We start from the raw sequence: 71890 nt of genomic DNA, 5'->3' as shown, positions 1-71890 counted from the left end.
AATTTTAAAAAAATAAGTAATATTGCGCTTATAGACATTAACATTTGTTTTCAAATACTCCAGCTCCTTCAAAAAGAACATTTTTAGACTTTGAGTGTTTTATGGAAATGACTACTTTCAATTTCCAAGGATATTTTTTCAGCGTAAGAAGAAATAATAAAGCTAGCTGCTCGATGGTTATTTGAGGAACAACATTCAGATTTCAAAACTGGCTCCCTGTGTGATAGAAGACTGCAATATATGCAATCAAGACAGAGATTCAAACAATAATAACTAGCAGAGGCTCCAGGGCATTGCAGAACGTGTCATTTACTTCAGCCCCGTTCCTTTAAACATCAGTCCTACCAGTAGTTCAGTGGAAAATAGATGGGCTGCTCTTGTAAGTATAGACTATTCATACAGGGAAGTTTTCAAAGGCTCTGCATTTTCCAAAGTGCTGAAAAATGCATATCAAGTTTAGTAAAACTAAAGAAGGGAAAAAAAAGAGAGGGGGAAAAAAGGATCTCTTGTAATACGCCAAATTGTTGGAGAGATGTCAGGGTTAATTTTTAAAGGCACATTTCCCTCCAGCAACAATTCTCTTTAATTATTTCAATGTGAAACACATTATCAGACATGTTCCTTGCCTGTTCTCAGCTTGCTGACACAAGATAGGTACAAGATGTTCCCTCTCCTCCGCTGATGCTCACACACGGTGCTGGGCACTCTGGTGCTGCTTGGAGGGAGGGTGGGCAGCTCCTGCTGCACCTCCAGCCTCCAGCCCCTTCTACCAAACCCCTGGGACCACCTCCCCACAGCCACAGCACCAAAGGAGGGAAGGAGAAGGTTGAGGAGAAGCCACAGGATTTCAGACAACGGTCCTGGACATGTGCACCGGCACCAAGAGCAGCACAAAGCTGCAGCTACGGCAGTTTTAGAGTTATCAGGTAACTAAAACACACAGGCCAGACTTCCAGTAGGTTTGCATGGGGATTTAGCCAGATTTTGGGGTTTTTTTCCTTTACTTTGGTGTTTAGTAGTCATGTAGAATAGACAACAGGTCAGGCAAATCACAGTGAGGGAGTTACTGGCCAGATGCAGCACAACGAGATTCTGCAGGACATGGTCCTGTTGGATTCTTCTTCAGGAATTCATGAGAAGCACTTTATGTTCCTCCCAAGTGGGAAAGGACACTGCTCAGGGACCCAAAATAAAACATCAGCTCAAAATCACGAGGGACAGTGGTTTCAAATTTAGACATGAAGAAGCAACCTTGATCTAACGCATCGGCTCGGTGCCGCACGGCAGCGTGGTTGGCCAAGTATTCCAGCTGGGAAAGGGGACTTCTGTTTTCCCACATCATTTCAGACTTGAGAGATATGTATTTAAGGTTCTTAAATATGCCAGAATCACATCAATCTATTCAACCCTTGTTCTGGTGCAAGGGAAGTCTAATCCTTTTCTTGGGAGGGAAGAGGCTTCAGACCAACTCTACCAGATCAGCTGCAATCTAACGGCCTTTTTTATCCCAGCTCCAGTAAAACTCACTATAGAGCCAGTCGTGAGATTAAAAGCTTTTTTAAGTTGCTATCTTGGGAAATTTCTTTCAAGGAAATTACTACAAAGCCTTGTTTTAGTGTGTTCCCCTACTGTGAGTCCTACTGTGTTTTTTTAATAAGGAAAGCCATCCATCCATAGAGGTGTATCCTGTTCTCCATGCTTGAGTGTCTAACAGCAGGCACATACAGTAGACACTCTGATGTTTTGCCTCTTTAATTTTCACTCCATAATGTTGGTGCCTGGTTCTCCTGACTGCACCTTTCAGAGCAGTTTAATTACAGGCATGCACAGAATTTCGAGAGGGGATCTTCAGCGATAATATTCAGATGTTAGGGACAAGTTTATTACAGAGAGATATCCAGATGATTTTTTTTTTTTAACCATAAAATAAAATCCTTCTATGCAGTTATCACGGGATGGAAAGTGAGATAATATTGCCAAGGGAAAAAAATAAAAATACTTCAAGGCTAAACCAGAAAAGAGTATGGAGATGCTTCATTTAGTCTTTAAAAGATGCTTCATATGGAGATGCTTCATACAGATATAGAGATGCTTCATATAGATATAGAGATGCTTCATTTTAGTCTTTAAGAAGACAACCTTATGCTAAATATGAAAGTATGGCAGATCCATCACTGAGCTTTCAAGCAAATAGGACACAGCCATAGGTTTCCACACTTAAATTCCCAACCAAATGGAAATAGCTCACACCACTGAATTTATTAGCCCAAGGATTTTACCCCTGATTTTGATGAATTTTTTTAAATTGAGCCAAGCAGCTCCCTGATAAAAGGTTACTGTACCACTCAGATATCAGGCTTGGAATGTTTTTTTTATAATAACAGGCCAGGTACAGGGTTATAAATGAGCCCTGCTCCATTGACTCCAGACAGGGTATGAAAATTGATTCAATGGAGCACCATCAGTCCTCACCAGCTGAGTATCTGTCCCTCTAATCACAACTAAAAAGATTTCCCGAGTCAATTAAAGGCTCGAAGCCTCTACTCGCTCACACCAAATCCCTGCTAACAATGCCTTCATTTAAACCCTGATAAACTTCATTTAAACCCTGACAAACGGAGCACACGCTCTGCCTGGTGCCATGGGTGCTGCTGGAGATTGAAATCCCCGCTCATCCCAAGGCTCCAGGCTCTCCCCTCGTGCCTCACGTGGGTTGGGATCACACCTGGCTGCCCCCAGCCCTGACACCTTCCTCGGGTGTCTGACACAAAAATTAGCACATTCATTATCTTTGCCAAGGGGAGGGAGCACCAGCCACGCCAGGCAAACATGTACCTTTGCTGCCAGAGTGGGAGTACTTTAATTTCCAAATTACACCCATAAATAAATCAAGGAGCAGAAGCTGATAAATGAAAGATTATGAAAATAGTAATATCCCGCAAAATCTTGAAAGGCATCATAATTCCTCAAACAATTATCTTCTGTCATATTTGCGAGTAGCCCATGTAGTTCAAGAACAGAAAATACAAATGTGCTCCTTTAAAATTCATGAAACCACTCATTCTGTCATAAAAGCAGGCATCTTTCATGGCTACTTATTTCACACAGTCTCATAACTAATACTGACAGATACTTGGAATGCAAAAAAAAAAAAAAAAAAGAGCGCTGGACAAAGAGCTCGAGCTGCTCAATTCTTACATTTTTATGCTTGAAATGGAAAATAAAATCATATATTATAGAAGGCTGCAGAATTTCTGGTATAATTAAATCAAAATTTGTAGATAAAAATGAGATTGTACAAAGACTGGTGGTGTAGTGCTCCCAGGATTGGGCTGTGCTGCATCCATGACAACAGGATGGAAGGTTGCTTTTAATACTATTATCTTACATACCCACAGCTGAATGCTAATGCAGCTATACTGAGGAAATCAAGTTTCAGATCTGTATCCACTGAACTTACATCCACCAGGCAGGGACTTTAAAAGCCAGGCGAGCACACAAAGACCAATATTATAGCTCTGTCAACTCCCCAAAGGTCACAGATTTCAAAAGGTATACACAAATATTAATTGTCAGGTAGTTCTGTGCCGAGGAGCAGAACTGAGGCAGAAATCAGGTTTTGTGGCCATAATTCCCTGCCAATTTCAGTTTATAAAATGGAGGTGCAGAAGGAAGCAGGGAAGATTAACTGGGATCAGTTCATGTTCCCTGCGCTGACACTCGGTGACGTGTCCCCTGTGAACATTGTGTCAGGAAGGCTTTTCCCTCTTTCCCTCACTGAGGGAGATAGAAAATGTGGGAGAGCAGCTGGGCAGCCTTGTTCCCCAACACTTCCATTGACTCAGTCCTTGGGTTGTGGGCTCCCCATCCCTGGCAGTGTCCAAGGCCAGGCTGGACAGGGCTTGGAGCAACCTGGGACAGTGGAAGGTGTCTCTCCATGGCAGGGATGGAACTGGGTGAATTTTAAGGTCCTTCAAACCCAAACCATTCCATGATTCCACCCTGGCTGGGGACACACAGAGCTCCTGGTCCCTGCCTGCCCTGTGCCTGCACAAGGAGCCTTCTGCTCTCCCATGGCAATCTCCATATCTGCCCAAGCTCCTTCTACAATCACCTCCAGCTTCTCAATTCATCCTGTCTTGATTTAGTAATATTTTGCTGTAAAATCATGTATCTACATTAAGGATATCTAATTTTGGTTATAAAATCATAAAACATAAAAAATACTGATTTACCTGGGGGCAACTGGGGTAGTATTCCTAAAATTGCAGAGTTCTGAGCTGTCCTGTGAAATCAGGGCATTCTTTCTCCTTAGTGCCAACAAAATCAAAAGGGTTCTGTGAGTTCCCAGGTGAAGAAGTCCTCTCAAGCCTTGTTCTACCAGAAGCAGCCCCACAGCACGGATCCATCAGTGTTCCAAAGGGAAACACAGCCCCACCAACGCTGGAGCCTCCCCTTAGCACTCAGCTCATTTTCAGACACCTCACACTATTTTTCCTTCTCCAACTCCTTACACTTCCAGGCGGAGAGCTCCAAACTAAATGAGCCACTGACCACTCTCCTAAAATAGTTTGTAACCTGTAGTTATCCAAATCCTTCTTCTTGGTAAGCCATTGGCTCATACCCTGAGCAATTCATTTTTAGATGCACTATGGAATTCTGATGCACTGCAGGGAATTCTGGATCTCTGGAGCTCTGGCTTTGTCTCACACAGTCAACAATGTGGACAAGTAAAAATACCCTTTTTTTGTCTGAAATCACTCTTAGAGTTACTGTACAGGAAATAGAGATGGTAAAATAAAGAACATATAAAGAAATCTAAAAAAATAAAGATAATAAAGTAAACTGAGGCAACTGAACTAAAATATTGAGAAGAGGCCAGTGGGAAGGATTTGTAAGTCCATCAGGACTTGTGGATCAAGCTCATGGAGTGCAAACCCCTGCAGAAGTTCAGTTCCCAAAGGGTTTTTTCCCAGTTTTTTTTTCTTTTTTCTCCACAAAACCATGGCTTCAGTGGGGCAGCATAAAGATGCTTCATTTAAGAAAAGCAAAAGGTGGTAGCAACAGTCACAGTGGTGAAAGCTTTGGCCTCCAAGTGGTAGAATGTCAAAAAAAGTTGTAGCATTTTATGATACTGTAATTGAAAAAAGTATGAAGTTGTTAGTGGAAGTGTATTTAAGGGAAGCCCCACACGTGGATATAATAGAAAATTAATCCTCAGAGCTTAGATAGTCCCTGAGGATGTAGAATCCATCATGAAGTTACCTCCTGTCCCAGATTTTCTTGTTGCTTGCCTCTGCTGACAACAGTTGTCTTTTCATTAGAGAATTTGATATCAATTTACTCAGACACCAGGGGCAAGAAAGGATTTCACTGTCTTCATCTGAAAGACACTGATGCACAGAATTAGGACTTTGAACAGATGCCAGAGTGAAATAGTGACACATCCTCTAAAGCCACAACCACAGGTGGCCTCAGCAAACGGTCCAGAGCCTCTCAGGGCGCCCAGGCAGCCACAACCCTCCCAAATTTCTGATGATGAGAAGGGAGAACCCCCCTGATTGCAAAGATCTCCTTCCAGGCAGCTCCTGTTTCCAGGCCAACCCACAGAGAAATGTCCTGGCTGTTAATGCCCTCCTCCAGACCATCCCAGAGTAGTGGGTGAGGTTGGAAGCACCACTGGTGCCAAATCCCTGCTCAGGGAGGTCCTCCTGGAGCACCTGGCACAGAGTGGGTCCAGGTGGGCCTGGAATTCCATCCAGAGTGCAGGGAGTGGCTGCTCCCAGGGCATTTTCAGGGTAAAATCCCTCAGAACTGGCTTGTCTATTTTAAGCATTAAATTAACTTCAGATGATACAACAACAAATAACTTCAGCAAATTTCTTACCTCCCCTAATCTGAGCACAGAGCTGGCTGCCTTCTGCTGCTCACTGATGCAGAGCTGCAAGAGCCAGTGGGACAGAGCAGCAGAAGTGAGGACCCTGCAGGCAATCATGGAGATCATTCCCACCCTTCTGGGCATTTGGTGAAAACTCAGCCTTACCCCAAGCTCATTGTGAATCTTTCCCGCTTAAAAGTGCTTTGACTCCTTTCTTTTTCAAGCCTTGCTTACACTGAGGATTTATCACAGAAACCTCCACAATAAAATGAGCTGCCTCAACAACAAAATTGCCATGCAATGGCTGGTCCTGCCCCTACAGGGGATCTGATTTGGGTGCTCAGTGAGAGCCCAGTGGCCTGGTGACAGCTCTGGAGAGGAACAGCCCTGTCTGGGATGTGGAGCTGCTCCCACCGTGCTTTCTGCTCAAATGGAAAACTGACTGCAGCTGAAGGGACTTGCAGCAAGCAGAGCTTGTGCTTTGTTACAGCCAGGAGCAACCTAAATTGGACATCTAAAATTAGACAGCGTGAATTTTCTCCTGAACATCCCTGCATCTTGATGGTGGAAGGGTGGAAAATGAAGGTGGAAAGCTGAGAGCAGCAGAGGCAAACCCTCTGCTTGCCAGCAGCCTCCAGAGCCTCTGTACTCAGCACATCCTTGACCTTCCCTGATCCCTCACACCCAGCACAGCCCTGCCAGGGTTTGGGCTCAACCATGCTTCTAATAAGGCACAAAACCACATTATTTTTATCAAAAGGCTCAGGGATCAAACTGAGACAAGCAATTTATTCCAACAGAAACCAAGGCATCACCTGAGAATACTCGCATGGAAGGTTTCTCTCCAGAAACAGGGAGTGAAAGGAAATGCAAAGCCATCAGTTGTTGCTGTCCTCCATCATATTTTATCATATTCCTTTGATGCTCCAGTGAGGTTCCTCACCCTGAGCCCCCCTCTCAGGCTGGTAATTCAGTACAAGATGTAAAAATCAGCCTGAAAAACTGTGAGACACCAGGCAGAGCTTCCCCTCAGCTGCTTCGCTGCCCTCACCTCAGCTTCAGCAGAGACTGAACACCAGACCCCCCTTTCTGCCCACAAACCCCACTTTCCACCCATGGGGAAACTCTAAATACTCCTATTTTATCCCACAACATGGCAAACACCCAAACCCATTAATGCAGCTACAATCAGATCATAACTTCTTGTCCTCACAAGCAGCCGCGATCCAGGATGGGCTCCATGGGCAGGAGAGGGAGTGATGATCCCAGCAGTTGCAAAAAAAATGCTCAAACCAACTTGATCTTTGCCATACTTGAATAATCTGGGCGTGCAGGGGTGTAATACACTGAATATTTTTATTGGATGTTTTTAAAATAGAGTTATGATCTGGCCATGATTCTTTAGTATTGATTTCAGCAAAATTCTGAGGTCATGTTGTTTGTTTAAAAAAATAAATCATAGAATGGTTTGGTTTGGAAGGGACATTCAAGCTCATCCAATTTCAAATCCCCTGCCATGGGCAGGGGCATCTTCCACTAGACCAGGTGGAAAAATCACATTTCCTCAGCCCATGAGGGTTCCAGCTGTCAGCAGTCAATGCTGCCTTCAACTCAGGTACCCAGCTCTCATTTTAAAAGCTCTCTCTCACATTTTGTTCTTTTTCCTAAACCAACATTCCTGTTTTGCCAAAAACACACCAAAAACCATTTGGGTTTCTGTGAGCGGGCCAGAGGTTTTGCCCAACAGGGAGCTCCAGGGGCAGCACCGGCTGCTCGGGCTGAGGCTGTGTTAAACTGCCCTCCATAAACCTGGCTCTGGTGCTGTTACAGCAGCAGAAGCCCCCAGTCCGACCCTGGGAGCACAGAAATCCCCGGGTTCCTCATCTCTCTGTGCCTGCAAAACCGAGCACTTGTTGCTGGGAGCTCTGCACACCCAGCACCAGAGCCCGGCCTTGCTCCTCTCCCCTTCCCTGGGAGCGAACCCAACTGTGCTCAGCCACTCCTGATACACATTTCCCATTTTCCCCCAATTTTTACACCAATTCCCTGACAGGCTTTTCCTCAGCAGCGTTTGCAGTGTGGGCAGGGCTTTCCCTCCCCCTCCTCCTCCTCGTCCTCCCTGGCAAAGGGCCCATCTGGCATCCATGTGGCAGCCCCTGCTAAGTGGGATCTGGAGGAAAAGTGCCACATTCCCAGTGGCAATCCCGGCCACACCAGCACAGGGACACACAGGGAAATCACTTCCAGACTATTTCATTTTTTCCCCCCAAAGTGTGGAGCATCTCACATGCATAAAATCTCATTTTCCTGCAACTCTTTGCACGGGGCTGCAGGGATATGGTTTTAAACCTCTCCAAAAGCTTAAGGTCTTGCCTAAACCTGGCTCAAGGTCCTGCCTAAGCTCAGTTCCAGCTGCATCATTCAAGGGGCTCAGTGCACAACCCTGATGAAAAGAGCAGGGAGAACACATTTGCTACACCAAGTTACCTCAGTTAAAAGCTGTTTGGGTTTAATCCATCCCTTTTAGGACCCTTTGTGTTACAGGGGGAAGGGAGTCTATACAAACAGGGTTGAAAAAAGAAAAATGCATTGCTCACATTTTTTAAAAGTCGCCTTGGGCAGTTATAAGTTACATAAAGTTGCTCCTGTTCCTGTTGTAGTTATGCCAAAGTTATCTGAGGTGACAGGCATAAAGTGACAGCTCCAAACTTGGGAAAGAAAAGTTCCCAAACTGGGCCTTTTCACTTACACAAAATCAGAATAAAACCAACATACTGCAAATTCAGACAGGACTTCACAATTTCATAGCAATGGTGAAGATTATTCTAATAATTTTTACAAAAAATATAAAAAATACTTTGATTTAAAGCCAGAAAAATAGCTTGTAGATAGCAGAGTACGAAACTATTCTTGTTTCCAGTAGTTGCAATCATGAACTTCACTTAGCTTGACACTTGTGTAATAATGTGAATATTTAGCTTTCCTGAGTATTTATTCCCTAAACTCATGACTTCTAGAAATCCTTCAAAATCTATCACTTGAGAAAGAGAAGTTAAAATGAGAGATATTCTGGGGAAAATTACTCCCTTTTCTTAACATTCTTCTTCCCCCCACACACACATTCCCAATTTCCCACACACATCTTGAAGGCACTGCAATGCAAGTTCTCAGGAGCTAAATCTATGAGAGAAATCAAAAAGAAAGGCTATTTTAAAACAATCAAGAGACAAAAATAGAAGCCATCCTTAACTAAACACAATGGCAAAAAGTTGGACATCTTTTGTGTCTTTTATGAGCGACAGGGAGAGGAATGATTAAAAATGTACCAAGAGCCCCGAATGCCATTTTACCGTCATTTCCTTTGATTAACCTTCACCTGACCTCAATCCCTAAGGCAATTTCAGTTTCTTTTTGTTCTTCCATTTAAATTCTCCACTCCAGCAGGTGAGTACAGCCCCGTCACTGCAGATTGCTTTGGGGGAGGACTGCACAGAAAATATCGGGTTTTTTTCTGGAGAATCATTGGGAAAAACCTTAACATGGACAATAACGTGAAACATTTACTCCAAAAGTGTGACTTTTTTAATAATCCTGTAGAATTACAGAATGATTTACTTTTTAGGTATTAATTAAAGCAGAGTTGGACCAGTCACACCAGTTCCCACCAGTGCAGGAGCTTGGTGTAACTGGTCCACCAACCATGCCATGCTGGAAATTCTCACCAACATCCCCACTGTACATCAGCAATATCTGCTTCCACCTGATTTTTGAATGTAACATATAAATGTAACATTCCCATTGGAATGGGGGGAAAAACAAAGGACAGCATGAAAAAAAATACTTTAAAAATAGATTATAAACTCTTGGCAGAAGGAACGGATCCAGAGTTTGCACAGGAATCTTACATTGCAATTTTTTCTTGCTTTAAAACTGTTTTCCAACAGGTTTCATGATCTCAGGGGTGGAGTAGAAATCATGGAATGCTGCATACTTAGACTCTGTTCTTTTAGTGTTAATGGGATAATAAAAAAAAAGATAAAGTTGTATTCAGCATTGAGGTATTGATGGTCCTAAAGGTCTTTTCCAACTAAACATTTCCAGGGTTCTCTATCTACAAAAATCCTGTAAGATCTGTAAATTATGCCTGGTTATGAAATGGTGAGGAATTTTCTGACCTATTTGCTACATCACAGGCTGATTTAAGGGATAAACCATCCTCATCCGTAGGAACTGATGTGATGCTGAGGCTTCTGATGGCACATTTTTAATCTCTCAGCAAAAAATATGAGATTTAACAGTCAAATTAAGCCTAGAACCAAAGTGCTTAGTTTCAGCTTGTGCCACTGTACCAGCTTACCCTGGGATGAAGAGATTCTTCACCACACATGGCCTTTTTTATCATCCCAAAATATATTTTATTCCATAAGCAGAACTTATGGGTTCAATGTAGGCTTTGCTTTCTCTGCTGTCAGCCCAAAGCATGATCTGACTGGATTCATATTATCTCAGTTCCATATAGTTCTCTCTAGAGGAATTTCAGGACAAAAAAAATAAAATAAAATTGTCCCAAGCTGACACAAACATCAGCATTTCTTGCAAACCACCAGGTAAAATAGCTCAGTTTGGAATAACTGAAATTTTTGTAGGGATGAATAATTTTGAAATATTTAATTTCTTCTGGGCTCCCTAATTTTCATTTTCTTGCTACCTGTAGATAAAAATTGAGATGAAACACAGACCTGTTGGGTATCAAAATGATGAAATAGATTATCCTGGCAATTTCCAAACTCTGTTGTTGTAGGGAGGTGACTCATTAGCTCTGCTCCTCTCCTGGTCCTGATTTTATTCTCAAAAACTGGCAAACTGGCCACAAACTGGCTCTTCCTGAGAACATGAAGGAGTTACAACAGAAAAGTCTTGTAGATCTCACTCATGAGCCTTTTATGATCTTAAATATTTCACAAAATTCATAAAACGCTTTATAGACACTCTTAAAATTCAAGTTTCTTCACCTGCTCTTCTCCGAGCTGCGCTTCCTTTGCGCATCCGGACACACCCAGCTCTGGGCTGTGCAACTTGGGGCAAATTCTGCCCAGTTTTCCATGCCAGCATCTCCCTGGGCTCTGCAGGAGCGTGTCCAGCTCCCGAGTGACAGAGGCGCTCACCTGAGAGAGCACCGGGCTCCAGTGGAGGAGGAAGGGGCTGGGAAAGCGCCCGGGGGAGGGAGGTCAGGCGGAGGTTAATCGAAGGAAATGACAGTTTGATGGTATGCACGGCCCTGGAGATCACATGTGGGCATTTGCCTGGGAAATATTTAACTGTTTTATCTCTATTTAGGAAGAGAGCAAAGTGAAGTGCACGAAAATGCAGGAGAAGACATGGGTGGGATGCGAAGATTGCGGCTGGGAGGCAGAGAGAGCCCAAAGGTGCCAATTCTTCACGGGGTTTCGCCCACATCAAACACTTCACTGCCATAAAACACAGCACAGGGGCTGGGGAGGCAGGGAAATTCAATAAACCTCTCATTTACCTTGCTCCCATAGTTATCCCAATATTTATTGCTCTTCTCCCAAAACAGGTGCTGGAGCTAAGAAGGGAAACTTTGTGGAAGTCTCAAAGTTATTTGTGTCTCATAATAAACTTGGCTTGGTCACATTCCTGCCTTATTTATGTTTCCTTTCCAACAATTTTTGTGTACTCAGATTTTTACTTTCAGGAGTTCTTTCCAAACCTGATTCTAAGCATGTGTGAAGGTGGAAAAGGATTTTTAAAAACTGTCTCCTCAAATATTTAATCATGAAATTTATTGTAGTATTTGTCCTCAATTAATTGGAGAATTAAACCAATACCACCTGACTGATCAATCACAAATACATAACACAGCCTGAATTCTGATTTCTACTTTTGATTAATAAAAAAACCCAATGAGTCACTAGAAAAATTTTGACAACTATTTTTTCTTCATTCTTCCTACAGAATAAGAGGCAAAATTCACTGAGTGAATTATTAATTCTGAGTTATCCATCCAGCCCTACTAAAAAGTAATCTGTTTCTTTTTTTTAAGCATCAAAAAGGTCTTTCAAATGGAGGTTGCAATAATGAAATATGGCAGCAGATCTTGAAACGTGCCCTTAGCCAGGCTGCAGATATGGAAAAGGTTACAGAACCAGAGTTATTAATCCCCATCACTCTGACAATTGATTTTGAACACAGTCTGTTGGAGTCTTTATAATGCAAGATCATAAATGTTCAGAACTAATTTATTGCTCTTTGTTCCACCTGGCAAAAACACACTGTCAGCTTGAGTTGTGTTGACACAAGGACGCAGATGAGAATTTAAGTTGTGTTTTTATCCACATTTGTAAATTTGTTTGCCATGCCTGTGTGTGGATAGAAGAAAAGGATTTAGAAACATTCATGAAGGAGTTAAAAATGTCTGCAAAGGAGCAAAAACACAGGTTATGCTCTCTTTCCTAAATAGGAAATGTTTGCACAAATAGTGGTATATTTGAAATTTAATAGTGAAAAGTCCTTATTTGAATTTACCAGTATTGATATTTTTGGTTTGCACCCTGTTCCCTGGTATCTCTCATATTTCCACGGGTAAACACATAAAAACATTTGCTTTATTCACATATTGACTTCCACACCAGGTAAAGTTTCCCCACACACCAACGAGGGAGACACAAAACCTTCCCTCCCACCTGGCTTTTTCCATTTTTTAATCAGTAATTTCAAAGCCTGAACCTATTCCATTTCTCCCAAAAATTCCTCAATTTGTCCTTGCTGCTTGCAGAGGTTGCCACCACTCCTGCCCTGCCAGGGAAGCGCCAATCCCAAAGAGGGACAAGTCAGGGAAGGAAGGGAGAAGGATCCCCTTTACAGGGACACAAAACTCTCATTTGTAAAGATTAGGGGTTTTTTAAGGATCAAAAAGAATGCATTACAAGAAAGCTCATTTTGATAATAAAATCCTGCACCATAGACCAAGAATTCCAGAAAGGATGAATTACAAGGCTTCCAAAGGCCTACAGAAGCAGGGAACTGAAATACAAAAAATAGAGAAAGGGAAGAAAAACGGAGGAATGTTTCCATACCAAAAATGCTCCTATCCCAACGTCTCCAAAGTATTTTTCCTCAGCAGAAAGACAAACTTGTAAAATTACCATTCTTTTCAAAATAAGCACACAATACTTCTTGAATAACACTTTTCCCTCTTACAGATTTTACAGTCCAAGAATATAACTTTGTCCTTCCATTATCTGGGGGTAGAATCATTTAATTGTCCTGGCAACTTTGTTCCTTTTGAATTCTTATTTTTACCACAATTATGAACTAGGAGAGCTGTGGCTGCATGCTAAAACTGCTGCATTCAAGACTTGTAGGCATCTGTGTGATATTGAAATTAATTTCCAGTATAAAACAGTTAACAGAATAACCCTAGATAAAGGCAAATATAATATTAATTCCATTCTTTTTGTTGGCAATGTTGTAAAGTCCATTGCTGAAGTAAAGAGCACTTTGCTGAGCCAGATACAAATTAATTTTAACATTCTTCTTCAAATAGGAATTTTAAAAGTCAAGTAAAGGCTGCAGTAGCTTTGAAACATTTCAGTGATTATTTTAATTACCTATCATAGAGCTGTGAGACTGCAGAGGGAGGGGAGAACAACACCTGGCGTATTCACAATGTTTTTTCTGACATAAAGAAGAAAAAATACTTTCCAAGCCCTCAGACCAACAAAAAGCTCAACAAAGTCAACACAGATTGGGGTTTTGTCAGTGTATTAATGTTGTGATTTTAGCCTGGACTACGCGTTCTTATTCTGTCAATAACAACTTTCACTTTTAAATAAACCCACCAAATCTCCAAACATTAAATCTATGAATTCTGACAGCTTTAAAGCTTGTTTTTCCACCCAAAGCTGATGCACACGTGGGGTTTCTTTCCAGGCTCTGGCTCTATAGCAAATAAAAGGTCGCTCCACTTTTACCACAGCTACACAAGGAAAACTCCATTTTTTGTCATTCCGACCCTAAATAGAATTGGGAACTGGAGGTTATTGGGACTCCTGCTGGCCTTTGACACCCAGCAGCTCGGGAATCAGCAGTGCTGGGGGGGAAAAGCCCCCTCAGAGGCAGAGTTGTCATCCCCACCCTCCATCTGCGGCCGTGCTGGGAGGAAGGGCTGACCCCATCACCGCACCGCAAACACCGCCGGAATCAACAACAACAAATCCAGAAATGAAAAAGGAAACGGCCTGTCAGGAGTCAGGTCAGCCCATTTTATTTGCACATGTGTCAGGAAAGATAGAAGGAATCGCTGAATTAAATTAAATCAAAGCAAACCTGCTAATTAAAACAGCTAAAATTATGTTTGTGAAGATGTGTGACTGGTTTCCTGCTTATCTGCAAATAAGCCTCCCCATAATATAAACATGTTTCCATCTCCACTTCATTTATAATAAGTCTTTAGGCAGATTGTAATTAGTATTTTGAGTTTCTAATAGAAGATCTATTGTGCTGCTGGAGCAATATTTTTCCTGACCATCAAAATAGTGATTATTTCTGCATCAGTCTCAAGGGTTCTCACCTGTTCTTCTCATGCTGGTCAAAGTCTTGCATCCAATTTATCAGAATCAAATTGGGTATTTGTCTGAACACCATCATCTTCAGAACATATTGCTTGTAGTTAACCACTGTATTCAACTCCACCTACAAGCCAAACCAGAAATTATTATCAGTTCTGCTTGAATTTATCCTGTAGCTGGATCCTCATTCAAGATTTAAAGAATTATCATGATAGGAAATAGAAAAATGGAGTCAAACAGAAGTTTTGAATGTAAAAAAATGGTACTATTTACAAAAATCAACTTTTTGTTTCTATTTTACTTATTCCCAAGTTTGCAGTGCATAATTTTATACAAACCCAATTACATAGCTCAGTGATTTACTGGCAAAGCTGGCCAGGAGAAAATTATCTGGCTTTAGCTAATGTGTGTGCCTATTTACAATCAAAACAAACCCAGAGAAAATTGCAAAATGGCCACAGAGAAAAAAAAAATAGTCACGTCAGAAATGCACCAGAGGTGACACAGTTTGCAGGATGAAAAAAGTTCACCTTGTATTTATTATTTCACTGGATGAGCAACAAAGTGTGGGCATGGGTACAGATTCAGCCTCCCAGATCATGCACTATTTATTTATTTCACTATTTATCTTGAAGTCTGGCTGAGGTCTCAGTGGTTTGGAAATTCTGGTGTTTTCTTTTTGCCCTTTCCATCATTTTTTTGGGGATTACTTTGCACAGTTGTGTGGGCTCTGTTCACCGGGATTGCTCAGCTGTTTACAGCTCCCCTGGCTCTGAAAAGGTTTTGAGATGCAGGTTTGGGAATGCAGGGTTTGGGATGAAGGTTTGGGATGCAGATTTTGGGATGCACTGCTTGGGATGAAGGTTTGGGAATGCAGGGTTTGGGATGCAGGGTTTGGGATGCAGGTTTGGGATGCACTGTTTGGGATGAAGGTTTGGGAATGCAGGGTTTGGGATGCAGGTTTGGGATGCAGATTTTGCGATGCAGGTTTTGGGATGAAGGGCCCCAAGGCCCCAGAGCTGTGTGCACATCCCAGTAATAGGGGCTGAGTGGATTTTGGGATCTTGGAGATGAAAATCATAACCAGCAACACTGCAATAACATCTGGGTGTTATTTCTGCTGACAAATCGTATGGGTTTTGTTGTTGAAACATTTCTGACCCAACACAGAATGCCTGAAGGGAAGCACAGGATCTTTTCTCATTCATAGCAAGTGACATTTCTAAGACAAAAATACAAACCAAACCTTTACAGTTTTTTTTAATCACGCCACAAATTATTTCAGATTATTGTATGATTTTCCCTGGCACTTGGTACAACTCTTCAGTCTGAGATTTTGCGGGATGTGGCCCAGAGTTCATTTACTCACCTCCAAACAAGAGCTGCCTAAAAATACAGTAAATTGCAAATATGCTAAACCCCAAATTTTGCTGTAATTGCATGTGCCAGCACTAAGTCCTGCATCAATGAGAAACCCCACTGATGTCAGCAGGACTTGTGACAACACAAGATTTTCCTCCCTTCAGCACAGCTCTGAAACTGGATCTTGAGTGAGCACATTTGAGTTATGTGGATTATTTGTGATTAAAGAGATTTGGATTAAATCACAGCACTGGTTGTCTCCTCAAGAACACCCTGTTGGGACCTCGCTGATGTGCAGCAATCCAGGTGACCTTACAGAATTTTACAACCCAGAGCAAGTTCTGAACAACTTCAGGGAACAGGGATTCTTTTAGCTCTGCAAAGATCAGGTTGTAAAACGTAAGGAGTTAAAATGCTGCTGTTCTGATTAAGGTTTTTCATGCTTTAAAATTATAATTCGGGTGACAGGGAGAAATTTTTCTTGCAGGGGAAGCCAATCTCAGCTCAACTCCTTGAGCTCTGTTCCATTCATCAGGATGGAAAACACGGCTCCCTGTGCCTTGTCCTAACACACAAGAAAATTCAAATAAAGGAGAACAATGTCTGAATACAGAAATCCACCAAAATGCCACCAAATCCTAGCTCACCCTCCACTGCATCCTTGCACTATCTCACCTGGTTTTTAAAAAATATCTCTGTGAAACCTTACTTTTCATTACTACAGTCAGTCTTCATTTAACCCAAAAATAAAATCTATAATTGCTTATATAAATGAGCAATAGGATTAATCATAAACAATAGAAAGTGATTTCTTCCTCTCTGGAGGACACAGCTGAGAACAGAACTTGGTGAAGTGACTCTCTACAGTAACTTCCAGCTCACCAGAGCTCAAGTTGAACTCCAAATGCTTCACACAATTCCATTTTTCTGGAATTCTTTAATACTTCAGCAGCTTGGGAGCATCTGCCCTGTGGATGCTGATACACAGCCTCATATCTAACACAGGGAACTTTTGGCAAATGCAGCCACAGAGGTCATGAGGGAGGGAGGGAGGAAAAAAGGCCTAACGGATATAAAGAGACCCAGGTTGCCAAATTCTGAGGGTTTGGCAGAGCAACAGAGATAAAGGAATCAGCAGCCCAGCTTTGCTGCACCGAGCTCCATGCAGAACCCCGTGCCTGCCTCCTCTGGATTAGGCAGCCTGGGAGTTCCTGGGCCCACAGATAACATTGACGAGAGAAAAAGGAGAACAAGGGAAAAGTAATGGGAATACTTTTCTGAAGTTTGCTTCAAGTTATCCAGCAGCTCAAAAAGGTTTTCAGCCTAAGATACTTCATAAAATTTTCCAAAGGCTTGGAAAGGCTTGGGGGTGGGAAGCTGTTATATAATCCCTTAACACCTCCAAGAGTTTGTGCTGCTTTCTCTCCCACATGGACACTGTAGTAAACACTGTGCTCTGAACCTCTGCATTCACATTTGAGCTGAAGGACTTGGCTGAAGCAGCCAAGCTGTGGTGAAGCCACAGGTCTGGAAACTTCCTCCCCTTTAACATCCATCCTCTCCCACCCCGTCCTCTCCTCCACCAAGGACATTTTTAGTAAGATTGCTCTGCAGCTAATTACATTGCCATGGCATCCAAGTACCACACAGTCACGAGACCTTCTTCTTTTAACAGCCCTTGGCTTTGCAGAGAGGAGTTCATGGGGAAACATCCCTATATTTGGAGAGCTGAGGCCCCAGGTCAGAGCCTTTGCCCAACTCTGCAGGGGAGAGAGTGGCCAGGGAGCCAAAGCAGCTGCATGGCCACCAACCCACCCGGCCCTGTGCCCTCTGAGCCGCTCCAGGAGGCAGCTCAGGCATTCCAAGAGGAAACCTTGAGTAAATAGAGCTAAGCACCAGCTCACCTTGTGCACTCTGCGGCCTCCAGCAGCCCTCAGAGCCGTGCCAGGCTCAGGGGTGGCCCCAGAGTCCTTCTGCAGGAGCCCTGGTGCCCCTGGTGCCCTGCCTGGCCCCAGCAGAGCCCACCCTGCACATGGACAGGGGATTCCCACCCTGAGCACCCCAGCCTGTGCCTCTCTTTGCTCTGCATCAAACACATTCCTGTGGCAAACCTCAGGGAACCTGGGCTTTTGACAGGGCCATCCTCACCAGTGCCCTTGTCTGGGGCTGGGGTTGTACTCTGTGTTATCCACGTGGTGCTCCCTGACTCTGAGTTTCCTACAGGCAATGGCCTGAACTGAGACACCTTGCCAGGATTTCCCTGGAGCCCTCACTGCTGTGACCTTGCTGGGAACCTGACTTGCCCCAGACAGCTCCTCTGATCCCTTTCAGCTCTTCAAGAGCAGAGCACTGACTTGAAAATCTATTTTCCCCGTGCTATTCCTCCACACAGAACCCAATTACTCTTTATTTCTAATTTCTCTCAGCAGTTTCTCTCATCTGTTTCCATTTCCTTCCTCTAACAGATTCTTTAGTCACATCTGTGCTACTGCAAGAGTTTGGTCATGACTTACTGCAGCCTGGTGTTTATTTGCCTGTTCCTGCTATTAGATCAGGTGAAACCTGTGTGTTATCTTTGGTGTCACCACCTCTCACCACTCTGATGTTCAAATATTTCTTGCGCAGCATTTTCACCAATAATTACTTGGGAAAAAAAAATATAAATATATAAATTAATATATTAAAGAACCACAACAAAACCTGGAGCAAGGGGATTAAGCCCCACTCATGGAAAGCACAGTCCCACCTCCAGGCACTCCACCAGCACAAGTTGTATGAGGGAAACAGGCTCAACCACAGCAGTTTGACAGGCTCCTAATTTATTCAATTAACAATAAACTCACAGTACTGCGTCCTGAACCTGTCAGCCAACTGAACTGAGACAACCAGCTGAATACTAAAATCTGCTCTGCCACTCAACTACCTTGGAGCTGAGGGCTGCTAAAATGGAGAGTGGACCCAAAGTAGCCACGAGAGAGGGACTTTGGCCAAAGGTTTAACTTGCTAGAGGTGACAAAACTTGTTCCAACCTGTGCCAAAAAACTGTGGACGTCACATTGTCAGTCTGCTCTACATCACTCAACATGCAATACTTGCTGTGGCAGACAGATTAATTAATAGAGATAACAGAAACAGTAGTATATAATCATAAAAGAGAGAGCAGAAACCACAAAGGACTACAGCTTCCCTATGGCACAGCAGTGATTTTTTTTTAAGTGTCCAGTCCCTTTTCAACAGCATTTTTAGAGGAATAGCAGTCAGCCAGATACAGCCACGGATAATCAGTGGTGGATAAAGAAAACCCTTCTCCTGACAATCAGCATCTGCACTTTAAGCTGCAGAAGAAACAGCTGCCTGGCTGTTCATTAGAGAAGGGATTTGCCAAACACCCTCCCTGGTGCTCTGTTATGCAAGGTAGCACGATGTGTGTTCTCTCCTTCCTCAGAGATGGAGCCTAAAAGCAGCCATCGTATTTAGTCCTCCCATCCCCCTAAATCTTCTCCACAAAGGACACTGTCACCACCAAAGCTCTGCAACAAGGATCGTTTATATATCTGACAACCTTTAAACCCCCAAAGAAAGGCAGAGGGAAGCGGTAAAGCTCTCTGAAGAGCTCTTTGGTGGAACAAGCAGAATTATGAGCAGCAGGAGAAATATGAGTAATTAAGACAACAGTATATCTATATCTTACAGCTGACAGAGTGAAGCTGCAAGTTAGCTCTGGGCAAGATGTTAGCAGAGGAAAGAACTGAGCAGCCTGTTTCTAATGTTAGTGTTGAAAAGCCAGCCCAGGAAAAAGGCTAAAGGGACAATTTCATTAAAAAGAAGGAAGTAGGTTGGATTAAGAGAGCAGTTAGATGCAGACTTGTAACATTAAAGGAGCAGGTCAACAGCTCTCTGTCACAAGACAAGCAATCATTTGGGGAATCAGCCGATGTGCCACTCTCGCTGTGCTCAAAAGAAAACGCTCTCAAATTATCTATGGGTGGCTTATAGAGAAAATTAATGCTGGGGAATTGCACCACGGCACAAAACAAAGCCCTGGGGTGCACGGAGGCTGCAGGAGAGCAGAGCACAGCCAGCCAGGATGTTTGCCACCAAACAGCCCACACCAGGGGCTGGCTTTAGGCAGCGGGCACCGAGCAGAGCCAGCGTGGTGGCCAGGACACAGCTCCACTCCTGCCTGTCCTGCACTACCCGGGCTGAGCCAGGGCTGGAACCACCCCAGGAAGGGCTGGGGCTGCTCCCACCCCACGGCCCCTCTGACAAGGGCATCCCCTGGGTTTGGGTCCTGCCCCGGCTCCTCATGCTCCAGCGACTCCCAGCTGGCAGGACAGCCCTTTGTGGCTCCAGCAGCATGGTTTATAGCAGCCCTGGGGCCGTGTTTTCCATCCAGGATATATAAGTGAATTAGTGGAAAATTCGAGCTTACACAAATCACAGAGCCAATGCTCAGTTTGTCATGGCCAGGCAGAATTTTCTCCAGGCTCAATCCACGAGGTGTGGGAAGAAACTGGGGGCTGCAGCCACAGCTGGGTTTGGAGCTGGGAAGTGCTGCAGATGAGAGGGGCACAAAGGACCAAGGGCAGCTCCCCCATCCTCACAGATGGATTGTGTGGCTCAGTCACCTGGGGCTGGCAGAGCAGGATGTGGGGATGTTGGGAAGGAGCCTCCCTTGCCCCCCAGGCTCCATCTGCACAGAGCAGGAGTGGGAATCACCCCGAGTGCAACATTTGTGCTGGAGAAATGGCAGAGGGGCTGCTCCAGATTCCCATTATTGTAAACAAGAGCAGCATTTACCCAAATGATAAGAGCTGGAGCCAAAGGGCACCAAACGAGGGTCACCAGCTGCAAGCGCTGCTGCCACCCAAGGAGAGGAGCTCCAGCTGCAGCAGGATGGGGACAGGGCAGCCTGGCAGGTGCCAAAACCTCTCTCTGTGGGTATCAAGGGATTGTCCTGATGTGTCTCTCCCAACATTTAGGATGTTCCTGCTGTGCCTTTCTTTATTTGCACCTACAAGCCCCAACACTTCTCAAGCATTTCCCTATCACCACCACCAAAACTGATTTAGATAAAAATACACCTGGAATAGGGGTTTCACAATGAAGCACAGCACAGGTATTCCCTATTTTCCTTCCCTGCTTTCTCATGGATCATGCCATTCCTGACCATCCCATCACTTATTTGGTGTAAAGAGCCTGAGGTGGAGGGTTTTCTTCCTTCACACAATGCTCTGCCATTTTTTCTCCTATAAAGAAGTGAGTGGGGCTGTGCAAGGAGCCCGAGCACCCTTTCCTACACAAACCTGCATATTTCAAACCACAAACTCTAATGACTCCTTAAAATACACATTTATATTCAGCCCATAAATCAAAACAGAAAGTCAAATCCTGCCTGGAGATCGAAATCCTCCCGTGAGGCTCTGTTCCATACCCAGGGAGTCACAGTGCCTGTGGATTCCTGCTTCAGCCACATCCTCACGCTCATTGAGAGCGCCACAGGATGGAGCCCTTAAAAAACCCCACAAATTTCTCACTTTCCCAAGCACTACAAGGCAGCTAAAATGAGGGAAAATGGCCTCCTGACATTTTATTGACTTGCCAATGAGTTTATTTACCCACTCAGCCCACAGAGCAATTGGAAAGGCAGAAATGGTTAATATCCCACCACAAGGCCAGGAACAGGTACCAAACTTTCTCCCTGTGCCAGGAAAAGACAATTGTGAGGCTGAAACTGCTCATCAGCTGCTCTTCCCATAAAGGTGAGCATCCTGACAATTCTTTGGGGTATATTCTTAGAAAGAGAGCTCAGAATTTCATGTTATTATCATATTATAGACGACATTCCTTTGATAAAGGGTCAGAGATCAGGAAGACAAGAAAAATAAGGAAATAAAGCCCAGTAACAGACAGATCTTTAACTGGCATAATTGGACACCCAAGTCCAAGGGAACTGTGTCCATTAGCAGGAATGGGTGATCTGACCCATATGCTTTGCCACTTTTAAGTGTAAAGATTAAAACAAGGCACCTAGCAGCAGAAATGGGTTGCATTCCATTTCAGAGAGGCTCAGGTTGCCTAAAATTCCGGAGAAATTTCCAGCCTGCCATCATAAAGACTTCAAGGCTGTTTACCCAAACTTCTCAATAGCTCCTTCTAAAAAAGGATGATGAGCAACCATGTTGGGTAAGACAGATTTTTAATGTAATCTGTTTATAGTTTTAGAACAATTTCCAGAATAGAACATTTTTTAAATGTCCTGAGCCTTTTGCATTCTCACTTTGATCATCTCCCATCACGTTATCGTTCAGAGCAGAACGTGATGGAGCCAGGCTAACGAAGCTGCCAGAAATGACATCAGAAAGCCAAGTGACCTGAAAAAAAAGTGCTCCATTTGAGCACCATGCTCTTCTCAAACATTTTCTTTTTTTATTTTTTTAATACATTTTAATTAATGTTTTACTTTCACTGGATTTATCTTACTTGCATGCAAACTCAGAGCTTGGTCTCAGAAAAAAAGTCCTATTGAAAACAAAAAAAGCTTTATTTGACCAAGGGAAGACTGTAGGAGGTCCTCAGATAACAATAACTAACAATTCTTTTTGGGGTTGAACAGTTTCAGCAAGGACCACTTTCTGAGGAGGTTAACTCTAAATAATAATTGTGGATTTTGCAGCCTGCGGAAGGCAGAGATTGCTCTCTGACAGAGTTTATATTGCTAACCTGATGCCAGCAGACAGCTGCAAAAATGAAGTGATATCAGTGATAAAAATATTCTTTCTCCATGCAGGCAGGAGGAATTGCATGGAAGCAAAGGGCAAATCCCAGTGGCCTCCGTGCACACCAGATCCAGCACATGAAGACAGGGCCTGGCTGATGTGGCACGGCTGATCCCTGCACCTCCTGACTCACTGAGTGCTCACTTTAAAGATTTTTTAACTCCTCACATCAAATTTCACAGAGATATCTTGCATTCCTTAGAAAAACTTTACCTGCACGAGATCATTTTCTGCCCCCTAATTCAAGCTGTGTCAGAACTGGCAAATAACTTGGTTAAAAAATAAAATATCATAACGATGCCCCCACCCCCCCCCCCCCGCCACCTTCTATCTGACGTAGAAACAGATAATTTCTAGTACTAAAAGTGATTAAATTTGGTGCATTTCCAACTTGTATTTTAACAATGCATTACCTCCTGAATTGCTGCATAAATATTAATAGACAGCCTGCTATGGAACTTTTGCCCGTGGTGCCCTTGGAGAGCCACAATCACAGCGAGGGGAGCAAAGGAGATGAGAGGGAGCCCTGGAGATGGAGGCTCCATCCCCAGCTTCACAAAGCCACCCCGGGTCAGGCACTTTCTGTGCAGTCTCACAGATCAGCACCATCTCAAAGCCTCGACTTTGTCTGGTAGGAGATGAAAATCTTGCAGCCATTGATCTGCCCCGTGCTCGTCTGAAATGCAACCACAAAAACCCCGCCGGTGCCAAGAAGAGCCGCGCCGATTTCCCCCCAAATTAGCCAGATTTTATTTTTGACATAGTGAGTGCTTTTAAATTTCATCTGCAGATGTTTGCTCCTCTAATCACCTCCAAAACGGGTGCATGGCATTTATCTACCTGCATTTCCTGCCTCTGATATAATCTCATTAAAAGTCACGGTGGCTCCAGCTGCCATTTGAAAGAGGCCAAGTGCCCACAGATCCCCTGAAGTCATGCTCAGCCTTCATGAAAATTGGCCAATTATTTAGTTCCCTAAATATGGACTTTGGGGGCTGAAATTCAGCATATCCTTTTGGAAAACCTTTCTGGTCTGCCATAAACCAGCTCTCTGAGAAGACAACACTATTGATTTTTGTCACCCTAATACGAGAACACCACTCAAAACCTTAAAATACTGGCAGTAAAAGGCACGAGGAGAAAATATTTCTGCCTGCAAACATCTACTGCCCAGCTGTGTTTTGGACACAGGTGGACTGTGCTAAGGGTTAAGTTAATTTAACTTTCACCAAGTTAGAAAGCTCTGAAAGTTTAATCACAAATGAACTCCAGTGGGCAGTTTGGTAGCTCCCAGACAAATATTCTCATTTTCATTCTTTATAGGCACTGCTCAAATCCTCGTAAACCATATTTAAGGAGGGAGAAATTTCATGAGGGGAGGGAGCTGTTTTATATGACAGAATAAGAGAAAAAGGCAACTTACTGTTTTAAAATTTAAATCCGGCCAAATTACCAGAAATGCTGCTGGAAACAGAACGCTGAGAATTCATTATTTTGTTTCAAAGTTAGTTTATCATAAATCTGCCCTCTGACACGTAATAACTAGTAACATTTCGAAGGTTATTTGATAGTAAGTTCAACAGTGTAGGTGACTGAACATGTGAGCTGCATGATAATGAGTCCCAGGGGAAATCAGGCTTTAGGATGCAGGGTGAAGCATCCCTAGGCTTGTATTCAAATGGAAAAAACATATTCAAAAGTTTATTGTTTATCTCCTAAGAACATCAAATAATACACAGGTCTTTGAATCAAATGCATAAAGCACACTGGAGGACTATTTGCTGGGGGAAAAATGCCTGATTTGATCCAAATTCAAAAAAACTAATAGCTCGTACACTGGAATGCACAGGGTGGTTTTGATATAAAAAGTGGAGGGGAGTTTTTGGGTTTGTTCTTTTGCAGAACTGAGAGGCACAGCCAGTCAATTTGCTGCTGCAGCAGGCTCTAGGAAGAGGAGCTCGACAGCTTTAAACCCAGTTGTTCTCAAATCCTCTGCCTTTGGGTACAATAGAGTCCCTTAAGTGTGACAAATACAAATTGCCCTGCTCGGCCTGAATTTCATCTCCAAAACACGGTGGCAGTAATTGATTAATTTGTAGTGTACAAACTAATTTGCAGCCAATACTGAAAGTGAAAGGGTTTGTTTCTCAGCAGGGAGGTGGGGTGCAAACACCCCGCTCTGCCAGGATGACGCAGTCCCACCCCTCAGCTCGTTAGGCTCTTACCTAACGAATCCTGGGCTGCCTTTATCCAAGTCAGGGGTAGTTTGGGCACTGGCTGTGCTGGAAAAGCACGTGAGGCAGGACTTTTTTATTTATAAACCCTCTGCGTGGCAAATGGCGAGGGCTGGGACATTCCAAGCCCGTAACCACGCAGCCACTGGCACCCTGCCACCCCTCTGGAGCTGGGATGGAGATGCCATCCCCTGCCACCCCTCTGGAGCTGGGATGGAGCTGCCATCCCCTGCCACCCCTCTGGAGCTGGGATGGAGCTGCCATCCCCTGCCACCCCTCTGGAGCTGGGATGGAGATGCCATCCCCTGCCACCCCTCTGGAGCTGGGATGGAGATGCCATCCCCTGCCACCCCTCCAGGAGCTGTGTTTTGGACAGAGATGCCATCCCCTGCCACCCCTCTGGAGCTGGGATGGAGATGCCATCCCCTGCCACCCCTCTGGAGCTGGGATGGAGCTGCCATCCCCTGCCACCCCTCTGGAGCTGGGATGGAGGGATGGGCACGGAGCACCCACCTGCTCCTGCCCTCTGGGCACGACCCAACCACAGCACCTCATCACTGCTCACCTCCAGCAGTGCTTCCATAGGTGTCAAAGCCTGTGGAGGAGGCATGGTGTTTGAGGATCACTGAGTGTGGATATCTCAAGTGCTGGGTTTTCATCTCCAGAGGAACATCTGCCCCATTAAAAGTGATCAAACAGGACTCCTGCTGTTCAGGTGCACAGCCATACCTCTCTGCCTTGGGGAATCACAGGGGGCTGAGGCTGGGAAAGACCTTTAGGATCATCCTTTTGTAGTTACACAGCCCCCTCTGCCTCATAGGCCGCTATTTCATAGTTTGGACATCGAGAACAAAATTAGCCTTTAATTTCAAGATACCTTTCAATAATAAAATCTATTTTTCCACACATCTTTTTAGATTGTCCTCCTTTTTTAAACTCATTGCTTAAATCGTTATATACCATGTGCTTGAACAGTGAAAAGTTACACAACATCTCTCTTACTCAACATCACCCTATCAGTCCTAACTCTTAATATTATGATTACTTTTTTCAGAGATGCAACTGGCAGAGCTTTCCTGACATGCCACAAATCCTAATTATCATCAAAACTCTAAACTCTATGTTAATGAATATCAGGGGTTGAAATGCTCTTATCTTGACAAGTTCTAAAATATCCACTGAATGTTTGTTTATTCACTTCCTATATCAGTATATATTTCCAGACCTTAACTTTGGGAAAACAACAGCATTTAAATAAGCAATGGCAAAGATAAATAAAACCAAGCAAACAGGCAATAACTCTGTCTAAAATGCTTTTTACTATATTTAAGAAGGAATTACCACAGAGGAGATGATTGAACGCTAAGCTATCTGAAAGAAAATAGATTTAGATGGAGAACTTTTTTGGTTCATTCCTTGAAACATAATCTTACCCACTGTCCAACTTTTGCTAATGCTTACACGTGGAAGATGCACTGAGGAAATTGGGGCTGTATTAAAATAAGACACAAAAAACCAACCGCGGAGCTGCTAAAATGAAAATTAAATATGAACGAGCAGAACCGGATCAACCTCAAACTTTGCCTTTGATTCCAGAAAAGAGTTAAAAATGCTCTTTGGAACTGGAGCAAGCCCTGCCCAGTGGTGGGATATGAAAGTGTGCATAAATCAGGGGCTCATTTTCCTATCAGGCGTTCGAGCTCCCAGCCCCGTTATCGGCAGCATCCGCGGATCCGCGGCGAGCGCTCGGCTCGGGCTCCGGCCTCTGTGTGGTCTTTCAGAACTGTCGTTATCAGCTTTCTGTTTATTATTGTGCTCAGTTTAAAGGGAATTTGCCAAGTGATCCCTGGACTCCAATCTTTAGGCCTGTTGTCAGGACAAATTAATTTCTGTGGAAACCCACTGTGCCTCAGATACCATCTAGGAAATGTAGGATTAATGGAGTCCCTGTACAACACGCTTTGTAGTGCGCTGCTGGGGGAGGGGAGCGGGGCTGCCGAGGCACAAACCTCACAAATAAAGCCCCTGCACTTCGGGGCACTTTGGGGGGACTTCGTCTGTTTTTTACTCCATCAGCTCACATCAGTAATATTTAAAATTAAAGCCCGCTCGTCGAAAGGAACAGGGCAACTTTTAACAAAAAGAGCAGTGAATGGAAACTCTCAGCTGCCAAAGAGGAGGGACCTGAGGTCTAATTATCAATATTTTTTATTTTACCCACTCAAGCCAATCTCATCAGTAGGAAAAACAGGATATTAAAAGAAACAGTCTCCTGTGAATCTTACTAGAAAATAATGAAACTCCACACATGATGCTTTGGAAAAGAGGTATTAAATCTGGATTTCCTACAGGGCTGGGGCATTGCTGTGCTAGCTGACATTTGGGGCTGTTTTTAACAAATGTGTATTATTTCATTGTTGAAAATGTCTGTCTGTTCTTGCAATGATTAAACTTATAAAATTATTTTTCTGGGGGGAGAAAAAAAGAGTGGTTCTGTTGAGAAAAGAGAAGAGAAGAGAAGAGAAGAGAAGAGAAGAGAAGAGAAGAGAAGAGAAGAGAAGAGAAGAGAAGAGAAGAGAAGAGAGAAGACTCCAATATGTTTTTATCAACCTTTTCTCATTTTCAGGAGGATGACTCTGCCCATGGTGAAATGTCCAGGTTTAATATCAAACACATTGGGAATTCTTGCCCTTATTCTTTTCTCTCCAAAGATAAATCAGTTGATAACATACAGGACAAAGACAGAAGACCCACAGGTTCACATTCTCTGTGGTTTTACATCTCGTGACTCCTCTGTGGAATCAGAGAGTTAAGTTAGCCCAAAATGGCACAAAAACACCAATGAGATCACAAAATAAAAATAAAAATTAATAAAAGAGCTACCTCTCCTTTCCAAGAGCTAAAGCAAAATCTGACTTTCTAACACGTTGTTCCAATATTACCCTGTCAATAGCAGGGCTAATTTGGCAGCAGAGCATTTTTAGAGCACTCCTATACCTCCCAAGCCTGGCAGATGCAGAGGCTGCAGCTCCTCTACAGTGGCTCTCCAGCTCACAAACACCTCCACACACTCAGCTTTTCCTCCTTAGAGCACTGCAAAAATCCCTGGCTCCTGTGTGACCCCAGTTTGGAGCAGCATTTATGAACAAGGTTCATTTTGGGAGGTTATTTCATCAGTCCTAAGCTCACTTGCATATGAGAACTGCTTTTGTTTTATTCAATATTCCAAAAGAGTGTGTTCTTCCCTAACTAAAACATTTAATCTTGAGAGACTTTTATGTGCCCGTTTTTAACTATTGCAGAAATTCAATTAACTCCATAATTATGAACACAATTACCATGGAGTGTTACATGTGATTTGGTGGTAGCAGTTACATGGCACACACACTCAGATTTGTGATTTCAAACCTTACAGCAATGATAATAAAAGCCAAAAATTCCCCAATATCATCCTTATTCTTTAGATTGTGAGTATAAATGGTTTTTTAAATGCTGTTCATATTTTTTTTTCCCCTGCTCATGGCAGCAGGGTAGGAATGAGACAATCTTTAAGGTCTTTTCCAACCCAAACTATTCCAATATTCTATGATTTTTGTGATGAAAGGTTTTATTTTAGAAAGCACATTATATGCAACCAAATGGGCTGGACTGACAGCTGACTGAAGTCACCCAAACTGTGACAATTCACCTTCAACCTGGCCCCATTACCTTATTCCACTGCAAACTCCCAGCAAGGGCAGTAAACGGAGCCCCAGAAATTTTTGCGCGGAGAGGGAAAGAGAAACTAAAATAAATTAGAAAAAAGAAAGGAAAATACATAAGTGGGAGGATGGGGAACTCTAAAAAGTGTTCAAAACTTTGCAGAGGGGCACTGGCAAGGAGCTCAGTGCCCAGCCCAGGTGCAGGACGTGCCCGGCTGTGCCAGGGACTGCCTGGCAGGAGCCACCCCACAAATCCTGCACGGGTGGCCACGAGCTGGGGCTGTGGCAGGAGCAGGGACTGTGGCCACTGCCAGGCTCACCCTGAGCCCTCTCCTGCCTTGGAAGAGCTAAAACACACCGGGGTTGCTGCACAGGATGAGGCACCAGGCAAGGTGAGCGAGGGCTCTGAGGATGTCACATTTTGGGGCTTTAGGGCTGACGTGGCTGAAAGGAAAGTTTAGGAGGACAGGTTGTAGTCAGGGAAACAGCAAGTTCAGGATGGGCTCAGGCTGAGTACAGAAATACCTGGCTGATGGTCACCATGCCAAAGTCCCCACTCACCCTCTGCTGTCCCACAGCTGAGGATCTGTGGCACCTCTGGGCACAGGAATCTGCTGGCTCCTCATGGGTCCTCCCTGCTCCCACCCTCATCACATCAATTCTGCACATGCTGCACATCCAGGGCACGTTCATTGCCAGGCAAAACCAATGAGGAGAACAAGGATCTTACAGAGGCTTTGATTATCTCAAACATTACCCAAAATCACTCTGACGTCACTCATGCAGCCTTTGGTGACACTGCACAAATCCTCTGCTCCTGCAACCCAGCCTTGCTCCCCAAATTTCAGCACCACCCTGTGCAGCGATGTCAGCTCAAGGTCCAGCCCCACATTTTCCTCTGATCTAATTTAATCTAATACAACCCCATTTCTGCTGACACAGCAACATCTGCACAGATCTCCACCTCACCCAGGCTTTCCACCAGAGCTTTGTTCCACAGGTGGCAAAACCTCCCTCAAACTGCACCCAGGGCTTCATCAAGAGATGCCCATGGACCCCGAGCACACAAGGAATCAACAGTCTTTTACCATAATCACTCTTCAAGTAATTGAAAATCAGAATTACCCATGTGGCTTCTCTACATAAAAAGTGATCTGCAACCCTCCAAATCTGAATTCCAAACATGTTCGTGTGAAACATTCGAAATACAAAATGCAGCTCCAGCTTAGTCCTTGGTGGATGTCAGGCACGGCTGGAAAACTATTGCAGGTGTTATTTTAAATGAAAAAAAAAGTGAAGAGTGCAATAAGAATGGAGGTCAAAGCATTTCCAGACTTGCCAAGGGTTAGATCTCACCAACAGAGTAAAATATTTAAGCTTTAACAGAAAGCTATAAATGCAAATATATATAAAATGAAGCATAAAATAGGCTTCTTATAGAAATTCATCTCTCCTAACATGAACAGTACAAATATTTCACAACATGTCAAACCCACTGTATCTGTACATTCATGCTTTCCTCACTCCTGGCTCTATAACCACACAGAAATGTAATTTAACAGCACTGGGAACAGTTTTCCAATCTTGGGGCATGGAACCTTTATCCCAAGGACCTGGTTAATAAATGGCAATAAATGTAAACAAAAGGCAGAAGGAGGAGAGAGCAGCAGAGGGCTCAAACCCAGCCCAGCTGCCCTCACCCTCAGCCACCCCCAAAGATCACCCCAGACCCATCCCTGCAGATCGAGCTGCCATGTGGCTGTTTTCTAAAACAACATCTCGCTGCTGTGGAAGAAATTCAGTCCCTATTCCTCTTTAATATTCATATGGAACAGAGCTACATTAACACTAAGTTTTAATTTCAGAAACATTCTGACATTTACCGAGAACAGATTCCAGCCCTGGTTTCACACCAGGGTTTTTTTTCCATTATCACTGTTATTACTGGTATTAGTATCACTGCAGAAGTGATTAAAAGGTCCTGGATGTCTCATTAAAATAGTCTGGATCTACCTCCCTCTTCAGCACCAAGATACAATCTGTTGTTTTATAAATGGGAACCATCTTCCTGGAAATTAAATTTGAAGTATTGCCTGTTCCTCTTTTCCTTGTGAAATACAGGCACTTTTTGCTGTTTAAATTGAATGTAAGAAATAGTCTAAATATTTGAAGCAGAGGAAAAAATAGTTATTACTGAATGCTGAACGCTCCCCAGATCTACTCATAAAATGTGAAAATAAGAAAAGAGCAGCAACAAACCAACTCCTCAAAACTCTCAGGGAGGTTGAGGAGAGAGATCCCTCATGGAAGTCAACAGTTTTGGCCCCTACATCTATTTTCAGGTGTTCATTTCAGCACAAGCTTATGATTTTCTGAAAGGGTTGGTTTAGCTGCAATTTTGGAAAAAGGCATTTTTGTTTCCCGAGGCAGTTTAAGCACAAATGTTGGTGTCTCAGAGCTCTTTTCCATATCCTCCACTAAATAGGAATTCAAAGAGTCTTAGGCGCAGATTAAATGTTTTCAAAAATCAATTCTAGGCTGGCACAGAAGTCAACCAGTCTGACCTCGTGATTACAGACTAAACACTTCCTTAGGAAGCAAAGTGGAGAAATATTTCATGTTTCAGTGATTATTTCAGATAGCAGCACCACAAATAAAAATGAGAAACCACGGCGACATTTTTAAAAGTTTATCTCGGGATTATTGCATGAGGAATTAAAAGAGGGGTGGGATATTGTAGCATTAAAATCCATTAACAAAAGGGAGTGTTCAATAAACAGCTCATCCAAACTCTAACCAGGCACTTTGAATTTCATGGAGTTTTGAGAAAAAAAGAGAATCATATAACTCAGTTTCTACCTGATTGCTCTGGTATTTTTACTTCTGGAACCTTAATCTCAAGACACAAAATGGCAAAGAAAGCAGCAGTGAGATATGTACTTATTCTAATGGCTGAGGAGCTCTTCCAAACTACCTTGGGACTGATACAAAAATAGGCTCCTTCAGCTCCATATTCCTGAGGACAGAGCTCAGATTTAATGCCCAAGCACTCCTGTGCCTTGCAACAGCATTTTTATTTTCCTTCTTACCAGTGTCAATAGCAGGGTAACCCCAGAGCTTTCACATGAACGTTTGCCTTGGTTTGATCCTCTAAATGTGCTACCCAGTAATTAAATCCAGTTTGTATTTTTAAAGTGCACATGGAGAACTGCTCCATGCTGAGCCAAACTGCCTTGCATTTGTCTCCACCATCTCTCAGTTCAGGGAAATCCATAAATTCATTTGTCAAAGGTAAAAATGCTCCAGCAAAACTCCTTCTAAATCTTTTGAAATGGTTTGTTCAAACTCTTGACATAGCGTTTTGCTCTAAACAAATTTCTAGACAACCCCGTGATTTTCCATCTCAAAATATACTGTTTCCCTGCCACGAAACTGGAACAGAGGGTCTGAGAGAAAGGAAATTATTAAGCATTCTAGTGGGTTTTTTTCCAACAAAAACTAAGATAGAGGTCAATGAATAAGTATGTGCAGGCTGGAACTTAAATCCTCTGGGGTGACTGTAGGCTAATTAATAATTAATGCCAGAGACATGGTGTTTGAAATGCAGATGTGATAACTGGAGGCCTGGCAAAGCTGTTCAGAGGAAGCAGATTTGGATGCTATAGGGAATAGGCACTCCCTTGCCGGCTGGCTCTGAAAGCAGACCTGGGTGCAAAGCAGGGCCTATGGTTTAGATTATATTCCCCTCAGCTGTTAATTACCTGAACCTACTTTGAAGTTTTTCTCTTTTTATCCTCTGCATGAAAAGAGATTGGTTCAGCCAAGGGACTTGAAAAAATGATCAAATACATGGAGTAGAGGAGGGGAATAGAACTTCAGATATAAAAAAGATAAGGAAGAAAAACACTCAGGGAAACACACAGGAACATATTAGGAAGTGCCCGAGTGTGGCTCAATGTTTCAAGCGGGTTGTGCTGCTCTAAGTTATTTCAGCCATTAAGCAGAACCCCCCCGTGTTTTAGGAATGGATTTGTTAAAAGGGATCTCTCTCTGTATGTATAGAGTTTACAGTAATTATTTGATGAAAGTACCATAGGTGATTTCCTATGCTATTTTTAATTCAATAAAGTCATTTAAACCTCCTTGTGTTTGGGGCTATTTAATGAGGTGTGCAACATTAGCAGAATCACCAATGAGCTGTTATTACAAGTATTCAGATTTTGCTAAAAAACGCTCATTTTTTGCCAAGGAAGACACGGGCACAGGGTGGGCTCCTTGCTGCCACTGCCAGGGAAGGGGGCAGGTGCCCTCAGCACCGCGGCTCCTTGGGCCTCCGGGGGGCACCTGAGGGCACCCGAACCATTTGCACAGCGAGTGGGGAACGGGGTGGCCCAGCAGGACCTGGCACAGGCAGGGGTGGGGAGGCAGAGGGGTGGGGATGAAGGCTGGAGAGGCAGGGGTGATGGGGATGAGGACAGAGGCACGCGGGGGTGACGGGGATGAAGGCAGCGGTGGGAATGCTGGTGGGAAGGTGCAGGTGATGGGGAGGAAGCTGGAGGGGACACACAGGTGATGGGATGAAGCTGTGGGGGGGGACACACAGGGGATGGGGATGAAGGTGGGGGACACACAGGTGATGGGATGAAGCTGGAGGGGACACACAGGTGATGGGATGAAGCTGGGGGGGACACACAGGGGATGGGGATGAAGGCGGGGGACACACAGGTGATGGGATGAAGTTGTGGGGGGGACACACAGGTGATGGGATGAAGCTGTGGGGGGGACACACAGGGGATGGGGATGAAGCTGAGGGAGGCACAGGTGATGGGGATGAAGCTGAGGGAGGCACAGGTGATAGGGATGAAGCTGAGGGAGGCACAGGCAATGGGGATGAAGCTGGAAGGGACACACAGGCAATGGGGATGAAGCTGGGGGGGACACACAGGTGATGGGATGAAGCTGGAAGGGACACACAGGCGATGGGGATGAAGCTGAGGGACACACAGGCGATGGGGATGAAGCTGGGGGGGACACACAGGCGATGGGGATGAAGCTGGGGGGGACACACAGGCGATGGGGATGAAGCTGAGGGACACACAGGCGATGGGGATGAAGGCAGGGGTGCTGGCGATGAAGATGAGGTGAGGATGCTGCCGCATCCCGCGGGCGGCCGGGAAGTGTTTGGGGTAACGCAGAGGACGCCCCTGAGAGCAGGAAAACACCCACAGGGGCTGTGGGTACCTCCTGCGACAGCGCTGTCCCCGCGAGGAGCCCGCGGGACCCGGGGCCGGTCCCGCCGCTCCCCGGTGCCCGGTGCCGGTGCCCGGTCCCGGTGCGGGCTCCCCGGGCGCTGCCGGGTCCCTGTGGCCGGAGGGGCCCGGGATCGCCTCTCACCCTGGTTCGCTTTGCACAGATCGTTCCCTTTTCAAAGCGACTCCAGAGTGGCTTTTTTAGACGCTCTTCCCCGCTCGTTAGAGCCCGCCCGTTCAAAGGCGAAACTTCCCAGCAACTTCACTAAAACCCTTTGAACCAGGGGGAAGACAGTGGTGTAATAATTTTTTTCCTGGCTCTACCTTTTCTTTCTTTTTTTTTTTTTTTCTTTATCCCTGCAGTAGGGTGAAGCAATCTCTGATGAACTCAGAGCTAGCTGTGTTTAAAAATTAATTCGAAAATGCCCGTCTGCAAGGCGCAGGCGCCTCGCATTTACACCTATCACCTTGGCATCGCGGCGCAGCTTCTCCTCCTGCTGATGTGGAGAGCCCACCTCGGCCCAAAACAAGAATTTTTATCCATTTTTCTCTTTCCCAGCACCGTCTTTCGCCGTGACGTAAGGAACACGCGGCTGTACTACAGCCTTACGCACAGGGGTACACCTGGGTGATGCCCTGGCTGCCTGGAGGGGGAATTCCCGGTGCCGCCGGGTTCTCCAGCCCTGGCACAGTTACCTGCGGATAAAGCATCCAGGTGAAGGGATGAGTCCGTCCCGAGGTGGAAAATGCCTCGATTTCCGCCAAAACGGGCGTGGGAAGCGCCTCCGTGTCCGCCTCACGGGCGTGGGGTGGGCCGGGAGAGCCACGCCTGGGGGGAGAGGGGCTTTTAATGGAATCACAACAGCCACACGGCTCCCTATTAAATCCTGCTAATTTTCTAGGTGAAGGCTGTGAAGTGAATGTGAGGAAGCATTAAAAGGGAATTGAATTTGCATTCCTTATGCTACAGGCACATGTTTACATGACCTTTAAAACAGAATTAAAGCTGTATCATCAGCAGCTGTAGGCAATTCACATTACTAAGGCAATCAAATCAGAAGGCTAAACTAACTATAAAACATAAATTAAACTGATAGAGAATCTTCCTAATTCACTAGGTTTACTTGCAATTTACTTATCCGCTACTAGTAATTTCTAAACAGTTTGGAGAAGAGGCAGATAGGAAATACTCGGATGTGGCACTCCAAGAACGCGCTGTCCGAGGGGGAGAGCCGGCTCTCCCGGGGCTCTCCATCAGGGAGCGCGGGGATAACACGGGCCCCTAGAGCTCCACGAGGGGACTGCAAACTGATACCTGCATGGCTAAACCCCGGCTCTGTGGGTTGGCTCAAGCCCCTCCCGGAGTCCTTTCCTCTCTGGAGGACCGTCAGAGACGCCGTTGATTTTCTAAAATATGAAATAACTCAATATCCAATACAGCTCGCGTTGCACCGCTGCCTTCTGCCCCCTCCCCCATCCCCAGAGGGACACTTTCCAATGTCTGAAGCGCGGTACAAAAAACCCACAGAAATCGATACCGCCGGTGATTTCATTAAAAGTTTGCAGAGCGCCTTTGCCCGTCTCCGCTCGGGCGCTCCCGGGCGGAGCAGGGCGGGCCCCGGGCACCCCCTGGCCCGGGCAGCCCCCGCTTTGATTTATTCCCATTTATTTCCCGCAGCCGAGGGCTGTCTCCCCCGCTTTGATGGCGACTCTCCCGTGTGCGCTCCGGGGCCCGCGGTGATTTATCGCCCGCAGCCCCCGCGACCCCCCGGCACGGGCAGGGCACGGAGGGGAAGGGATGCTGCAGCCTCCAGAGCCTCGCACCGGCGCTCTGCTGGGCGGAGGGGAGAGAAAAACCCTGCCAGGAGGTGCCAGGGAACCGCACACGCTGGGGATGGGGAGCATGGAGCTGTGGCAGGGGCTGTTGGGGATTTTTTTTGAGGGGGACGACACCCAGCCTGCTCCACCATCACCATCCTGCACTGCCCAAGCTCGATTCAATAAGGAAACATCTTTTAGCAACGCAGCCTGGCCTGAAAGTTCATTTTTGTAACAGCTTTGGTTGGCGCGATCTGGAGGGAGCGGGGAGGAAACTTTCCACCGAGCCGTAAACACACGAAAGTCTGTGAGAAAACCAAGAATTAGCAGCAGCATCTACGTATTTATAAACGTAAATCTAGGGATGACGAGGCGCTTCAAAATGCAGGAGACGTTTCAATCCCTCTGCGAGATCAGGAGCATCGCTGGATGCTTTGCACGCCGACTGCTACAGCTGGAAAAGCGTATAGTTAAATAAATAATAAATAAATAAATGAAAGGGAAAACACAACACATGAACCCAAACCCCACATGGAAATGGCTCGGTAAGCTACCAAACAGCAACGCAGGTATTTGTCATCCAAGGAACAGAGCGATTTGTCTTCAATGTCTCATTAGTCAACAGAGGTTAACTAGCCAGTGCTCAAATCCAACCCATTCTCCTTTAAACATGTCTGAGCAGAATTCTGTCCGTTCGGGAATTGTATTTGGATTATTTCTAAAGCGCAGGCGGGACGGCCTCTGCGCTGGCAGGAGCTGGGGGCGCCCATCCCTGAGCGCATCCCCCCGATCGCTGGGAGAAGCTTCACCGGAAAATAAAAAAAAACAACCACAACAACAAAACACAACCAACGACCAAAAAACCACGGGATTTCGGTCCGGGATGAAACCAGCGCGTTCTTGTCATCACGCCGGCTGGAATGGCACGGTGAGCAAAGTGCCTGCGTAGAAGGGAAGGGCTCGGCATTGTTGGGGCTCCGTTAACTCCTGCCCTGACCCCGGAGCCGCCGCGCACCGCCCGAGCCGGGGACGGCAGCGGGGCCGCAGCGGGCCCTGCCCCATCTGCGCTTCTGCACCAAACACAGCAAACCCCAGCTCGTGGATGTCACACACAGACGGTGAGACCGCTCCCGCCGCAAAAATGGGCGCTCTGGGGAGACTTCCCGGAATATTTACGGGTTTTTTGCTCCGTCAACCAAATGTTCGAGATAAGACCTCCTAAACCCGACCCAACAGTGACCTGAACATGACGGGGCAGTGCACGAATGAACGACTTTTTTTTTTTTTTTTTTTTTCCCGCAGCAAGTACATTTTTCAAACATCAACAACGTGGAAAAAATATTAATGATAATAATAATAATTATAATAATAATAATAACAACAATAACAGGCGGTTCGAGCAGAGGAGCAAGGAGTCGCCCAAACCGTTTCGGAAATCGCAGCAGTTAGAATACAAATACTATTTACCTTGTGATTTTTCCTGCCCGGGATTGGCTTTATTGTCCCTCCCTGGACCAGCCCAGCCGCAGCCACGCTCCCTCCGTGCCGGGCTCTGCTGCCGGGCTGGTGCTGGGAGAGATTTGGGGGGGGCCGCATTCATTCGTACATTAGGACTAGTTTAATTTGCAATCTGTCAGTCCATCTCCTGGCTATGGCTCGGAGATGGCTGTGTGGCTCTCTCCCTCCTCTCTCCCTGCACAGCATTTACTCACGTTCAAGAGCAGCCAACAGAGACCAAAAAAAAAAAAAAAAAAAAAAAAGGAACTAATTGAGCTTGTGTCGGTATTGGCTAATTTCTGCTAATACTCTGTAAATTCCTTTTTGCTTCCTAAGCTTCCCCCACGCTGGTTAGGTGTTCCCAAAGCCTCTCCGGAGCTCCAGGAGCCGCTTTCTCAGCACTGATGGGCGGCTGGGCTTCAGCAGGAGCCCCAGCGCCTGGATGTACACAATGCAAACCTTAACTCCTGGCTCCAGAAACGGTTAAATTGCCCTTTCCCAGCCCCCACCCCCGTTATGATTGACTCTGTTTTTAAATTTGCACTTGTTCCCACCAAGCGCAATCTAACTCGTCCTGTCTCTAAAGTGAACTTGTGTTGAAGGTGAAGTTTTCAATATAGAGGTCACGACACCGAGGCACAGCTTACCGCTCCGAGCTTCATGCTGTATTAAACACAATCAAAACGAACCCCTTTTAGACCTTTTTTTTTTTTTCCCCTCTCTCTCCTTCCCCTCCCGCGGATGAACAATGAGAGGAGTGGTGGTGGTTGTAGTGGGTTAAAAAAAAAAAATCTGTTAAATATAATAAAATCAGCTCTGTCACGATAATAACGGCGGTGGTGGGTTCAGGTCCCAACCTCCAGCCCGTGGAGAGCCCGAAGGAGCGCAGCCCCCGCGGAGCTGTGGAAGGGGAGCGGAGCGGGGACAGCGGGGACAGCCAGCCCTGCCCCACGCGGGGGGACACCGCTGCCACCACCGAGGGACGGCCACGGCCGAGGCACGCAGCCGGTGACCCCAGAGAGCCCCGGTGCCGCCGGTGCCAGGGGGACTCGACACAATCGCAGCTCCCGCACTTCAAAGCGGGGCGTTCTCTATAGCGACTTCTCGCTGCCCCAGGACGGTGGCTGCCTCCAGCTATTGTGAGAGCTTTTTCACGCCAAAGATTTAGCAGAAAAAATAGATATTAAAGCGAGTTATTTGCTGAGGAAACGCGGGTCCCTCCGGGGCGGGGGCACCCAGAGCCAAAGGGCTCCAGCGCGCAGTCCGAACCCAAAAACTTTTTTTTTACATTTTTTTTAATAATAAAAAAAAACTTTATTGGGTTTCGGTCTATGAAAAATAAGTTACAAATTCTTGCAACAGTAGCTTTGCATGTACTTATTTTTCTCCCATGTCCAGACGGGGTCGGCTATTGAATAAGGCTCTTTTATTCTGCATGGGGCAGGGGATTTGTGGCCATGGTCCCCCTTTTATTCCTCTCTCTATGGAAACCCAGATCATGGGGAGAAAAATGCGAGGCTGAATAAAGAAAAGCAGCAGAAAGGACCGCTTGAGAGCGGCATCTGTTACACTTGGGAAGTTAGACTGACAGGAAAGAGCTAAAGAAACCCTCTCCAGCAGATTAGTTAGAACAGCAAGAAGATTTAACTATATGCAGATAAAAACACTATAAAATCCACCATACTCTGCTATAGGCGAGGTGAGAGCCGCCTCGGCAGGAGCAGAGCCGGGCTCTGCCTTAGCTACATTTGCAGCAAAGATTAAAATGGGACGTTCGGGGTTTTATTTCCCTGCCAGAGACTCTGCCTTAATTAAACGGCGGATCTGAACATCTATTTTCACGGGCAATGGGATTTGAAAAATTGTTTCGGAAGTTAAAGTGCAAATTAATTTTAAATAATTTAGTTACGTTTTTATACAGTGCGGATTTGATGTTGTTGGTGTGTGTGTGTGGGGGGGGGGGGTTTGGTGGTTTTTTTTTCTTTTTTTTTTCCCCGCGGGCTGCGGTGATGTTTATTTCGAGGAGCTTGTGAAGGCGGAGAGTGGGAAAAAAAAAAAAAAAAAGGAAAGAAGAGGGGGGGAACAAAAAAAAAAAAAAAAAAAAAAAAGGAAAGGGGAAAAAATAAAAAGGAAAGGCTAAAAAAACCAACGAGGAAGAAGCTGCTGCTGTAACTCCTTCCCTGCCCTCCCTCCCCGCGCTCGGGCGGGCTCGGCCGCGGAGCTGCGCGCCCCGCACCGCCCGCACCGCCCCGCGCCGGCACCGCGGCTCCAGCGGGGACATCCCCAGCTCGCGGCCCTCCCGCTGACCCCCCCGCCGCCCCTCTACCGCAAACTTCACTCTTTTATTTACTTCTCCTTTTTTCTGATTTAATTTTCCGAGCCGCCCCCCCCAACCCCCCCCCCGGCCGCACCCCCGCGGGCGCGCAGCGCAGCGCTCGCCCGGCGGGGACCCGCGGAGTCGCCGATATATCGCGATTTGCCCCGGCCCGCTCCGCTCCTCAGCACCCAGCCCTGCCTTTACCCCTCTCACACGCTGCCCCGGCGAGAAATTATTGTGATTATTATTATTATAATGAGGAAAGCGATGGGACCCGGCTCGGAAGGAACCAGAGGAGCGCTCACCTTATTTAGATCTATTTTCTCATTTTCTTGAATTTTCTTCAGATCTGTCTTCTCAGAGAAACTAATGCCTTAATGACTTTCTGGTAGCTGCAAGCCTTCTTTTATTTCTGCTAAATATATGAAAATGTATGCAAATTTAAATCAAGCTTAACCTAGGAGCTCTTGCAATATATTTAATGGAATTTCAAACCAATAAGGGGACTCTGATGCAGTCTTCTGGAAGTGCAAATATAATTACGCAGCTCGGTTACCTCCAAAACGATGCAGGGAAAGGTCATTTTGGAACTCGCCGGCGGGTCGGGGGTCCCGGGGCTGCGCCTCCGCCCGCCCCGCCGGGGCTCCGCGGGTGCGGAGCTCTGCCCGCCGGGCCCGGCCGGGCCGGGGGCTCCGCGCTCCCCCCGCTCCTCCCGCGGGGGGGTCCCGGGGACCGCACGCGCTTTTCCCCCCATTCTTTTCTCTTTTCCCACTTTTTTTTCCTCCCCTTTTTCTCCTTTTTCCCCCGTTTTGCCCTGCAGCCCGCCCGCCAGGCGCGCAGCGGCGGCGCACCGCGCCCGCGCTGCCAACTTTGAGGAGCATCCACCGGGATTTACCGGCGGCGAGGCCGGGAAGCTCCTTTTTTGGGGGCTGTTTTTTATTATTTGGGGCTTTTCTCCGTTTTTTTTTTCCTGCCGACCGAGCGCGGCGGTGCCGCACGGCCCGGGGCAGGCGGGGACGCGTGGCTCGGGGCAGCCGCACCGGGGGAGGAGCGGAGCGGAGCGGAGCGGGCGCCGCGCACCCGGAGCGCGCCCGGACCGGCGGGCGGGGGCAGCGCCGGGGTGGTCCCGCGGGGCTGCCACCGGGGCGCCGCCGTTTAACCTCTGCCCGCCGCTAATCGCTCCCCATTTAAGCCGTGCCCCCCGCGCCCCCCCGTTCCCAGGCGCTCCCCATTTAAGCCGAACCCCCCCTCAGCCCCGCCGCTCCCCGCCCGGCGCGGAAGGAGTTAAGCGGCGGGGCCGCCTCGCGCCCGGCCCCCGGTGCCGGCGGAGTGATTCACTTCCTGCCTCGCGCCCGCGCGGCCCCGCGGCCCCGCCCCGCCGCGGCTCGCCCCGCCCCCGCGCCGCGCCCATTGGTCGGCTCGGCCGGCGGCGTGCCCCCATTGGCCGGCGCGGATGCCAGTCGCGGCGCGGCCGCCGCCGGGCCGCCGTGCCGGTGGATGTCAAAGGCTGGCGCGGCGGCGGCGGCACAGTATAACTCGTGGGGCTGCCGCGGCCATGGCCACAGCCGCCTCCAACCCCTACGGCCTGCTGGGCGCCGGCGCGCTCGCCCACGCCGAGGGCGCGGGCATGCAGCAGGGCAGCCCGTTCCGCAGCCCGCAGAAGCTGCTGCAGAGCGAGTACCTGCAGGGCGTCCCCGGCAATGGGCACCCGCTGGGGCATCACTGGGTGACCAGCCTGAGCGACGGCGCGCCCTGGCCCGCGGCGCTGGCGGGCGGCCCGCTGGAGCAGCCCGACGTGAAGCCGGGCCGCGAGGACCTGCAGCTGGGCGCCATCATCCACCACCGCTCGCCCCACGTCTCCCACCACTCGCCCCACGCCAACCACCCCAGCGCCTGGGGCGCCAGCCCGGCGCACAGCGCCTCGCTGGCCGCCCCCCCCGCCGCCGCCGCCGCCGCCGCCGCCGGGCAGCCCCTGAGCGTGTACTCGCAGGGCGGGTTCGCGGTGGGCGGCATGCTGGAGCACGGCGGGCTCACCCCGCCGCCCGCCGCCGCCGCCGGCCAGGGCTTGCACCCGGGGCTGCGCGGCGAGGCCGGCGGCGAGCACGGCGAGCTGGGCGGCCACCACTGCCAGGACCACTCGGACGAGGAGACGCCGACCTCGGACGAGCTGGAGCAGTTCGCCAAGCAGTTCAAGCAGCGCCGCATCAAGCTGGGCTTCACCCAGGCCGACGTGGGGCTGGCGCTGGGCACCCTGTACGGCAACGTCTTCTCGCAGACCACCATCTGCCGCTTCGAGGCCCTGCAGCTCAGCTTCAAGAACATGTGCAAGCTGAAGCCGCTGCTGAACAAGTGGCTGGAGGAGGCCGACTCCTCCACCGGCAGCCCCACGAGCATCGACAAGATCGCGGCGCAGGGGAGGAAGAGGAAGAAGCGGACCTCCATCGAGGTGAGTGTCAAGGGCGTGCTGGAGACGCACTTCCTCAAGTGCCCCAAGCCGGCCGCCCAGGAGATCTCCTCGCTGGCGGACAGCCTGCAGCTGGAGAAGGAGGTGGTGCGGGTCTGGTTCTGCAACCGGCGGCAGAAGGAGAAGCGCATGACCCCTCCGGGCGAGCAGCCGCAGCACGACGTGTACTCGCACGGCGTGAAAACGGACACGGCCTGCCACGACCTCTGACCGCGGGCTCGGCCCCGGGACTGCCCGGCCGCGGCACTGCCCGCCCGCACTATGGGCTTTAACTTATGGTTTCGGGAGACGCGGCGAGGGGTCCCCGCCCGCCGCCGCCTCGGCAATATTTTTTTTTTCCTCTCTCCGACCTGGTCACACACGGTGTTTACTCGCAGACAAGGTTTGTTTTCGGTCTCCGCTAGGATGAAGGAAAAAAAAAAAAGACACAAAAAAACCCCCCCACCAACCCCACCGCAAAACAAAACCCAAACAAAAAGGAAGGAAAAAAAAAACCGAGAAAAAAAAACAAAAAAAAAAAAGGGAAAACCCACGGAAAAATAGAAAATGAAAAAAAAAAGAGAACGAAAAACCCGACAGAAAAGGAAAGACAGATGTGTGCCTATGAATAACCTTCCAGCGCCTTGGTTATATCAGCTGTATTTCAGGTGAATCTGTTTTACAATAGACTAGTTTTGCATTTTTAAAGACTTATATAGCGTTTTTAAATGTCTGAGGTGTTTTACTACAAACTGTACACAATATTTGTGACCTAATTTGTATCGAATTGAGCAGTCCAAACGTTCCTCCCTTCCCCAAGCACCGGCAATGTCACCGAGCGGGGCCGGGGCAGGGCGGCCGCGGCCCTTCCTCACCCCCCCCGAGGAGATGGGGCTCCCTCCGCGCCCGCGGAGCCCCGCACCGATGTGAAGAACGGGCTTATTTGTTGCAGCTTTTTTTCTTCCTTTTCAAGAACTTCCCAACACCGTAAAACGGTCGGGTCACAAGCCTGACCTCCCCCCTCCCTTCTTCTCGCAAGGAAAAAAAAAATTATATATATAAATATATAAAATAATTATTTCTAGGAGATTTACCCGAAATTAAGCATCACAACCAAACCCGTGGCATTTGCCAGTCTTTTTTCTTTCCGAAGATGAGTTGGGCTTTTTAATCAGCGCCAGACTGAGAGGTCTGTAGTAAAACACCTTTATCCTTCTGCGCTTTCGCTTCGGAAATCGGTTTCTCTGTATTTTGTTTCGATAGTGAAGAGGAATGAGGTGTCGGGGGGAGGGAGGAAGGGAGGGAGGGAAGAGGACAGAAAACGCCCGCATTTGGTTCACGCTGAGCTTCTTTCCGCGTCGCAGGGAGATGCTGGATTTGTGGAAAAGCTTTTCTAGGGGGGAGGGCAGGGAGGAGGGGGAAGAAAAAAAACTAATCATAATAATCACCGACAAAACAAAACAGGGAGGAAAAAAAAAAAAAAAACCCCAACAAAAAACAAACCCTCAACCACCAAAACAAATTCCCTAAAATGCAAACGCCGTTTTTCGGGCGCAGGGAAGTGCTGAGCTGCACCCGCCCCCTCTCCCCCTGTCCCTCCCAGCCCGGGGCTGCGCTGTCCCCAAGGGCGGGGGGTGCGGTGGCCACGCACCCATCCGCGAGGGGTCCGTGTGAGCGTGTGTCTGTCTGTCTGTCTGTCCGTGTGTGTGTGCGCCCCCCGCCCCGAGCCCCGCACCCCCGGGGCCGCCGGGCAGGGCCGGGCTCCCCCCCCCGCTCCCGGGGCTGCACCCGCGGCCCCCCGAGGGCCGGGCCGGTCCCCGCTCCGCAGCTCCCGCACAGCGTCCCCCTCCTCTCCTTGCCTCTCCCCCCTCACCCTTTCTTCCCTCCTCCAGATTTTTTCCTTTCGACATTTATATTTTTCAAGTATTTTTCAGTAAGCGCTAAAAAAAAAAAAAAAAAAAAGAAAATAGGAAAAAAAAAAAGAAATTAAGAGAAAAAGAAAAAAAAAATAACTCGACACTGAGGACCTGCCTATTTCTGCCAACTTTATAACTGTACAGTTTTGTATATTAAACGTTTTTTGGAAGTTATTAATTTAAAGAAAGATCATTTAGTTTATTCATTTAGTAACTGATGTATAATAAACGCTATTTTCATTAAAGGTTGCTTTTTTCAACTATTTTATCCAAAATTGCCTATTGCAGTTGCCAACAATTATTTATTTTCAATAAATTCCGCATTATGTTTAAAAAAAAAAAGAAAGAAAAAAAACGTTTCAGAAAGAAACAACAAAAAAAAAAGAAGCCTAAATGGGTGTCGGATAAAAATAATAACGAAACACACGAGTGGCTGTAACGTTTGGTTGTCGACCAGTTTTAGTCAAGGGGTTTATATTGACGCAATATTTTATTGTTGTAAAAGGAAAAAAAAATTAAAAAAAAAACCAAAAGGTTTAAATAAACATTTTTACGAAAGAAAAACAAAATAGCTGGAAACCTGCGGGTGCGTGGTTTGTGCGCCGGCCGGGCCGGGCTGCGGGGGCTCCTCCGGCCCCTCAGCCCCGGGCACGGCCGGGGGGCTCCAGGGGCCGATCCGGGCAGTGCCGCTGGCACCTGCCGCGGCTTTGGGGTGGGAAAAAAGCGTTTTTGGGGCGGTAAAAGGACCCGTGCGGCTTTGGCGGGGCAGGGCAGCGTGTGTCCACCGGCGGAGCCGCTGCGTTCCGTGTGTATCGATATCGGTGCCGTCCCGCTCGCCGCCCCCGCGCTGCCCCCGGCCCCGGGCAGCGGCGGCGAGCGGGGCAGCGGGCACCGGGCAAGCTTCTTTTGTTCCGCCCGTCCCCCCGCCCACCGTGCCCGGGCCGCGGCCGCCGGCAGCGGAGGGGCCGCGGCGCCGAGCCCCGTCCCCGCCCCGGGCCGCTCCCCCGGCGGGGAGGGCAGCGAGCGGAGGAACAATAACACTTAATCACATCCACCGGGGGAACGGGGAAACCCCGGCGGTCGGGGGTGCAGGGGGAGGCAGGGAAGCGGCAAAAACTTCAAGGGATCGCCAGCGAAACGGGCTTTTATTTTATTTATTTTTCTTCTCCCCCTTTCTGAAGCCGAACCTCGGAGAAAACAATACCCAACCCTTCTGCCAGCAGTGTAGGGGGGAAAAAAATTACCTTTAGGAATCCTGAGGAGCGGCCCGAGCAGAGAGCGAGCTCTGGTCTTCAATAAGCAGCAGCACGCGAGTGGACAGGCGCCTTCCCACTGCACTGCCAGCGCTCCAACCCTCCTGCACCTGGGAGCAAGAGGGATTTGGGATGTGAACAGTGGCCATGCATTGTTCCTGAACCATAAAACTGATTTATTTCATTGCTAAATCTCTGTGAGCTGCAGCACTGCAGCCTTGGGGGCAACGGGCCTGCGGCCACCCCTGCGCTGGGCAGCGGGGCCCGGGCGGCTCTGCTGAGGGACCACGACCTCCAGCTCTCTCTCCAGAAGGATTACAGCAGCAGCAGAAGGAAATATAACCCCCAAAAGGCCGATTTTTCAGTCAGCTCCAGGAACAGGATGAATGTGGCATGGGGACCAAAGCAGGAGTAAGGAGCCGTGGTTTGTAAACAGCCCCAGCTGATGGAGAAGGTCCAGGTTAAAGCCAGCCCTGGTTAAAGCCAGCCCTGGTTAAAGCCAGCCCTGCGAGCTCACAGTGCCTCTGGGCCCAGGGAGGCAATGCTCCTCAAGGCAGCCTTGGTTTGGAGGAGGGACAGAAGGCGTTTCACTGAAATTAGCCCGTTTTAGAGCCCTTTGGCTGCTCTGTAAATACAACTACAGCGAGGGCTGGGTTATGTCTTATTTTAAAACAAATTAGGTTGAGACAAAAGGGATGCAATGAAAGACGAAATCAAGTAAGTTTATAAACAGAAGCACTTCAAAGGCTGCTGGAAAGCTGGAGAAAATAGGAGAATTTCGTCTAAAGAAAGGAAAATCTCTGCTGGTTATTGCCCATCGATTTCAGTGTTCCTGTGAGCAAAAGGAAACTCTTTTGTGCCACCTAATGTTAAGTACAGATCACTGTTGTCTTCTTCACTGCCCATCATCCATGGTGAGCGTGGGGAGCCCTCGGGGTGCTGAGCCCATCAGGGTGGAGCTCAGCATCCCAAAGTCCCACCAAACCAAGGGCAAGGAACTTCAGCTTCACAGTTACCTTCTGAATTTAGGGATTTTTTTTTTTAAAAAGAACTCAGGAGGGGGTGGAGAGAAGCACGGGGTAGAATCATAAGAATGAGAGACTCCAAATTTGGGCTTTGTTATAAAAAAGTAGCTGCAGAACGAGCACATCCAGGGTTTATATAAGCTGCCCACCCCCAAGCTCCATCTCAGCAGCCTCTGGGCTTGGGGGAGCTTCTCCCTCCGCTCTCCTCAAGAGCCCAAGTGGCCTGGCCTTTGCACACCCGTGTCTCCCAGCTGGAAGAATTTTGGTGTGTACTTAGCAGCCATTCACATTAATTTAGTATGTAAATATCTCACACAATCCTTTAAAGAAAGGGCTGAAAGCAAGTGTTTCTCTGATGACAATAAATTGCACCGTTTTTGTGATTTTAATGGTGAGCGTTAAACGTCTTTAGCAATTTTGGGGGCTGAATCTTCCATGCTTTCTGTATTATACTGAAAAAAAAAACCAACCAGAGGCTTCCTTTGAGTTAAGTTTTCAATATTTGTAAGCTGTGCTCTTTAAAGATGGCCAGGACATGGGAGAGGGTTCTCTTGAAAGCAAAAGATTACTAGAAGTAAGCAGAGATGTCATTTCACTTTAGGTTGGTCACTATAGATCATTCAAAATATGGACCAGTCAATCCATACCTATGCAACATTTGACCAAGATGTTTTTAAAAGCTCTCAAAATCAAATATTTCAAGGGTTTTTTTCTGTATTTTTAGGTGTTGATTCCCTAGGTTCAGGCAGAGCAGATGAAAGCAGCCTGGTCCTCTTTGGCTGCATCCATGTACCAAAACCACCACTGATTTTAAGGCAGACCCACATGTGGATGGAGGCACATTTAAAACCACAGTCTTTCCCCCAGGAGCATGTGGGGTTGGGGGTGGATGCCCTGATCCCAAAACCCAGACAAAATTAATTGTTTACTCACCAGAGCAATCAGTGAGCTCACCATGCAAATGGAGTTATTAATCTTTGCACAATTGAATTCCAGGGTTCCATCCTAGAAAAAAATAGGTATACAATATTTCAGGCAGGTGACCAATCTGCTCAATACCCCCCCAAAATACCCACAGACATCAGGGCCTACATTTGTACTCAGTTTCCCCTTTTTCCAGCATCCTGTAACCAATAGACTGGAAAGGCTCCACAGCAATTACATATTTAGGATATGTGATAGCTGCAGTTAAGATCTTTATGACTGATTGCAGGATAAAATTTACTTCAAATGTGCAAGAGCCCATTTTTAAACCTCAGTCTTTCAGCTGCTTTGCATTAGAGATATTCCAAAGAATCAAAAGCAATTAGAGCATACAAAGTCTAAATGGTAAATAATTTCCAAATCAAAACCTTTATTAAAGCAATAAGCATCTATTTTTGTTAACACTGTAAGAGATGGAAAGGACCAAAGTAAAGAACTTTTGGTTTTATGTCACGGAAAGAAAGCCAGACTTCTATGCTGAAGAGCAGTATAGGGAAAATCTCACCCTAAGTGGGTTTTGGGTTAAGTTTGAAAGACTTGGGAAAGCAGAACAAGCAAAAGGATTTAAAACTCCCATTTTGGTGGTGGGATGGGAGTGGGGATGGTTTGCACATGCCTGAGATGGGATCTGCGGGTGGATCCGTGGCTCCCGATTCCCAGTGAGCGCCTCATCTGCTTGCAAATATTTGTAGAATCACGTCCTTAATTAGAGCAGTAAAACAGTATTAAATCTTGGAATGGGAGAGAAAGAGGAGAGCGAGGAAGAGCTGTCAGTGGCGAGAGCCTGTCAACAAGAAGTTAAAAAGGCAGTGGTAAATCTCATTTCTGGGAGCTCTGGGTTTGCAGAGCCATCGACCGGCGGCTCCGGGCTCGGCGGCTCCTGATCGATGCTGGCACAGAGCACCACGCCGAGGGGCTGGGGCTGCTGAAGGACCTCTGGAAATGGGGATGTTTCAAACAGGGACTGGGGAAAGCTGAGCAGCAGCTCTCCCCACCCCTGGTGTTATTTAGACACCCAAAATGCTGCTCCATTATTCCGTCACTGGATTTTATTTTTATCTTTTTTTAAATGATGCCGGTCCTTGACTTCTGCGCCTTGAGTACAAATAATATTTACCCAGCATAGAAGCGCCATTTCTGAACCCAAGTTGTTTTCCTATTTGGCCAAAGCATGAAGTTTTGTTTTGCATATTCATCTTCAGACTTTGGGAAGGAAAAATCAAATCACATCAAATCAAATAAATCAAATCAAATCAGCCCACAGATCTTACTCACCAAAAAGTGGCTGGGGGAGATGAGAGTGTCTGAGCTCCCCTGCCATCACTGAAGGACAACTGGAGGTAACACGAGCTGCTCCCCATCCAGGGCTTGTACTTCTGTCCAGATTATGGGATTAGTCTCTGTTACATCTATCTACAGTTGGGAACTTGTGATCCAGTTAAAGCAGCTTGAAAGGCGCCCAGCAGGTGCTGGGGGTCCGACTCCGTGGCACAAATTCTGTGAGTTACAGGGGCAAAGCAGGGCTGGCCTTGTGCCGGGCTTCCCAAGGCTCCACAGGGCTCAGGGAGACAGGGAAAAAATCAAAATCCTGCCAGAAAACTCTCCCAGACAGGGAAAATCAGCCACAGCCTCCTTTTTTCCACTCTAAATCTTGAAATGGAGTTGCTAAAGCTTAAATACAAACACTGTCAGACATGAGTTTATGATTCTTTGCTGCTCCACACACATCACACGGACACAGGGGATCTCCTACACCTCAGAAATGCTAATTCAGCTCTGAAATTCTGAGTTTGCAGAAACTGTCCTGTAAATGTCACGGGGGATTACCAAATCTACAAAGATTATAGCTCTGCATATGTTCAGACTATTGATTTAAAACTTTATTATCTTTGATATAAATTCTTCACAAAGGAAACAGTTCAGCAGTGGGAATTCTGTCCATGTCAAGCTTTTCCAGGGTTGAATCCTTCTGTACAATCCTGCTTTTCACTAGAGTGGGCAGATCTGTAGCTGATGCTACACAAACCCAGCACTGCACCTTATAAACACAAAATCCTGCCCTGCTCAGCCCAAACTTCTCCCAGCTGCAGCAGGGAGAGGATGCAACACACTCCCAGTTATTCAGCCACGAGGAGTTCCTAATGGAAAATGTAATGGTGTGGGGTTTACTCTCGTATGTTCTTCATAGTGTAGTAAAGCTGTAGTAGAGCCTCAGAAAATCTGCCTTTGTAACAAGATCTCTGCAGAAATGAATACATGGTGATGTGGCTGGCAGTGGTTTGCTCAGAAAAACACGCAGTTGCATAGTAAGATATTTATAACAGGATTAGATTTCAAGTACAAAGCCCAGTTCAAAGATTTTTCAGGATGGTGCACGAGAAAATGACAAACTCTGAGATTTTCTGAGTTCCCAGTCCCCTGTGGTGGAGAACCTTTGTGGTAAAGCATCACTTGGAGCTGTCTCAGCTGGACCTGGGAAAATTGTGGCCCCTTCCCAGCCATCCCAGGATGGGATGCAGATGAGCACAACAGATGCTGGGAAAGGTCCTGGGCTCCCCTCCCTGACTCCATGGGGCTGGATGTTCAGGGCACAGCAACCTGCCCATCCCACGCCCATGCTGGCTCTCACCCCTCTGTGCAGGATTTCCCTTCCCTATGGAATCCCTCTGGATGCCCCTCCTTGGACAGAAACAGTGCTGGAGCAATTCCAGCCCAGCCCAGTGAGAGAGAGCACCCCTTACAGGCCTCCATCCTAAATCCAGGCCAGAAACTGAACTCTGCCTTGTTACAGGACCTCCATCCTAAATCCAGGCCAGAAACTGAACTCTGCCTTGTTACAGGACCTCCATCCTAAATCCAGGTTAGAAACTGAACTCTGCCCAGCTTTATGCCCATTTCCTGTGCTGCTCACCAGTTTAGATGAACTCCAAGTGTCAAACTCACTGTGAATATTTCTTGCTCTGTAACATTCTTCATCCTTGACTATAAAATACTTTTTTGCTGGTTTGTCCAATATGAAGCACATCAAACAAAGAACACCAAACAATTCTTTTAGCAGAAAAGACTTGAGGGTTTTTTCCTTATTTCCTGCAGAAAACACTTCCACCTCTCATCCTGAGTCATTGATAATTCTTGTGGGCACAGGAGTGGTGAAAGGGATGAGTTCAGTGGTGCCTGATCCAATCTCCATCACAAAACTCTCTTCCCAAGGGATTTATTCTGTGCCATTTCTTCCTCTTGCCCCAGCCTAAGCCAGGAAAACACTCTGTGGGAATTGTAACACCTCATATATTCCAAGGGAGAGGATAACAAACCAGGCTGCTCTGACCTTTTTGGGATTGGTGCTGTTTGATCCCTCATGTCCACAGTGGTGACCTGGGGGATGCCAGGCAGTGAGGCCAGTCCAGCCATGGCACAGTAAAAGGGTTAAAGTCAGGATTTATGGTCTATTAAATGTTTATGGTCTTTCACAGGCCGTACCAGGAATTAAAATTATGATACCTCGTTCCCATAACAAACACCACAAATCACTGGATTCACTCTGAATTTTCCTGGCAGGAAAAGAAAGTTTCTGTCAGCTCTATAGGATGAAGAAATTCAGTCTGGAGACAAAACCTCCCAAACCAGCAGCAGCCCTGGGCTACTGAGAGCTGCTCAAAGCTCAAAGTTACCTCAAGCTCCAGGTAACTCCTGTTTAAGAAGAGCTGTGAAAGTAAAATATGCAAAATCATTAAGTGTATTATTTCCTACTATTACCCCAAACAAATTACTCTGGAAAATTACATTGTTTTGTCAAAATCACATCTGATCTGATAGTTGGTAATGAAAATAACAGGTCATTAAAATGGCAGTTACTACAAGTGTATGAAAAGTAAAGCCAAAACATTAAATATAATGATGTCATTGATATTTATTTTATTTTCTGCTATATCACTAGCACCCTTTTTTATTTGTTTTGTAATAGAGTATTAAAAAATAAATCTGTGTACATAAAATGTTATCAGTTTTAAGAATTAAGAATGTAGGGCAGGCACCAAGCCAGGATTAGTATCACATAAATAGAAATACATGATTTAATGTTAACTAATAGGTGGTACCCAGCAGGGACTGAGACACTTGGACACAGGAGAAGAGGACAGGAAGAACTGGGCTGATAGGTGAGAAAAGTGCATGGTTAAATCAGTTATCCCAAACCTTACATCCCAAGTGCTTTATGGAAACCAAAACCTTAAAGAAAGAAAGGAAAGAAAATTAAAATAGATAGTTCCACCGGGTTTCACAGCCTTTTAAACATGGCCCCAGGAATTCAATGCTGTTTCTTGGGCTTTGTCCATCATTTACCTCCTTGTGTTGAAATAAACTGAAATTCCCAAATAGGGCCAGGTGTCCTTGGGGCAGCTCCTTGGTGACATCCCAGCCCTGCAGTGATGGGTTCCCATTGTCCTCCTAGGCAAGGGAAGTTCCTCCTGTTCTGCAAAACGAGGGAGGAGGGAAGGGAATGAGAGGGGTGGGAACAGGGGAGCCAAAAAGGGTCAGGCAGGAGATGGGGGGGTTCAGCCTCACCTGTGCCCAGCTGGGTGTGCTTTGGCACAGCACAACCTAGAGGAGGTAAAAATGAGAAAGAACACTAAAAAAGAGAAAAAAAAGCATTAATTAGGGGGTGGGCTGAAGCATGGGGAGTGCTTTGGTGTGTAAGGGCAGTGCTGGGTTCAGCAAATTTTTGGGGCTGTTACTGAGTGCTGCAGTTCCTGAACATCTGTGGTGCTAACACAGCCTTTGCACTCCAGAACCACCTGTGCAGTAAAATCATCACTGAAGATCCTTTTAGGAGTAACTATTCTTGTACTACAGAAAAGAGCCTTTACAAATTCAATTAAAAGAAAAAAATAAACTAAATTCCTCCAGCAGGATTTTTTTCACTCCATTCCACATGCTAAATATTTGGTCTGTGTTCTAGAGCAAAAATTAATTTTTTTGGGGGGGGGAGGTCTCTGAGCTCTTGCATAGATAAACTCAGGCTGCCCATGCAGTTTTTGCTGTGTTTGAACATGAAAATATTAATGCAATGTGTCCCCACAGCAAACAGCGCTGGGATGATGGTGATGAAGGGTGCACAGCAGTGCTGCTGAGCTGAGCAGAAAAGCTCCTGATTAGACAAAAATTGTGGTTTTTTCACAGTACTGAACACTGTGGGATGTACCCAAGCAATATATTGTGGAGGTCTCTGGTGCTCCAGCAGCAGCAGGAGCATCCCATGGCTGGGTAATCAGGCACGGGCTCGGTGCTCTCCCAGAGAAGGCTCCGGCTGCCAGCCCGGATTCCAGAGCTCTGTGATTCCCCCTGTGTCTGCCTGGAGATGCAGGAGATGGAGCAACTGGGAAATCAGCAGAGCAGCAAGCTGAGCACTACAAATTGGTAAAAATTATTTAATACTGGGAAGCCGATCTCGTCACCCCCTGGTAATTCTGTCAATTAAGCAGATGGAATTAATATTAATTATCAACGATGAATTGTTTGCAAGTGTAATAGTGAATGGGGGAAGTAGGAAGAAACACAGCACATTTATGATGCAGAAGTGTTGGCTGTCTCTGAATATTTCCTCTGGAATCCCTTTTGGTTCTATTAAAAAGTACTTTTAGAAATAAATTTTTTTTACTGTTTGAGTTGCAAATCAGCCTGGGCAGATTAGGAAGTGCCACAAAGCAAATGTGTACACTGAAATTCTCTGTGCTCCAAGAAGTTACATTCACTTAAAAAAAAGTAAATCAGAAAACAACCCACAGAGATGCTCAGCAAGAGTAGTCATCCCAAAAAGAGGGAAGAGTAGCACTTGGAAATATTTTAACTGGAGAAGCAATCCTTGGAATATCCCTCCCACTCTGTGCTGATGCCATCAACGGATTGCAATAACTTTCTTTTCATATTAGGGAAAAAAAAGAAGTCAGAAAGAAATTGTAAAGCTAATCTATAAGCAAGAAACCTGAATCCCTGAGACATCATTTATAATTAGTTTTCACTAATAATTTTGATTAATCTCTGCCACTTTGCTCTGCCCCTTCAAGGTGCCCCCTTGGCAGCTGTTGGGGAACCTTCTCCTTTGCCATTAGAACAGGAGAGATCTTGGTTAGAGCACCACTCACAAAGGCATCAGCTTCTGGAGTGTTTGACAGCAAGATTTGCACAAAATTAATCCCCAGAGGAATATTTCCCTCCAGAACAACCTCCCTCCACCCCCAAAAGTTTTCCAAATACTCCCACTGGCAGATGGTGCAAACACAGGCAGGTCCACAGGCACGGGAATTGTTCATCACCACTCGTGCTGGGGATTTGAAACTTGCCACCAAGACTAGAAATGAAACTTTCCTTACTTGGGATTATTTCCCAGCTCTTTCTTACCTGAATTGGAAGGTGGCAGCAGTTTCTAGGTTAGGAAAGGGAATTCTAGGTAACTTGTATGGGCTCTAGGAGATCCAGGACAAGGGAATAGGGGGCACAGGGGTAGGAGCAGCAATGGAAAAAGGGATACAAGCAGTGCTAATCCTTTTTTCAGAGCTGTGTATAAAATGATGGATCCATTCTGCTGCTTGAGGGACATAAATATCAGTTATTAAGACAATCAGGATTTGTTCCTTGCAATTACTTTTTAATAGAAACATGAATCTCAGTTAAAGCCAGATTTACGCTCACCCTTGCCTAACCCAGTGCCAGGATCTTTGATCCCAAATTATTTATGAAGTGGGGAAATCTCTCCTGCATGGAGTGTTTCTGCTTGAAATGGGCAATAGGTTCTTCCCAAAGGCCTTTGCACCTTTATTGCATAAAATAATCTGCTGCTGAAATGCATTTATAGGTGCAGCATACAGTTATTACAAAAGCAGTCAGCAATAAAACTTAAAGGTTTAGGGCAGAAATTGAATAAAAATGTCATTTCCAGTTAGAACAGTGAAACTGAGACAGTGGGACACCAGCAGGAGGATTTGGGCAAACACTCTCCCAATGGGAAACACCCACTGCCACCTTTCACAGGGGAGGATGGGGAAAGCCCAGGGGCAGAACCAGAGCCAGGGGCTGCAGCCTCACCCCATCCATCCCAGTGCCCAGCAGCTCCAGCTCCCCCTTTCCCCATGGACCTACATGTCAGACACCAGGGCTCCTGCAAGAGGCTGGTGGGATTTACTGTGGGGTTTTCCCTTTTTTTTACTTTTAATTTTTGCAGTAATTTCTGCCCCTCCTCCTCTTCGTGTCTTGAAGCATCACAAAAGATCCCTCTTGGTTCTGTTCTAACTAGAAATGATCTCTAAGTTATTTCAGCCACGGATTTGGGGGGTGGGAGAGCCAGAGCTCACTGGGATTGGGGTTTTGGGTTGGTCCAGAGTAAGGACCCCATGAGGGAAGTGACCCCAGTCCCTCCACCCTCCCCGACCTCTTGTGCACTCCAACAGCTTCTATTTTAGCCAAAAACCTGATTCACTCTTTTAATGAGTCCTTCAGAGTGTCAAAAGGCAAGTGAAGGCAAACTGAAGTTCTTAGGGAAATTCAGGGATAACAAATTAATGTTTCCCTCCAAATGGAGCATGTGCAGATTTGCCTCCAGGAAGCAGAAATCATTTTGCACACTAAAAGCAGCTGCAATCTTTTGAAATTCATATTCAGCAAATAATTCTGAATCGTTCAGGTCCTTTGACATTAACTTAAAATTAATTTTTAAGTTAGTTGAGTGTAGTTTTATTTACAAGGCCAAGCTGCCTGCAGCTCCCAGCCCTGCTCAAGTGGGAGGAAAACCAACTTTCCACTGGTGTCAACTGGAATTTAAAGGAATTGGGACTCTGAATGCTCAGTGTGCTCCAGAGTGCTGCTCAGGATCGCATGAATCCCTTCTCTTTGAGGAGAAAAGCTGTCTGAATGTCACTCACACTGCCCTTTATTTTTATCCATTAGACAAACAAAATGAATGATCACATTTATGTGGAAAAAAAAGCAGACCCCACGGGCTATACGGCGTGAAAAGAACTCTTTCTGCCCAGCAAGATAATGCTTGAAAAGGTGAATGAAAAGATTTGAGCAAAGAGGAAAATGTCCCTGTAGGACCCTTCCTAATTCTGAGCTCTTCAGCAACGTCAGCCTCACTAATCCATACCTAGCTGTGAGTTCAAATGAAAAATTCATTAACTTTGTGTCCTTTAATTTATTAGGTGTAGCAACACTCCTCATCAGGGGAAGGGCTGAAAGGAGGGGACAATCAGGGAGCTTTTATTCTCCTGGCAAACCCACGGGCTCACAAAGGGAGAGGACCCGTTTGGGAGGAATTACCCTCCCTAATTAGCGTTGGCTCTCGCCGGGGCCGAGCAAAGGGAAAATGGAAAATCTGCCATCAAAGCCCTGGAATGGCCAAGCCACAACCACGGCAGGGCCAGGCTGTGCTGGAGGCTCCTCCACAGCCAGTGCATCCCACAGCAGTGCAGAAAGAGGGAACAGGAACAGGAAAGGCTTTTTTACAGAGAATTAAAACCAAAAGGTAGTTTTTCTGCACCACAGCAGGGCTGGATGCTGCTTCACATCCCCTGCACTCACTGCTGATCCATCCTGTCCCTGGGTTATGGCAAACTGGAGAGGCTGTTCCCAGCAAACTGCCTGAGCTGGGGTGCAGGAATTGAGAGCAGGAAATATAGAGGGCATTGAGTGATCACATCTACAATGGAACCTGGGATAACAACCACTCCTGCCTTCCTCTCAGGCTGATAGGATTTGGTTTTATTCCCAGTAACACAATATTTTGTCCTTACATGACCCTCCCCGGTGTCCCTTCCCTCCCTCTTTGGAAAGGAATAAATAATTATCCTTATTTTCTGCCAGGAAGCACAGATAGTGAGCAGGGTGAGATGGACAGCAGCCAGGGCAGAGCCAGGGGCCCAGGCCCCATTAACATTAATGCTTAATTAGTGTTTACATCTTCCAAGCAAAATGTAAACATGTATCTGCACCAGCCAGTGCCAGCTGTGATGGAGGCAGTGATGTTATCCAACAGCAATTTCCTCTCCTTTCAAAGGGGTATCTCCAGTAGGTAGGACCACAAAGCAGCATCTGAGTGGTGTCACCTCGTATTGTGCCCTACAAAGGACACAGCAGGGTCACATCACCAGTTCTGAGGTAAGACCAGCAAATATTTGGGCTGATGAGAAAGGGGAAGCAGTAGGAAAACAAAAAAATATTCAAAAAAACCCAGCCCCTCTGAGGATGCTGCAGCAGTGTCATCTATGATTTCAATTATGGAATTACAAACTGCCTTGATAGCCATATGGATATAGGCTTTGAAGCCAGGAATTATTGTTCCCCAAATTAATTGTTCTTTGCAACAGCAGAAAACTCTGAACAGCTGTAAAAAATGTTCACAATGAAATCTGAGCGTAGTGGAGGTTAATCCAGGTTGAAATTTCTTTACAGATATTAAAATTAAGCTCAGCTGAGCCAGAAGTTTATAAAATCAGCTTCTTTTGCTCCCAAAGATGACAGAGATGCTCTGGCTGTTGGCTCTCCCCCCCTCCAAGGTGATGCCCAGCTTACCCAGACATGGAGCACGTCCCTCTTGCACCTTCCTGAGGCTGCTTCCAAACCTCTCCTTCCTCGTGGTCCAAGGTCTCCCACTCCAGGGATCCCACAGACAAACAGCTGGAGGAGAAGATCACACAGCTGAGGATTTTCTGCTGCAATGACTGAAAAACAAATCCACAAATACTCTCTGGCACTGATATCCCTAAAACCCCTAAAACCAGGGGTGTTGGGACAGCAGATGTTTGTGGTTCCACGGGGGATGGATATGGCAGGGACAGGATATTTCATGTCCAGCTGTCATCAAGGGCTTTTTCCAATACTGGAAGTTAGGGCAGTGCAACATCACCTCCTCTACACCCTGAGAGTCACATTTTGTCTCCCTCCTCCTTTGCAGTACTCCTGGAAGGAAGCCTTAGGGCTGGGGAGGGTGAGAAGGTTCTTGGGCAGTGGAGAGGAATGAAATGAGATGGTTTTCCTAGAGGGAGGTGCACAGGCACCCATTTCCCTCTCAGTCACTCTCAGCAGCCACTTGCTGTGCTGAAAAATCAAATGTAAATGTTGATTTTGTGCCAGAAACTGAGTCCCTCTGGAAAGGTGAAAACTATCAAGGAGAACAACCACAATCAATGCAAAAACCAATATGGGCATAAATTGCCATCAATGTACATCAAGTCTATAAGGATAGGGGGGATATACAGGGTGTTAAGGCAGTTATTTAAAGAAGGAAGACTTTAAAAATGTGTGAAATTATCCCTGTGGTTGAAGACAACTCTCCCACAGTGTTTCCTAAAAGGTGCATAACCTAAAACTGTAAGAACTGCTCTGGTTACCCAGCAATAACAAGAGCTCAGGTGAGCAGCACAGAGCTGGCAGGACATCACAATTTGTTCTAAGAACAGTAAATAACACAGCTTTAGAACAGCTTTATTCTCTCTTATTCCATGGCAGAGTTCAAGTTTTGGTGCTGTGACAAGGAAAAGAGCACCTGAACGTGAACAGCATCACCCTGGCTTAGTCACTTTTAGTGACTTTTCTTCAAATGCAGTCACAGATACAATGATGTAGGGGAATTCCTCTTGCCATTATGGACATATTGAAGACCCCATGGCCCCCAGACCAGCCCCTAATCCCTGAGTCAGGACATGAGAGAGGCTGAAGGTGCAGGACTGTCCCTGCAATGAGATCAGCAGCACCAGACTCACCTGCAGGCCGGTGCCGCAGCTCCCAGTGAAGCACAAATCACAGGAATTGCTGTACAAATACACCATCATGATCTTTTAGGATCTACTTGCTTTTTTTTTTTCAAAGCTTAAGTAGGAATTAAGCTCTGTGATTTCTCTCCATGCAGGGATGACTTTAGCACAGGTGTCATCTGTCCCTGAGGCACCAGAACGACCAGACTGACCTCAAAGTGCACACGGAAAATTACAAAACACACAAAAAAAAAGGAAATTTAACCTGGAAGAACAAAACTATGGGCAAACATTGCTGCCCAAATATAACTCACTTTGCATTCCCTCCCAGAAGGTGATCAGTGCATCCCCAAAGGAGGGCTCACCTGGGGAAGTTCAGGTGGCACCCACAGGCGCAGCTCCATAACCTGGGAGCTCCCAGTAATTCCCAGTCCTTGGGAAGGAGCAGCCTGGAGTGACAGCAGGGAGGCACCACAAGGAGCTGCTCTTTGTGTGCCACACCAAGCTCGGCTGGAGCATGTGAGGCACAAAGGGTGGAAGTTATTTCTTATGAAATAAACTTTGCAAAGGCTTAGCGAGACACCTTTGATGTTTCCAAAGAGCCCATCTGAGCTCAGTTTTGGAATAAAGTAGCCAGCTCAATGATATCTTAATTTCTTGAAGACAGTTGTTCAGTCTCTTTTCTATACTGTATGTTCCACATTAAGTCATTATCTATGCTGTTCACTCCATTAATTCTGCTAGTTTTATTAGCAAAGTTCTGCTGCCTGGTCCTGTAGCAGTGACAAGCATTTCTAAAAGCTAATCTGACAGATAATGACTCCATTAAGTGTTGAATACTAATTGGTTTACATCAGGGGCCTGAAATTAATTGATGTAAATAAATTAGCACCTGAGCATGCATCACCCCAGCTTTGGATTTTCCTAAATACCAATGATTTTTAAAGCTTGTATCTTCAGCAAAACGCAGCGGAATATAAACAGACAGGATGAGTAATTAAAATGTGGCAACAAAATAAGACTATCAAGATGAGCTTAACAAAGATTGTTTACCTATTGATGGAAAGGGTAGTGCCTGCCTGTACAGTCTGTTTACACTGCTCTGACTCCTGGAAAAGATACTTTTCTGACAGCTTCCCAAAGATATAATTATCATTTCTATAATAACAGTGACACTGACCCCCACACCATTACTAAGATTTAGTAAAGTTCTGTGATACACAGGGAATGTGTCCTATTAATCACAACAAACACCTGCCCCCCCCTTAAAAGTCAAGGCTTCAATTATTAAATCAAGGAATTAATACAAGTTATTTTGTTTTAAAAGGATAAAACCTCATTATAGTGGTGATTTGTCATTGGAGTGACACAAGTAATGACTGATTCCTAAAGCCTGGGAGAGTGAGAGGGAGCCTGGGCCCCTTGGCCATGTCCAGAGCAGTCCATAGGTTAGAAGACACCAGCAAATATGGTTTATTTTTATATACAGATTTACTGTGTTCACTTGCACCTTTATAAGCAAAATAAAATCTAATATAAAGCAATAAAAATCTGAGAAGGATTCACTTGCCTTGGGACAGTGGATGTCATTTGGAGCAGTGAAGGAAGCTCAGCCCAGGACAATACAGAATCACAGAATTATTTAGGTTGGAAAAGCCCTCTGAGATCATCCAGTCAAATCATTAATCCAGCACTGCCAGGGCCACCACTGAGCCATGTCCCCAAGTGCCACATCCACAGGGCTGTGAGTCCCTCAGGGATGGGGACTGAGCCCCTGCCCTGGGCAATTCTGCCAGGGCTGGCCAGCACCTCCCATGAGGAATATCTGGGCAATTTGAGGAGCCTGTGGCACGAGCTCCATCTCCACCAGGGAACTCACCTGGATCTCTGCAGGGCTGCTGGGAAGCTTTGGGGCAACCCCTGACGTTGGTCAGAACACCCCCATTAACTCCAGTCTGCCTTGGATCAATTCCTCATCAATCCATTGACTCCTGGTCAGAGGCAATGATGATTTCTCATGCACTGAAGAACCCTTGGTTTGACAGAACTGTGAAAACACTGAATGACTTAAAACTATCCTGCAAAGGACAAGATCAAAATTCCTTCCCAAATACCCCACCCGTCCCTGCCCTTTGGCAGTGGGAAGCCATTCCTGTGTCCTGTCTCTCCATCCCTTGTCCCAAGTCCCTACCCAGCTCTCCTGGAGCTGCTTTGAGCACTGGGAGGGCTCTGAGCTCTAATTTCAGGTAGAATTCCATGACTGAACACACAAGGAGCTGTGGCAGTCTGAAGGGAGATGGGATGCTCTGGAGCTGTCTGGGGTGAGCCAGGATGCTCTGGAGCTGTCTGGGGGAGCTGGGATGCTCTGGAGCTGTCTGGGGGAGCCGGGATACTCTGGAGCTGTCTGGGGGAGCCGGGATGCTCTGGAGCTGTCTGGGGGAGCTGGGATACTCTGGAGCTGTCTGGGGTGAGCCAGGATGCTCTGGAGCTGTCTGGGGGAGCTGGGATGCTCTGGAGCTGTCTGGGGGAGCTGGGATGCTCTGGAGCTGTCTGGGGTGAGCCAGGATGCTCTGGAGCTGTCTGGGGGAGCTGGGATGCTCTGGAGCTGTCTGGGGTGAGCCAGGATGCTCTGGAGCTGTCTGGGGGAGCTGGGATGCTCCATCCCCAGAGGGCCCCGGTGCCGGAGCTGGGTCCGTCCCCTGTGGCAGCCGGGGTTGTCATTCCCTCTGTGCTCCAGGATTGTCATTCCCGTTGTGCTCCAGGGTTGTCACTCCCTCTTGTGCTCCAGGATTGTCATTCCCGTTGTGCTCTGGGATTGTCATTCCCTCTGTGCTCCAGGATTGTCATTCCTGTTGTGCTCCGGGATTGTCATTCCCTCTGTGCTCCAAGACTGTCATTCCTGTTGTGCTCCGGGATTGTCATTCCCTCTGTGCTCCAGGACTGTCATTCCCTCTGTGCTCCAAGATTGTCATTCCCTCTGTGCTCCAGGACTGTCATTCCCTCTGTGCTCCAAGATTGTCATTCCTGTTGTGCTCTGGGATTGTCATTCCCTCTGTGCTCCAAGACTGTCATTCCTGTTGTGCTCCGGGATTGTCATTCCCTCTGTGCTCCAAGATTGTCATTCCTGTTGTGCTCCGGGATTGTCATTCCCTCTGTGCTCCTTTCAGGATCTGCTTTGATCCAATGCCAAGCACCAGCCCATGGCAAATGGGCAGCCCGGGCTCTGTGACAACAGCTCAAGTGTTCCTCTCCTCTGGCTGCTCCAGGGCCAGGGAGCACCAGGAATGGCTCATCCCACCTTCCAGGGGACAGGGAGCTCCTGGATGAGCCATTTGTCACCACTTTGGCTCTGAGTTCAAGTTTATCAGCTGCCTTTCAATCCCTGAACCACTGCAGAATTCCCACCTGGACAAAACTGCCCAGCCCTGGGTCCAGGTCCTGTCCCACACCAGAGAACCATTGCTGGCATTTGCATCATGAGCTGGGGGTTTTGGGGGGCTGGCACCCCCCAGAGCACCTGACAGACAAGACATTGCCCCTGAACATTCCTCCCACACCCCCAAAGCTGAGCTGCAGGGGAAGGAGGTCCCCTGGAAAGCAGCTGTGATAAAAGCAGTCATTTCTTGGCTCCAGCACCCCAGAGATTCCTTCCAGAGCTATCAGCCAGCTTTAGTAATAAAGGTAAAAGACAAAAAGTGTTAGCAACTGGGAAGAGATACAGGAATGAACAAACCCTTTGCCACCTATGGAGTAAAATACAGCTCCAAGCAATTAAACATTTTAAAGTTCTAAAACATTGCCTTAAGCTACATAAGAAGTCAGAAGGATTTAGTAATTCCACATTCCCTGACACAGCCTTCCTTTGAAAGATTTCACCCAAGAGTGTGGAAAACTGCAAAGCATCAGCCATGGGAAAACTTCAGCCAAAATTCACCATCATTCAGGTACTGGGCCCAAAACAGCAAACAGCACTTAAAATCCCAGGTTGGTTTGGCTGAGAAGGACCTTAAAGCTCATCCAGCTCCACCCCTGCCATGGCAGGGACACCTCCCACTGTCCCTGGGTGCTCCAAGCCCTGTCCAGCCTGGCCTTGGCCACCTCCAGGGATTCAGATGGATAAAAAGCTTCCCCCCCTATAAAAAAGCAGCAGAGCCCCTCAAACCTGAAGCAGCATCCTTGAGTTGGGGAGAATGGGGCCCTGTGTGGGTGTGGAGAGGTTTGGGTGGGGTCCATCCTCTTCTCCATCTTCAAATCACTTTTAGAGCAGCTTCTCTCTGACCTCACCTGTGCCAGGATTTTGATTCAGCCACCACCAGCAGCTCTGGAAAATCATCAGGAGTTAACCAGGGAAAATTAATTACAGGAATAAAACTTCCTCGAGTCTCCTCAACAGTATTTAAGTATAATGACTATTTATTAGTCAGGGTAATGGACAACAGAGCTGAAAGGGTGCAGGTTTCCAGTAGTCACCATGCATATGCTTAATGAGAATTCAAAAGACATAATGAATTAGGATTCCCCTGTTGGGCACTGAGTATTTCTTCATTAAATTCTAATGAACTGGGAAGAGTATCAGGTTTGCTCATGCAGTGTAATTTCCCCCCTTTTTATGGTTATGTTTACATGCATTTAGTTAATCCTCATCATCCTTATGACAAAGAAGTGCTGAAAAAACAAGTTTGTTGGGAATGGAAGGAAGATAAATATGCAGAGGCAGAAGAGTCAGCAGCACAAATTGTGTGAAATAATAGAATTTGTGCTGTACCCCACAGAGCCCATAGCCCCCAACCAGACATTGCTTTTTTTCTTCAGGAATTGCAGGATGAGATGAAATCTCATTTAGTAATAAGATAATGGCAAATGATGATGTGGTTTCATTGATTACCACCTTTAGGAAAAAGAAGGACTCATTCCTAAAAACACACCCAGCACATGAGAGGGATCAGTGCAGATAAATCCAAATTTCAGATAAATCCAAATTGCTCATCACAGAACTGATGGCAAAAACAGTTTGCCCAGGAAAGAAAAAATCCATCTCAATGAATGAGTGCCTCAAAGTGACCATGCTGTCCCCAGGACAGGGCCCTGGACAGGGGTGGCTGGGCTGTGCACACCTGTACCAGGCAGCCAGAGGAACACACCCAGGAGCCTGAGGTGCTGTGGATTCTTCTGCAGGGCATCAAGAGGAGCTCCTGTGGCTTTGGGAGCTGATATCTGCACATCCCCAGTTCCTCTGAGTGAGTTCCTACCAGTAATTTCCTATAAGTATGTGGTTGTTACAGAGCAAGAAGCATAAAACCAATAATCTGTGCTGGCATTAAGTCAAAAAATATTTTCAAAAGGGTAAGAGGGTTTGAAAGAGAGGATGAAAGCAGCTGCAGTAATCCCATGGTGTCTTCATGCTCTTCCAGAATCGTGGCAAGCTGGAAATCCATTTGCAAGCCACTTGTGGTCCCTGTATCCCTGCCGGGGTCGGAGCCACCGCCCGTGCCCTGCTCCTCCTGGTGGCAGCTGCTCAGGTGACAGTGGCACCTGGAGGGGACCGGGCCCGGTGGTGGCACCGCCCCTGCAGAGCCCAGCGTGTCCCCTTCATCAGCACCTCCCACGTGGAAATGCGGGGGATTAGAACTCTTCATCTCCTCCCTGCCTGGTGGCAAGAGTAGCAAAGCAATTAGGCTGCTATGGCAATTTTATGGTGCTTAAAAATTAATTAGCCACTTATTAATTAAAATTTGTCATTAATATTATTATTATTATCTTTTCTTTTAATTCTTTCTCTTCTCGAGCTTAGGTTTTTTTCTGTTTTGTTTTTTTTTTTTCCTCCTCTTCCTTTGTGTTTCTTGTTTTCTTCCCAGGATGGACACGTCCCACCCCAGCTCTCCAACCACAGGGAGGCCCTGGATGGGGAGCTTGGATATTCAGGATGAACATCCTGGAGTTGACAGAGCCCCACGATGTCCAGAGAGTGGACACAGCCTGGCAGGGCACGTGCAGGACTTACCAGGGAAAGCCTTGGCATAAATCAGTGTTTAGGTCAAAGGACAAATCCTCTTTTTTTTCAGAGACCTGGGATGTCTCCATTTGTTTAAGCAGAGGATGCAGATAAAGCCTGGTGATGTGGAATCTTCCCAAAGAGGCAGTTCCTGGAGGATAATGTCGTTCAGAGGTTGGAAACCACAGCACTTGTTCTTTGTGGACACCAGCCAGGGAGTTTTTTTGTTGTTGTTGCTTTTTGTTTGCTTGTTTGTTTTTTAACTCCACATTGGGAATAATCTCCGAGAGACAGTTTCATAAAATTTTACATTAATTTAAGACCAAAGTGTATTTTATTTGTACCCTTGCCAGGATTTTGAAGTCTCCCTCCCAGGCTCCTGTCCTCTGTTAAAGCATCTCCAGAGACTCCTTTGATGCTCCTAGCATGAGAGATCCCACCACCCCACAATGCCAGAGACTGTCGGAGTTGGAAACTTTCCCAGAACAAGTTTGTTGGTTAAAGGGCTCTGTTTGTGATGAAATATGGCTCAGTCCACAGGGTCTTACCTTCAGTGCTCTCACGCTGTTGTCTCAGACACGTTAAGCAGCATCACACTTGACACGCTCCTCTCTCCTGTAAGAGACACCAAAGAACTTTATTATTGCCCATAAAACCCCTACTGGGGCTCAGCGTGGCTCTGCCTGTTCTGTCCTCAGCTCTCCTGGAGTTTTACAGCCCAAGTTTGAGGCCAGGCAGTGCCCTGGGGATGCAGATGTGACCTGGTGATGCCCCAGGGTGGCACTGGCAGTGACAATCCTGGGCATGGAGTGCCAGCCACGGCCTGGGCTCACCCCCAGCAGGTCAGGGAGGGGATTCTGCCCTGCTCAGGTGGGATCCTGACCAGGGATCCCAAAGGAGAGAAAGGATGTGGAGCTGCTGGAGTGAGTCCAACAGAGCCCACGGAGCTGCTCCAAGGGTGGAGCCCCTCTGGAGCCAGGCTGGGAGAGCTGGAGAGGAGAAGATCCAGGGTGACCTGAGAGCCCTCCCAGAGCCTAAAGGGGCTCCAGGAGAGCTGAGAGGGACTGGGGACAAAGGATGGAGGGACAGGACCCAGGGAATGGCTCCCACTGGGTTAGATTAGATGGGCCACAGCCACTCCTGTGGGCCTGGGGGAGCAGGAGGGGCAGAGCTGTGAGGGGCAGGGGGTGAGGGGCAGTTTTGGGGCTGGGTGAGTTGGGGCGCAGAGGGTACAGGGGGGGAGAAGCTGTTCAGGACCAGTGCTAAGAGTGGGATCAGAGCTGAGCTGCTCAGCAGTGCTGGGTGCAGGGGCAGTGCTGGGTTCAGGGCAGTTTTGGGGTGCAGGGTCAGAACCACAGCTGCAGGATGGGTGCTGTGGGCACAGGATTGGTCTTGGGTACAGGGCAGTTTTGGGGCTCACTCTGATGCCGTGTCAGGGCAGTTTTGGGGTGCAGTTTTGGGGTTCAGGGCAGTTTTGGGGTGCATTTTTGGGGCTCCGAGCAGCCTCGGGGTGCAGTTTCGGGGCTCGTGGCCGTTTCGGGCCCACTCCGGTGCCGGGCCCGCAGCGCCGCCCGCTCTCGGTGCAGCAGCGCCATCTGCAGCCGCTCCCGGGCACTGCAGCCGCTCCCGCCCGCCCTCGGCGCCGCTGCCCTGGAATGAAAACAGCAGCGCTCCCTTCCCTGGGCTGCATCCTTCCCTTCCCTGGAATGAAAACAGCAGCGCTCCCTTCCCTGGGCTGCATCCTTCCCTTCCCTGAAATAAAAACAGCAGCGCTCTCTTTTTTTCCTGGGCTGCATTCTTCACTTCCCTGGGCTGCATCCTTCTCTTCCCTGTGCTCCATCCTCCTTCCCTGTGCTCCATCCTTCCCTTCCCTGGGCTGCATCCTCCTTCCCTGTGCTATTGATGCCTCAGGTTTTGGTTTTTATACTTTTCAGATTCTGTGCTGTTTTAGCCTGTAGGTCTGGGCTCCATATCAGGGGTTGCTGAGCTCTCTGCACAGAGCGGGGAGACAAAACAATTCCTGCTCCAGCTGGGGACCAAGGACAAATGATCCAAATCTCAGGCCCAAGAGCACAAACAACGTGAGCTGAAGAGAGAAAAACAAGAAGGATGGGACTGCATGGGATAAAGCTGTGATTGGACAATTAACTCCAATATGCAAATGGAGCAGAACTGATCAAAGTGAGAGACCCCATGACCAGCTGAGCATTTTGTGACCATTTTGGGTTGTGCTGCCAAAGGTGGATCCATTGAGGCCTCTTAATAAATCCCTACTTTATTCTTTAGCCCATCTAGCCTCTCTTTTAGGTCAGCCTGCACAAGGCATCGCTGTATCCTTCTTTTTCCTGTGCTGCATCTTTCTCTCTCCTGTGCTGTATCCTTCTTTCCTGTGCTGCTCAGGAGCCCTCTGGGATGTTCCCCAGGATGGGGGAACCTCCAGACTGACTTTCCTGCCAGCTCTGACACCAATAACCTGATGACAAACCTGCTCTGGAAGTGTTTTTCCAGGATGTGAAGCTCTCTGAGGCTGATGAACACAGAGCAGCCTCACACTGTGGCAGGGAAAAGGCCTAAATTCAAACATTTCAACATTCTGTTTGGCAAAGCCATGTCAAAGCCCTGATATCTGGCAGCTGTGATATCCCAATCCAATGTTGTTGTGGGTGACATTTGATGAACTCCTGTGAGATGTCATTCTAAGGGCTGTTAAAGCATTGAAGAATTCAACTTGCTGCTTACCAAAGTCACCCTTCTGGCTGAAGTCACTCTAAAATAGCTCTGTTACCTCAAAAATAATTTGTATCTGCAAGCAATGACCTTTATTTTCCATTAAAATCTCTTTTAAAGTTTCTAACCCACTTTTCTGCAAGTCCAAAGCCTTGTTGTTCTTAAATAACAGCCAAAACCTGCCCGAAAGTTCCTGCCCTCACCCTTGGCTCTGGGTAAAACTGACCATTTTTACCATTGCCCACTTGTGTCAGGACTTCTAATAAATGAAATTTTTGGGTCCAAGCTGAGCTCTGGGGGTTACAGCAGCTGTCCCTGGCCTGGTGACCCCTGGAAATGTCCTGGGGACAGCTCCAGTGCCAGCTCACCCTGAAGGAACGTCCCAGCTGTGCCACCTTCCTCCTCCATTCTGCAAATCTGAATTGCACCAAAGGTAGTAATAAAATAAGCCTTCCCTCCTGCAGCAGAAAAATTAAATTTGCCATTATTACACCTTGACACAAGCCCTGGTGTAAGAGTGGGTTCCACTTGTGTGGAGCAATATTTCATTTTGCACTGGTTAATACCAATGTCTTTGGAGGTCATCAAACTCAACAGTTAAAAAAAATTAATCTGAGAATTTACAGCAGTTAAATACAGCTAAATAATTAATGATGAGGAAATTGAACTTCCCATTGAGATTGGATTAGGAGCCAATGTGGGACACCAGTGCTGTAGAGCAACTTTCCCTGGGGAACCTCCCAGCAAAAATCAGCTCCTTTATTGCTTTCCATATCACTAATAAAATATGAAAGGAGAGAATACAATAATATTTCCATATCATATTAATGACCTTCAGAATGCAATCAGACTTGCAGCTCTGGCAGAGCAATTTGCTAACATAATATAAAACTGTTAATATGATATGAAGGTCACTGAGATGGTACAAAAATTAGTGTAAAGACAGCAACTAACCTGGGCCCTTCAGCAGCAGGAACAATTAACTTCCAACTTCATTTCTGCAGCCTGCACCTCACGTGGCAGGGGCTGCTGGATCCCAGGCTGCTTCTTCACAGGCTTGGAGCTCACTTTTCTCCTTCTGCAGGGCTGGAAAAATATTTTTAAGAGGCCCTGCCATGCTGACCTAGTGCCTTGAGCTCCTTGGAAGGACATCACTGCAGCCCTGTAAAGCAGATTTCTGAAGGAGGTGGAAATCTCTAAAAGACCCAGTGGGAAAAGCTCAGGTTCCAGGGGATTTATGAGAAATAAAAGAATAATGATATTTTTAATGGAACAGAGCATTTAAAATTAAAATATTTCAATATTTTATTATTTTTGCTCCTGCCAAAAGCTCATCTGTTTAGTTTTGGTAGTTTAAACATGAGAATGTCCAATAAAAAAGTACTAAACAACTTGAAAATCAAGGATTTTAAAATTATTTTAAAGAAAGCCCTACTCTGAAGCAGGAAAACTTTGCTTTTCACCATTTAATGTTCCTGAAGGACTACAGAGCATGGAGGACAGGGACCATGTTCAAATCATTCTTTTAGGGTCTTCTAAAGAACTAAGCCTAGATAGAAGAGAGACTAAACTCTGCTCTTGATCCAGTGAAAACTTTTAGGCCTCTTATCCCAAGTCTGTCCATGGCTTAAAAGCCACCAGTGCAGAGCACAAACTCCAGATTTCTCTCTGAAAATTCCCAAAATGTTCCCTCGTGGGAACACAGAACAGGGGAAAAGAATATTAACATTACATGAGGCTTCTCCAGTGTTGGACTCTTCTTCCAGACCCTCCAAAATTTCTCTCCTCCCTGGAGCTCCCCTCAATTTCAGCATGCACAATACCCTACAACAAGGCACTTACAGCTTAACATGTTCCATGAAAAGTCATCTTGTTTTATTAATACTTTGGATACTCTGGATCCCTTTGATGCCCCTATAAAGGACCTTCTCAATAATTTTTGGGGAGAACAAAAATATTTTTTAATCAATGAGAGATTTTTTTCTAATTACACCAACATCACCATAACAAAGTGGTGATGGAAAAGTCCCTGTGAAATCTCTTCTGAACAGCAGGAGTGGGTCAGAGCATGGCTTTGTTTCCATAAAAACAGCTTTTCTGCAGGGCTTCAGTATCCTGGATGGCAAACACAGCAAGCAAAAGAGAGTGGGAAGCCACTCTGCAGCTGCACAGTGAGCAAGAGGGGAATCTCCTCCTAGAGGTTCTTTCACTGCCTGAGCCAAAGCCCCTTTAGATGTATTTTATACAGGGATTGATTGGTATTTAATTAACCTCCACTTTATGCCATAGTCAATCTTTAATTAAATGCATCCTTAAGCGTGGAATTTAGAGCATCACCAGAATGAGTTTAAGTGCAGAAAGGGATTTTATGTTTTCCTCATAAACAAGAGACAAGGAAGGAAGGAAGGAAATTACTGCTTGGAAGAAGGAGCCTCCTCAGCCAAAGACAAAACTCTTTGCAGGAGCCATTCCCCTGGAAGGAGACATCCCAATTTCCCACTGGCTGGGGATTTATGGAGTGGGAACACAGAGCAGCAGCAAGGCTTGGAAGGAAGGAGACTCCCCCAGCTCCCCTGAGCTCTTTGGAGCCTCCATTCTTTGTGCAGCCTTTGAAAAACAAACTCCAGGAAAGAAACAAGTGGGGAAAAAACCAAAGGTATTGTGGATGATTTTCCAATGTACATGATTTTCTAATATCTTAAGTAGGTAAATATTTTCTAATGATTTTCTAATATCTTAAGTAGGTAAATATTGTTTAAATAAGACCCAGCAGTGAAAAGAAGATCATTATTTTGTAATTTGTAATAAAAGCCTATGTCTGCTTTCTCTGCAAAATTCTGAGCCTTCTTACACAAAAATGCTGAACATGCTGAAGTTTATGGATACATAAACCAATAAATGAGTTTAATAACTTATTTTCCATTGTAACACTCATCCTGCTCTGATTGCCCTGAGTGGAGCCCCCACTCTGGTCACACCACAGCCCAATTTCAAACAAATGTGATGGCTCCAAATTTTGCCTTACACAGAGGCCAAGATTCAGCACTCAGGTTTTGAGTCATTATTAGCCAATTTATTGATATCAAAGTGATGATTTAAGAGGAATTCCCATCATGGATCATTCACATGAGTAAAAGATGTTTTTACCAAACAAGGCAGTTTCGAACCATTTCCAAAGAGAAAAAAATCCCTGTATCCCCCACAGAAAAGAACCTCCTCTACAGGGCAGTGTATGCCCTCCATTTTCATTCAGATTTTCTTAAAAAAGACATTTCTCAGGCATCCCATGGGCAACTGTTGAGGGTTTTCCCTGGATGGAGCCTGACATGGAAATCCAATGAGCCCCAGAGCCCTGCTGGATTTCCCTGACAGCAGTGGGGGCTCAGAACAAGCCCAAGCAATGCCCCTCTGCTTCAATCCCACAATAAACACCAAATTAATGGGCAGAAACACAAAGACTGGCATGAAATTATCTGTTCTCTCACCTTGTTTGTTATCTGTATTCCTGTGATATGGAGAAATGAACTCTGCAGGTTAATCCTGTCCTTTTAACACCATTGGGAAGGGTTGGAAGGGACCTAAAACATCTTCAGGTTCCAACTCCCTGCTCTGGGTTGGAGATGCTGTCCTGCTTTAGAAAAAGATTTAAAACCCAAAACAAAACAACTTTTCTGGTGTTATTGACAAACCAGGAATTATTGAGTGTCACAAGTGACAAGCAGGAATTTTGTTTACTGGAAAGAGGAGCTCCACACAATGTCAGTCCACAGCTCAGTCTAGGGCAACACTGTTTATTTTTATGCGTCAAGAACAGGGAAGGAAGGGGAGAGAAGTAGAAAAGGATAATTCCCAGCTCAAGGAAGGAGGATTTGGTTTTGACCAGTGTGGGATCACAGACTATGAGAAGTAAATTTAAGAGATACTTACATTTACCTTAACCCCAGAGTTTCATCTCGCCCAGAGCAAGTGATGGTGCAGATCAGCCCAGATTTCATCTCCATTAGTGCAGAAGTGCCTTTGGGGCTGGTGGCCACGTGTTTGGGTTGGGCATTTCTCTCTGCACACAAGTATTGCTCCCCAGAGGAGAGGCCCCCATGCCAAGTTCTCATATGGAGCATTTGTCAACCCTGTTTTTCTCCCAGGATTAAAAGCATATTTGTTTTGCTTCCAGAAAACCAATTACACACAAAGCTCACCTCGCCTGAATTAAAAATAAGAAGATTGAATGTTTTCCTTGTCATATCCTAAAAGCTCAGACACCCCAGCTGAGTTCCATATTTTATTTGAAAGGAAAAAGGAACCCATGTGTCCTGGCAGATCTGTGCTAAAATCACGCCTCATTGTGGCTCCAGATTGAGGGAATTTTCCAAGGAAAGGATCTCAAGTGCAACCATTTCTTTTCAAAGCTGACAAACATTTCTATGGCTCCAGACTTGCAGTGGTGGAAGGTCACAGGCTCCCTTCAGTCCCTTTGGGTCTCTTTGCCATCGATGAAAGTCTCACTGAGCAACTCAGCTTGGAGACAATGATCCATGAAGAGACTCAAGGCTTTCCAAGAAAATAAAGTCTGTCTAAATCATTTAGGCAGGATAACGCCTTCTTCCTTCGTGGAAAAAAGTGTCTTTCACTGCCTGTCTTATCTTTGTTATGAAAAAAACCTCCTTTCATTCAGCTTGCAGCACAATGATCTCGTCCTACCAGCGCTAGACATTCCCTCTGCCCGGGCCCATGTCTCCTAGCATTGGGTCTCCAGCATGAATAATTGCTGTGCACAGGCTGGCAGTGGGCAGGGAGCAGGGACAGGTTTTCCTGACACCCCCACCCAGGCAGCCTCCCTCCATCCCCTGGCCCCGCTCCCTCCATCCCCTGGCCCTGCTCCCTCCATCCCCTGGCCCCTCTCCCTCCATCCCCAGGCCCTGCTCCCTCCATCCCCTGGCCCTGCTCCCTCCATGCCCAGGCCCTGCTCCCTCCATCCCCTGGCCCCTCTCCCTCCATCCCCAGGCCCTGCTCCCTCCATCCCCTGGCCCCTCTCCCTCCATCCCCTGGCCCCTCTCCCTCCATCCCCTGGCCCCTCTCCCTCCATCCCCTGGCCCTGCTCCCTCCATCCCCTGGCCCTGCTCCCTCCATGCCCAGGCCCTGCTCCCTCCATCCCCTGGCCCCTCTCCCTCCATCCCCAGGCCCTGCTCCCTCCATGCCCTGGCCCCTCTCCCTCCATGCCCTGGCCCCTCTCCCTCCATCCCCAGGCCCCTCTCCCTCCATCCCCAGGCCCTGCTCCCTCCATCCCCAGGCCCCGCTCCCTCCATCCCAGGTCCTGCTCCCTCCATCCCCTGGCCCTGCTCCCTCCATCCCAGGTCCTGCTCCCTGCATCCCCTGGCCCTTCTC

The 71890-nt window shown here is 46.8% G+C and overlaps 1 protein-coding gene across 1 annotated transcript; it reads left to right on the top strand.

The window, feature by feature from the left end:
- Positions 1–40911: 40911 nt before the first annotated feature.
- POU3F4 (POU class 3 homeobox 4) lies at positions 40912–44048 on the top strand. The gene has a single exon (XM_071442194.1). It carries the CDS (start codon positions 40982–40984, stop codon positions 42098–42100), a length of 1119 nt encoding a protein of 372 aa, XP_071298295.1. The 5' UTR covers positions 40912–40981; the 3' UTR covers positions 42101–44048.
- The last annotated feature ends 27842 nt before the right edge of the window (positions 44049–71890 follow it).

The sequence above is a fragment of the Agelaius tricolor genome, unplaced genomic scaffold (assembly GCF_023055355.1).
Source record: "Agelaius tricolor isolate 1412-34295 unplaced genomic scaffold, bAgeTri1.0.p SCAF_17, whole genome shotgun sequence".
Classification (NCBI taxonomy): Eukaryota; Metazoa; Chordata; class Aves; order Passeriformes; family Icteridae; genus Agelaius; species Agelaius tricolor.
Note: the sequence above shows the minus strand (reverse complement) of the source record. Positions and strands in the feature narration are given on the sequence as shown.

Coding starts and splice junctions, on each gene's coding strand:
- POU3F4 (XM_071442194.1), top strand. CDS start 40,982: ATGGCCACAGCCGCCTCCAACCCCTACGGCCTGCTGGGCGCCGGCGCG.